This window comes from Sylvia atricapilla, chromosome 3 (assembly GCF_009819655.1).
Source record: "Sylvia atricapilla isolate bSylAtr1 chromosome 3, bSylAtr1.pri, whole genome shotgun sequence".
NCBI lineage: Eukaryota > Metazoa > Chordata > Aves > Passeriformes > Sylviidae > Sylvia > Sylvia atricapilla.
The window spans coordinates 78259407-78331495 of record NC_089142.1 but is presented as its reverse complement, the minus strand read 5'-3'; the positions used below and the strand labels follow the sequence as shown (position 1 = coordinate 78331495).

The 72089-nt window shown below is 39.7% G+C and overlaps 1 protein-coding gene across 2 annotated transcripts; it reads left to right on the top strand.

The window, feature by feature from the left end:
- Window positions 1–23707: 23707 nt before the first annotated feature.
- Window positions 23708–50027, top strand: CDC42EP3 (CDC42 effector protein 3). 2 transcript variants are annotated; one of them, XM_066315914.1, is made up of 2 exons: window positions 23708–23825; window positions 48945–50027. In XM_066315914.1, exon 2 carries the CDS (start codon window positions 49220–49222, stop codon window positions 49979–49981), a length of 762 nt encoding a protein of 253 aa, XP_066172011.1. In that variant the 5' UTR covers window positions 23708–23825; window positions 48945–49219; the 3' UTR covers window positions 49982–50027. The 2 variants fall into 2 exon arrangements, with proteins under 2 accessions (XP_066172011.1, XP_066172010.1); XM_066315913.1 differs by lacking the exon at window positions 23708–23825 and adding an exon at window positions 24206–24355.
- Window positions 50028–72089: the final 22062 nt, after the last annotated feature.

Genomic DNA, 72089 nt, shown 5'->3' with positions numbered 1-72089 from the left:
AACTTTTTCTAAATCTGCCTTTGCCCATTCTTTATGAGTTGCCTTTTCAAAGAATGTTACTGGCTCTTTTAATTTCCATCCTTCATCTGCCTAATCTCACTTCTCATCCAGTCTTGCTTTCCCAATGGTCTGTTCATCCACTGACATCTATATTAAACATCTGGCCACACAAATGGCCATTTCTATCAATCAGAGCTACAGTCACTGACTTTGGAAGATGTCTCAGGAACTTTTATTTCCTTATGAAAAAATTTGCAAAGCTCACAAGCCTGTACATGTCACAAGGAAGTACAGCTTCCTGGATTCCCCAGCTACAACAAAAAATGAGTTATCCTGTCTTTAGCAACTGGAGGCATTTGTGTGTGCCACAACAGCATAAGCAAGCACTGATGCTAAATGATATTTTGCTTAAATTTTGCTCTCATAAGACTAAGCTGAAAACTTTGAAATATCTTTCAAAAGGCATTACCATCAAAAAGAGACACTGCAAACTTATGCTGCAGAATATTCATTTTGTCGACATTTTGCTGATGCTGCAATAAAGTATAATGCTATTTAGAAAGTTTTAAGCAGTAACTTCTTTGAGTAGGAAGTTGTGCATAGAAGCCTTTTACCAATGGATTTTTACTGGAATAAATTTCTTTCATATCAAGGTCTATGGTGAGGAGACTACACCATTCTGTACTACTTCTGTGAAGATAGTGCTGTAGAAATACAAATAAACAAACAAGCTTCAACAAGATCAACAAGTATTTATCCAAATACGTCAGTAGCACATTATGTTAAATAATTTTTCTCTATTCTTTTTTCATATTCTAAAACACCAGGAAAACCTCATTCCTGACTGTCTGGAATACGTTTGGCACACTACCTCTTGTCAATTAAATGAATGCAACAAAAATTATTCAGCTTATTGAATATATTTCAGGGCTCACTCAGTGGCTGTGCTTGAATTTGGGTTTTCTCCACCGGCAGAAAAAGCATCAAACAGTGGAATGTTCCTCCACAGCAGTAAATCAGTAAGTGCTTTTAATGTCAGTGAACTGCACTAACTTACAGTGTCTGAAAGTTGTGCTCAAAATTTTGTTTTCCTTTTTATTTTCATGTCAGAGTTTGTGAGGACAACAGAGATTCAATAAACCCAGCCCCAGATCTATCTCACTGAAGGAGTATGTAGAGCTGCTCTCGTCAGAGGGGTCCAAGCTTATTTATCTAAAGTCTTTTCAAAAACAGAGTCACACCTCCCTCTTAATCAGTTTTATATTTTAAAAAGAGTATTGCAAAATTACAGATTAACAGTCCAAGCCTGTTCAGGAATGCAATTTTTAAGGCACAGATCTCAGGAAATACATCCTGTCTCAGCTTCCAAAAGCTCTTTTCTATGTTAATATCTTCTTACATTTCCTGTACCTTTTTCCCTGCCCAGATAACCTCATCTTGTGTTTCCATTACCTCATGAGTTCTGTTTTACTCTGACCTGTTTTACTCTGTCCCTGGCCTTCATTATGTTTTTGTTAGGGGACACGTATGACCATAAGCTCAATTACACAGCTTCTAAATGGATTATTTTTACTGTTTCTTATTAGAATCAAAATCTACTTAAGCACTAATTCAGCCAGGCTAGTCTTTAGGTTTACTATGTATGGGCAGCCCCTTGGAGGATTTTAATTGTTTTCCTTCATGCTGTCTCTCTCAAGGGCTGTAGGTAACGCAGCGCCCCAGCGGTGGATAGAGCACGTACCAGTAGATGGTGCTGAAGAGCACGCAGCATGTTCCCGAGCTTTGAGCGCTGCTTCCAGCGACTGCTGATGGTACACACAGTTGAAGAAAAAAACAGTCTGGATTTTCGTCTTGTTAGAACAGATTAAAAATCATGCTATTTTCTTGAAATGTTGAGTGAAGAACTTCCAGCATAAAACAAAAAGAGAAAAACTTTGTCGTCAAAGACAGGCTGTTTCTTCCTTACATTTGGACCTTCACCACACTCCTCTTTCATTAAAAAAACTACGCATTTTCATATCCTGGCTTTTTTTTTTTTTTTTTTTTTTTACTCAAGCACTGCTGCTTCCTTTTTAATTTATTTACATCTCATTCCAGGATATGAGACTTCTAAGCACGGGGTAGCCACTGTGCACAAAACCATTTTGAAAGATTCATGTATGCCAACCGATCTGGAAATGCAAATCTACCTCGGTCAGACCCTTTCCCTTTAAGTAAACTAACAGTGAAACTCTCACCTTTGTATGGCTTTCACTTTGTGGCCTAGTCAAGGTTCGGGACACACTCTTAATTTTCCACCCTATACTGAGTTGGAGATCTTCACTTTGATAAACAATGGATAACATCGCTTTTCTTTATTCAAAACCTAGAAGTCTTGAGGCAGGATGGTAGGTTTTGGATGAGGGTGAATGGAAAAATGGGCAAGAAGCACACTTGAAATAATTTAGATTGCTGATGGTTAAATACACAAATGTGGTGAATGAGATTGAGGCAGTTCAAATGACTGACTCTTGCCTTGCCTTTTATCATATTAAACTTCATGAACAAGAGATTCAGGGGGCCACTTCACCTGCATCTGTTTTTATCCTGATTCAAATAATTCTAGAATGCAGGAAGCCAGAAATGCTGCCAATAAAATATTTAGCTCCATGAGACCTTTGTGTTGTTTCTTAGGGGGCATGGTGTCATTTGGCAAATTAAGATCAGGTGATTTCAGAAAATTCCTCTGTTCCTGTCTGGCAGAGCTGCTCCCACACACACCTCTGCACCCCACTAGGGAGTGAAAGTGTGTCATTAAGTCCCAAGCAACTCACATGGCTGAACAGCACAACTCCCCTTTCCCAGCTTTAACACATTACCCAGATTTATGACATATTGCAGGTTTATGACATATTGCAGCTGAGACCAAGGCACATGTTTATTTCTGCTCCAGGGGTGACAATTTCTGGAAGAGTCCCCAAAAAATCATCTTTGTAATATAAAGATCTTAAAGGGCTGACAGATTCTAGACAGTTTTCTGAACTGCCTTCATTTCAGAAGACATGTTCAGCTGTAGGAGTGAGGATTAAGGGGACAGATGCACAGCCAAGGAAACCCCTTATGTCCTCCATAGGAGAAGAACCATCTCCACTGGCTCCTGCCCACTGGGCACAGGGCCAGGCACAGCTGCTCTCCAGTTCCACCACCTGTGCTGAGCATGCCATGAAGTACAGAGAGGTCACAGCTGAGCTTCAGACACTCATCTGCACTGCTCTGCTACAGCCTTCCTGGGTGCCAGGGCACCAAGGGTACCTAATATTGAAATGTTGTATCTCAGTATTCAGCTCTTGGGATATCTCAGGAGTGCTTGGGGGATGTAGCAGTGTTGCACATGGCTTCTAGTGCTGTTGGGAATGGCACATTTCCCACCTCAGAGCCTGCAGCACTCCTGGAAAAGTTCCTCTAACACTTGACAGTGATTTGTCAGCACCACCCACATCTGGCAACCCTTCTGCGTAGTTCTGCATGTGCAGTGTTCACACCATTATCCTTCATCTTAGAGCCAAAAGGAGGGGAGGACTCGTTCAGGCCTAAGGCCAGACCTGAAGATTAACAGCCTTCCATATCCCTCACAGTTTTGCAACTGTTCCTGGGATTTTTTAAAAATACTTATTTATGCTCTGAAGGGAAAAAATAGGTATTTCACCTTTTGTCTGTGAAAGACTTAACTTACTTTGTCAAAAATACTCCTCTGGATGCGGGAAAACTTCTGTTCCTGTCTGGTTTACAGCATATTGTTTGTAAGGAAATCTTGCAGTGGCAAAAAGCAAGGTCTTGTCCAGAAGCTCAGCCCATTAATAACACACAAAGATGCACTGTATTCTGCCAGGCAAAAACACCAGACAAGCTGGAAGCCAGTATGGAAATATTTAATGATTTTTTCAGTAGAAGAGCCAGCTACTGTATTTCATTAAAAGGGAGTAGCATTTTAAATGAAATAACACACAGATTTTGTAAAATGTGGGTATTTTAATTTACACTGAAAATAATTTGGGTTTGGGGCACTGAAGCTAAGCTATTATTGAAAATATGAATTTTCATATATAATGGCTCAAAAAAACATGTCTGGATTAAGCTCAATATAGCATTTCCCTTAAATTTATATACATGTGCTCTGATCCTGTTCTCATTTAATAATCTATATAAAAACTCAGGTAAAAACACAGGGAAGTTTGGAAGAAAATGTCAAATTGGTTGAGTTTTTCTTCCTTGAATGGATTTTAGAAGACGTTGTGTTTTACCTACTGACAGCTGTTCTGATCCTTGGCAGTAAGAGAAGATACAGAGGAACTGAGCCAATCCTATAACTGAGAGTTATAACAGTAATCTGAGTGAAGTTTTAAACTGTACTGGGGGGGTTATATTGCCATCAAAGAGTTACTGTTCACAATAGCAGAGAATAAATCTGTGGGAATTCCCTGGGTTTATTGGAATCCTGGCAAATCAGTAAGAAGTGAAGACAAAATACAACCAAGCCAAAAGAGTCATACTTCATCTCTGCTTTCCACCACCAGAAGTGACCAGACAATGGAGCACAGTTGATATCAGATTTACAGACTGGGATAGGTTTGGCTTTTAGGATATTTTGGACATATTTAGAGATTGTTCTACAAACTCCATCTGCATTTCTGCATGTACATACACAGATACACCTTGAAACATGCTTGTCCTAGCAGTCATATATTGCCATATAAAAGACTTCTCAGCTATACATTGAATGATGCTGGCTGCATGATTTGGCTTAAGTTATATAGTCCAATGGTGTAACCTTACACTAAAAATAACCAAATAATCTATATACCTTTCTTACTAGATGCAAGTATCTCTAAAATGGAGGATAATTGTCTTTCAATTAATTTAATTGTATCGTTCATCATAGAGTGAAAGCTGAGTGTATCTTTTAGTTTTAATGTGTATTCTTCTCTTATGTCTCAGGTATGCTTCTGAGTTCAAAATATGAGGGTGGTCCCCCTGAAGATGATTTAAGGCCCTCTCAACATATTTTGTTCCTTGAGAAAATCACTCTTGAAAACTGTCTAAAAAGACAAAATTTATAGCTTCAGGTTAACATGTGCCAAACTGATTTGTCTACAAAAAATCAAACAGGCATACAATGTAATGGAAAAGGATTTCCAAGCAACCAAGTGTCATGACAACTGAGAGCCTTACAGTGTTACACAATCTTAGGGGCACTAATGCACTGCAAGATAAAGTTCCACCCTTCACAACTCCCAGGAAATGCATGTTATATGTGCTTCACAATCACTGTCTGATTTACTGCTGATATTGTAAAGTGCTCTGTAATCTACATCCAGGCTCCAACTGTACTTTAGGAGTACCATCAAGGAAATTAGCATTAATTAGATAGAGGGAAGATGAAAGACTCTAGGAAGCATTTAGGACCCAGTAATCATGTTTCCTAAAGAGAGAGACGGAGTGTGGTCAAATAAAGCTGCTGAATGATTAGGTCAGAGGCTCCTGCTTTGCAAGGGCCAAATGCAATGAAAAACCCTGCAGCCAGAGCTGAGAGAAGGGCAGCTCTACAATTCCATCCAAACCTGCTCCCTCTTCCTCCCCTGCCTGTTCTTACCATAGCCACGGCCACAGGCTGCGAATTGGAGGCACCCTCTGGCTGAGTTTGGTGTTCCTCAAAAGAAATGCTTTGGTCACACATAATCTCTCTGAGGTGTCCAAAATCTGGGAAGTAAACAGCAGAAATAATTGCTTTCCCTGGGGTTGTATTCTAATTGTTTAAAGTGCAGTATTTCCCTGTACTCAGTCTGGCAGCAGCCATGGGCTGTATGTAGCTGTATGGAATGGTGAACAAACTGAGCAGCAGCTCACCAGAGCTGTTCCTGCAGCAAGAGGGGAAGTAAACATGTACATGAAACAAGACTTTTGCCAACACTTAATTCTGTAGATTGTGCCTGCAGTGGTATACAAGCTCTCCTAACACCTCAGAAACTATAAGCAAACTGGAAATATCCTACAGAAATAATTCCAACATTTAGTAATGATTAAAGAGATGCAAGTCATATTGAAAGCAGAAGAAAGGAGAAAAATAGTATTTACAGACGTTGGGATGGCTCATGTGAAGTGTGTCCTACTCAGTGTAGCTGACCTGAGCTGGGGATTTGTCTGAACAAAGAGAAAAGTGTTTGGCTTTCTACTCTGCCTTGGCTTTGGCTCCCAAAGTGTCCCTACACCACCTGCAGAGCCATTGCATTTCTGGTGTGCGGTGTCATCACTGCTGAAGGAGGCAAGTTGGTGCTGTAGAGGTGACATGTCTCTTGCTTTCATATTCTTTGTTTTCCAGCATTTACATTTGGAGCAGTGCAATGTATTCTGTCTGCCTTAGCATGTAAGGTGCACCATGGCACTACAGCCTGAGATTAGAGTATGAGGGCTCATGTCAAGAGACTCACATTACTTCTGGAATCACTTCCATTTGTCTGGAAGTGCACAGTGAATGTAAAATGCTGCACTTCAGTCTTGAAAGCAATTTATCTTCACTTTTCTTAAAAGAAACAACCATGTAAACTCTCAAGAAATCCCAGGCTGCAGACTTCCAGGTGAGATAGATCAAATCCAATCAGTACTTGATTAATTAAAAATTATCCTTTATAATACAGGTTAACTACTAAAAATCTTTGTTCACATTTACTCAGTTACATAAATGTATGAAATTATTAACTGCCAATGCAAGACAATGTGCTCAGAAATATGAAGTCTGATCTTCACTGTATCATTGAATCAGAATGTAGTGTCAGGTACATCTGATCCACCCAAATTACTCCATGCATAAAATGGAAGCCACTTCTATGTCAGAGAGGATAAATAAGTAAATAATTGATAATCAGTAGATAACTAGTAGATAATCAAGCGTGCTTTGAATGAAAAAATGCAAAGTATTATTATCAGCATTTAACTCTCCGAGAGGATATGACTCAGCCTTCAATGTCTAACAGTTCATGTCACTGTATTTGATTTTAATATTTTAATATAATTTTTGTGGTTATTTTATTAGATAAAATTAAGAGAGCTTTTAGCAGCCATACTTTAGTCTAAGAATAAAAATGTAAGTGACTTTGGCACCAAAAATTAGAAATTAAAAAAATATTCCTGATACAGTTTTAACATAAAGGCACTATAAACATTTGAACACAGTATTAGAAATCCTAGCTGACTTTGCCTATTTCCATACTAAGCATGTCATTCTAGGAATATATCCTGGAAATTTAAGCATATGTTGGTTTGCTTTTTAATCTTTTTTTTTCAGTCCACTATTCCTTCTACATTTATATTTCCTCACTATGTTTTTAAGTACATACCAAAATGCAGAATCCACACTTAAAATTGTACCTTTTTTTTTTTTTTTTTTTTTTTGCAAACTAGACACTGATTTTGTGACAATTTCTCAAACACTTTTTACCCAAACTGCTCTATTTTTCCCCCGAATCACTTTGGATGTCTTTATATATAGCTGGCAGGGTAGGAAAGCATGAACATTTTAAATGATATTACAAAGGCAATATAACTGCCAACATTGCCTTTCACTCTACATCTATGAAATTTACTACATTTCATTTAAACAATGGTATCTGTAATTCTGTGCTACAAAAAGAATGAACACATGGTACTATTAAATAAGTTATAAAGATAAGTCATAAAAAAAGATACACATAAAAAAATACATTTGTTTATTTTTTAATACCATGATTTGTAGCCTCACCTCAAGGTTTGATTCAGATTTCGCAAAATGTTGGCATTGGTAAGGCTAAATGAAGAAACATGACACCAGCTTCAGCTTAAACAGCATTTAGCATACAAGCTTCATAGTAGCTGTTGCTAATATGTGTTTGTGCACACAGACGCCACACTGATGAGAAAACTCGTGCTGATTAACTGAATGCACATATGGAAGGATTCTTACTTGCAGCTATTCTTGATGTGAATAAAACTGCACAGGAACTGATGATACGTCAGAGAGACCTGCTGAATGTCCAGGAACATAGGGAACTTTTAAGAAGAATGAAATACAGTATCATGTGTTGTTTTTAGAGCAAGGTATGACACAGACTAGGTAGAAGGTCACACAGAGTGTATCTAACATCAAGGAATAAAAACAGCCTCAACATTTTTATTACTTAGATTCTTATGATTTGGGGAGAAACTGTCTTATTATTTTTGGATGCCTGAGTTCTGCAATTACACAAAATAAATTGCACAGCAAAGCAGCTCCTGATAAAATTTTAATTGGTATCATCTGTTTTTCTGACTGCTTTTACAGATCTCAAAGTAGCTTAGTTGGGAAGGGAGCTGGTGTGCTATAAAAGCAGTTATTACTTTAAATAAAGCATTTTATTCAAACAAACTGACTAAATTCCTAAGGATGTATGATCTTGGCAAAAGATGATTCTCATTTTTTAGCATTTTTCTTTGTTCCTCTATAATAGTGTTTCTGGAAAAGAATGGGCAGGGAACCCCTTTTTGACTGAAAATTCAGAATGAAAGAGTTAATGAAGCAAAACCATGTAATAAGCATAAATGCAACCATGATTAAAAGGTAAATGTATCTATTTACCTTGCTCACATACATGGAAATGATACCAACAGCCCTATCTATGTACAAATCTATCCCATACCTCCATAAGCAAAGCACATTGCACAATCCAAAACGCAGAGGCTTTTTTGGGTTTTTTTCCAGCCCTAGCTCACCAAGCACCAGACAAGCACATCCTGAGTCATGAGAAAGCCATGGGGCAGCATGTGCATTTTGCATAGAAGGCTGCATTCCATTCATGCACTGAAATTAAAGCTAAATAAGAACCGGAGTTCCTCCAGGCAAGAACCATAACTTCTAATTACCAAAGGTAAAAGATAAACTGAAAAAAACAAACATTCTTTCAGATACTGCTAAAATTATGATGTGAGTCTTAGAAATATTTATCTTTCCATCCATGAGTGAACATTCTTCTGGTAACTTGGAGTTTTTCTTGGATTCTTGTTGCTGTTTCACAATCATCTAAGGTTTTATTTGTAGTCTTAGTAGTGCTTATATAATTACATAAATCTAAAAAAGAAATAGAATGGCTGATTAGTCTAAATTCCAGTTAAAATAAGTCAATCGAGAAAGGAACTATACCTCAATGTTTCAGCTACATTTCAGAGGGTCATGTGTTCATATGCTCGGCAGGCCACAGAATGAACGATCTTGTCACAGGAGATCATCGGGATTTCTGTGAGATCTCAGATATAATTAAATGTGGATTCACAATAAGCCACAAAAGGCAGCAGTGTCTAAATCTCTGATTGTTCTGAAAAAACCTTATAGGTGGGTCAAGTGAGAAATGAGACCATCTCCAGTGAGAGCTGGTCTTTGAGAAAGCACTCAAGAAAGCCATGTCTAATTAACTGGAAGTACAGTATCAAAGTTGACTAAATGTGCAATTGATGATAGGAGCAGGTGAACTCTGGCACAGAAGCTTTATCTCTCTGTGGCACCAACATACATATCTTTGGGGTTTCCTAGGGTTACTGCCTCTCCACAAAGCCCAGTAATTAAAGCTAATTCTTCCTGTAAGTGTCAAACTGATTGCACAGGTCCAAGGTGGCTGTATAATGCATGTAGGGTATATCCCATGCTTGCCAACCCAGCAGGCATTGTGTGGGTGAGGTATAGATCCATACTGTGCATCCACACACATTACAGAAGCCTTCAACATCTGAACAGAAGCCAGGCCCCAAAGTGTCAGCTCACATGTCAGTTCAGGGCCTATACATAACACCATCTGACCTTTTACCACGAATCTCTAGGAAGGCTGAAAATCCCAGACAAATATAGAAAGTGATAAAAATCTGTCCAGGCAAGATTTCCAAGAAGAAAGAAAAAGAGCACATGCTGGGAAACAGAAAATGAATAACAAAAAAGGGAATGTGTTAGGAATGGCAGTTTTGCTGGATCATTCCCAACTGCATGCTATTGCTGTTAGAAATTTAATAAAATTTTCAGAAGTCCTCCTGCAGAAGGACGTCCTCCTACTGGCTACTTGTCACAAATGAGTGTTTTAAGATTGTGTGAGGAATCATGTTAACCAATCACATAATCAAAAGTCTGCATTGTATATTAATGGACAGAGTTGGATCACACTTAATTCAGATTCATTGCATATTTTTACATGATTACAGTCACCTTCTTCTGGTGATCAGGTCAGAAAGGTCTTAAAGGCATTAAACTGTGTTAAAGGTATACAACTGTAATTTCTCTTGTTTGGGATTAAAGGAAACCTTAGGAGGAATGGCATAAAACATGCTGAGAAAGTCTCTAAGCAGTTGTTCATAATGAAAACCAACGTCTTACAAGATATGTGATAAAAAGTACAAATCATAGTAAAAATGCATGGTGTTCAGAAGTAGGCATAATTTTCAATCTTTTTGGAGTAGTGGTGGTGCCAGGAGGGTAAACTGAATTTTGCAGGCAGAATCCTTTATAGAGTATAGCAAGTCTGACTCCACTTTTTACAATTACAAACTGAGAAACAATAGCCCACATCTTTTGCACATCCTTTCTGCTGTGCTCCACAACAAACTCTTGTAGGTGACAAGTTCCTGAGCTTTTGGCTGGTTTCCAGTCCCAGGATGTTCACTTTCCCTTTCAGTGTAGGCTTGAGGCAAAAATGGGAAAAAAAAAATAGTGTAGGAAAACATTCAAGGAATTTCTTGGTACTGGGTCCTGCTCACCAGTACATTATTGTGTTTGGACTGCTAAAAAAAGAAACCAAGGCACAAAGTCAGAGCAGGTCAGAAATCACTGTATTTCCATACCATAATATGTACTGTATGCTGCCATGAGTAGTTTAGCCACTGTGCCCTTCTCCTTTGGAGAAAACATTCTCCATCTAGTAAGACTCTGCTGAATGTTCAATGCCTCCCTACCACTTCTGAATATCTGGGCCAAGAAATGTGCACCTGTGGATCCTAATATGCGGCTGGATCAACATTCCATCAGGCTCCTGCAATGACTCATCAGCTCTGAGCCTGTTCACCTCTCAAATTAATGAAAATAACAATCGCTTCAAAGTCCAGTTTTAAACCTTTTATCTGGAACCACTTTGCCATTGCTAAAAATTAGTTACTTCCTCTGATATACATGGAGATTCAGCACATTTTACAGAGAATGCTTTAAAGGTATATTAATCTTCACTTGAAAGTTGATTTTCATGTCAGTACCTTAGCTTAGTCTGCTACACTAAGGACTTGCCTTTAAAGTACAATGTTATCTACTTAGGATAGGCTCTTTGATTTCCTTTTTTATTCATTAGTTTGTGCAATTATCCAAATAAAAGGTAGAGGAATATAAGGAGAAAAAAATATATGTATGTAAGAGAAAACAGAAATTAAGTCATCACCATCAGTCTGACACTTTTGGTCTGCACCTTCTTCTCCAAACTAAACTGATGTAGGACAGACACAAACACTGTTTCTTATAAATATCTACGATCCTGATATTATAACGGATGTTTTTACATTTCAGCTCCCCTGAAGCCTGTGGAGTTTCCTTCTAATTTGCACTATGCTTAATCAAAGTAGAATTTGCCCATTAAAAGACCATAATTATATCAGAATTTGGCCTGTCTCCATGCTTACTCCTTTTCTTCTTAACCTAATAGTAACAAAGAGGAGCTCTGGGTAGAGGCCTAAAGCATGAGATTTTTAAACTGAAGGATGATGGAATGGTAAATTATCTCAGCCTTTCCCTTCCATCTATTAAACAATACAAAATGCCACATTATTTGATTGTGCCATTTTCTTTATGAGACCTGTGCCATGGAAATGAATACTAATAGTAACATTTGGTTGCTGATAAAAAGCAAATTAGTGAAAGACACAGTTACTGTTGGAGTCTTGTCCCAGGAAATCATAGGAAATTCTCTTTTCACTCTTTGAAACTTGGAAAAACAAACAGAGAAAACATAAGATATAGATGACCTGATAAAAGTTACACAATTATTGTGTAACCGCAGAGACATTTAAGAGAAAACACATAAATCTCTGCAGTCAGCCAAAGATATAATCCAGTCCCTGCTTCCCCTCTGAGGTGCCCACAGCAGAGCCCTGATGGGGCTGATGCCAAACCTTCCCCCATCTCTGCAGCAGATGCCTTGTGCAGCAATCAGGCTGCTGTTCCTGCCCATCCACTGTCCCCGGTCTACCCCCAGTTACAGGCACCAGCTGCAGAGAGAAAGGCTGGTACTAGAGGGTCGTTTCTGCCAGAAGGTCGAGAAGCAAGATATAGATGCTGGAAAGAGCTTGGATGTCTGGAGAGAAATGCAAACAAGGGTGAGGTGTGGCTCATGTTTTGAACATACAGGGGGTGACTCTCCCTGTCAAACCAAGCAGTTGTCCTAGAACCAGCCTGAGGCCTGTCTCAGCTGGTGCATCCAGAAGCACTTCCCATCCCCTGGGTCAGGGCAGCCCAGTCACTTCCCAGCTGTGTACAGGAGATAAACTCAGACACCTGCTCTCTCCTCCCTGCCCTGGTTTCTGCAGGACGCAACAGGGAAACTGAGCAGAAAGCTGCCATATGCTCAGGGCAAGATGACAGCGCTGTGAGGAGATCAGGATCCTCACTGGATACCAAAGCAGGCATCTGCCCTCGGCCTGGACACAGCCTAGATGTGCCAGATCCGTTTACCATGGATACTTGTGTTCCACATGGAATGGGAAAGATCCTTGAAAAACAGTGGGGTGAGGTTGGTTCATAGCAGCTCAGAGCCCAGGGTGACCTAATGGTGCTGCAATTTCACGTACTCACATTCCTCAATTCAAACACACCATGAGCTAATCGATGATCCATTTGTCTCCCCATTGGATAGCAAATAATAGGGGTTTAGATGCCAAACAGGAATGCGGCACAACAGGGGAAATTTAAAGCTTCTATTTATTTGGGACTTCCCCTATTGATATCAGCAGTGATAGAAGGGCCAACTGAGCAGGAAGGATATTATGGGCTGTTGCCTGCTTTTTGCAACCAATTCCTTTCAAATCCATGCAGGATGTAGCCTTGTCATCCTGTTTGAAAACATTCTTCACATGTTGGAGTTTTCAATGCTGAGAGAAAAGGTGGCCAAAGGGTTTCTTACGGCCACAGGGATCAGGAGACACATATATTTGTGAGGATGAGCGTCACAGAATAACTCTTTATGTCATCCTGCTGGCTCACTGCACCTGTGCAGGCATTGTGTTTTTTAGGAAGTGTTTCAGTTTACAACATCCTGTTATATCCTGCTGAAGCCACAGCTATTTACAGCACATCAAAATACTACAACCATGAGAAAGGCTGGAATGCAGAGGTTTCTTGATTCTTCTCTAGTGTTGATTGTCATGTCTGCACCCACAGAAATCACTCTTTAGCTGTAAGGTGATTCAGTTTGGATCACTATTTATCTCTCTGGCCAATAATTTCCTTTCAGGTAATTCCTGCTGAGGAGAGTAAATCTCTTATATCTTGCAGAAAAGGAATTCCCACAACAGCAAGGCATGCATAATAGTGTCATTGGCACTGTTTTGGTAAGAGAATTCGATGCCCAGTCAGGACTTTTTGTTTAGGGCCCATTTTGGCACATCTCAGCAGCGAAGTACCAGCACATTACACAGGAGCTAATAGTGAACTATAAAGTCACCTGCTTGCATGCTGCATCATTTTAGCAGCTTAGTTTTAATGGCATTTTCCTTTCTACATTTTTATTTCTAGCTCACTTTGAAAAGACTGCATATTTCAAGATTGATTTCCCTAACTGTTAATACTGTTAATTTCTCAACATCATGGAGGTTTATTTATTGTAAATAATGGTGTAATTTTAAATTAGTAATAAATAGTTTGCTAGTCATGTGCTCCAAACTTGTAAATCTTATTAGATATATTGCCAGGCAGAGGGCTTCCTGAAATCATCACTTTCCCTTTGAGCTCAAGTGGGATATTAGATTGCCTCTCCCAGGCAAAATCCCTGGTACTGTTCCACAGAAAGGAGTGCTAGACATGGTGACTGACTTTACAGACAAAAGCTTTAATTTCAAAGTCTGTATTTTAAATATCCAACAGTTTTTCAGATAACTTTAAAAATGACTCCTTATTTCTTGTTGGTCAGTGTGTGTGGAGAGATGGGCTCTCTGAGGCCTGAGAGCACCCCCAAACACTCTGGAAGCCTTGTAGAGGGGTAGACCCATATTCTGCCAGGCTGCACATCACAGCACAGGTCTTTGGTGGAATTACACGAGAAGGATTTGTCAGCACTTGTTCTGTTTCACAGCTTGGAAGTGCAGTTCCATGCAGAGAGGGCATTATTAATCAGCATGCAATTTCTGCAGGATGTCATGAATCACAGGTTGCAGGACATCCTCCTGAAAGGCTCTATAAATTCTGACTCATTTTTAAAACAAACACAAGACAATAGCAAGCAAGACTGAACAAAGGTGAATATGAAAACACTGAAATGCAGAAATAGGATCCATCATGTCTCCTCCCAGCTGATACCTTCTTCCCTTTTCGCAGCCACTGAAGTGCTGAGAGCTCTGCATTCCTTCAGGAAGGATCGTCTCTGCAACTCCATGTGCACATCCAACCAAACTGGAGCCTGAGTAAATCTTTTTTCAGGACTTCAGGAAATGATTGGCTGTGAGCAAACGCTGAGTAAGACCACTTCCTTTCTTGATGGAATTCACTAAGGAATTTATTGTAATCTGCTCTGGCATTTTTCTTCAGTGATGCATTTTTTTTTAAGTTTGACATGTCATGAGAGAGTCATCACATGACATTTTTCCACGGTGCCAAGATCTTGTTTTCTAAAAGCTGCGCCCATACTGCATAAAACATACAACTGAGATTTGCACATCAGTTAGGAGTCCAGATTAAAATGGAATAGACTGAGTAGAAAAGTCATCTCTTCAAGGACAGAAATACAAGACAGCCACGCATGGCTGGAAATCCAGAGCTAAACACTAATTCCATAGCTTTAAGTTGATGTAGCTCAACCATTAAACTGAAGATTAATGAAATCTACCTGAAATATTTATAAGGACTCAAAGCTGATGGGAAATAAAGATGCTCTCACTTTTTAAAAATCAGATCAAACTGGAGGAAAATTAGATACTGAAAGCAAATTCATTTTTTTCTGATTTATAGCCTTGAACAGACACACAGATGTCAAATATAATGATTCACGCAATGGATCTTGTAAGCATTCAGACAGACTGAGTAAAAAAATAGTTGCAGAGCAGTGTGGATTTCTGTACTTTATGCAGTGCTAGCTCAGATCTGAGAAGGTTCATTATATTCCATATTGGCTGCATTTACAGGAGGGCTTGTAACAAACTTCTGCATTTTAAAAAAAAATTCACCAGACGGTATCAATTCAAACCTATAATCTGGTTTGGGTTAACACATACCTCTGTGTAGCAATCTGAAAATTTAGACCAAGTAGAAGGAGCTGTTTTTGGAGGTTTCAGAACTGGTCACTGCAAGTAACGAAAATTTTGTAACAAAAACACTCTGTGTGTTTCTAGTAAACTGGCAGATGTTACTAACTGACTCTATTTGTTCCAGAAGTTCTGACAGACATAACTGTAAGTTTAATACACGTATAGTAAATGATATATAGAAAAAAAAAATTAGGTCAACATTTAACATACCAGGTCCCAAATAAAAACCTCTAAGTGTTGTGGTTTCTTATGAAAAACCAAACTACATCAAATATGTATTCCAGTCGTATCAGTTTTCTGAAGAGGTTACTCAAACCCAATACTTTAGCTAAAACAGAATGGGATTAAAAATATTAGCTAAGTGACAAAATTCCATTGAAACATAAGCACCTGATTCTGGACTAAGCTAGTGCAGACAAAATTCCTATCTGAATTAAGTGGGTGTTTTCTTATTATACGAACAATGCGCCATTGGCATGTAGTTAATGGCCAGTTTGTAGGCTGTTAGCACATTTTAAAAGGTTAGTCCCGTTTGCTTCCCAAATGATATTCCAGGATGACAACATGTTTGTGTATGTGTGGGGTGGCAAGGAAAGGAGAGAAGGAGCTAATGATGGCTATATTCTTCAGATGAAAGTATTTTTGTCTGCAGATCAAAACCCAACACTATTTGTCACTAGCAAACTAATTTTTCCAGCTCTGTCATATTTTTATCTGATTCAATTTGATCAGTGTTTTAATCACATACAGTACGTTGTTCGTTTAGCCAGACATTCTGTCATCTAATTATATAACAGAAGCATTGCTAAAAACATTACCATAATTGATGAGAAGATTATGAAAATTAAAACACACATACCAGTTGTATTTGTTATTGGGTTTCCAGACATTTTTCTGCAAATGCATTAGGTATCTTATGAAATGGAGGTATCTTTAACAAAGATATTTCAGATTTAGCCACACTAACCATTTTAAAGCTTCTTTTGTATTTTGTTTCTACTAATTCTTTTCAGTCTAAAATAAACACTAAATCTCTACTGTGTGTAAGAAAAAAGTTTAGCTATTTCTAGTAGTTTAGTATAGCTGGATTAGCTACTTTCATCTTTCTCAAACTGCAGACTCCTAAAATTTTTCCTGTACCAATCCATACCTACTGACAACAAGCATTCTTTTCTTGATTATCATCCTAAGACCCTCAGAACTGGGCACCAGGGGCCCTCAGACAACAGGTTCAATAGGAGTGCTTCAAAAGTAAGGCAGCAACTCACTTCTCTAAACCACTTTGGGGACACTGGGAAACAGAAAAAAAGTCAGATCTTTACAATCTTGGGCGTCTTGGTAGTTTCAGGCTTGGTTTGTGACTTGTGTAAGTTATGAATTAGAGAATATTTGTGGGACTATGGAATAGGTATATATTTTTTTTTTTTCATTTAAATGCAGATTTTGATAGTTAGTCCCATTTGGGAGAAGAAATAAGTAGAGGCAGACTTGGTTCCAGCCTACAAGGCAGGTGACAGGAACTGCACACCTACGGTAACATAAGAAGATGCAGAAGTGCACACCTCTGTAAATATATAGTAAAGGCAACCTTAAAGTGCATTTCTTTAAGTGATGCCTGCAAATAACTTCACACCAGAATCATGTCATTGGTATTAATAGGTATTCTCAATTTACAGTAAAATCAACCAAGAATCAATTTCATAGTCCTTAAACAATGTGCAAAAGCAAACACAAGAAAACATGAATCATTCTCTTGTGTCTGGTAGGAACAGGATCTCAAAAATATATTCATAGCAAAGAAAAGAGGTAATAGATGATTTTTAGTTAGTTCTAAGCACATGAACAGCAGAGCTCTGCTCAAATGTATCTACTCTGGTACAGCATTCAGTTATGGGCAGACTGTGATGTCTGAGGTTGTATTTACTGGTTTAACTGCGTGCTCAATTGCACCATTCTGTGGTGTGCTGTGGGAAAACTGGTCTGGCCTTTGTGAGTACCTGCACAGATGAGACTTTGTCCCACAAACACAGTAAACTACTTTCAGCTTGGCATGCTGCAGTTTTCTCTCTGCAACCTCTGTTCCAATCAGTGGTAAGGCAGAAATCCAACTTGGAGCACTGATCTGTTCCAGCTGTTGGCATTAATGCAACCTTCATTTTGGAACCAAGAGGTAAATGCAAGACATGAGACATGTTTGAAGGCATTTTCTCAGTGACTTCTCGTTAGCCAGCAGCATGCCTGGCTAACAACATGCAGATATGGGGGCAGCTGATACAGATTTTCATAGCTGTGAAATCCCATACTGCTGATCAGTGATGCTGTGGTAAGGCAGCGAGCAGAAAGCAATGAAACAACCCTGGGCTGCAGACTAGAAAGGGTGTCAGAAGAGTCAGATTTACTGGTTCCATGAAGCTGTTGGAAGAGCTTGCCTACTTATCTAGTTAAGATGAAACTCCCTACCTCCCTCTGCAACTTCTTCCTTCCAGCACTATAAACAAGAGTAAAGCTCTACTTCTAATCTGCATGAAAATAACAAATATAACCCAATTTGGGTTGTCCTGCTGGATTTGCAAAGTGTTTACAGAAGAGTGTTATGGAAGTGAATCTTGGAGAGTAATTATTTAGCTTAGTGGGAAGGGAATGAGGAATATGGGATGCACACGTGATATCTGGATTTGAGACTGAAATCTACACTGTTACCTTTGCTTTATCCTCCGTGAACTCTCATTTTCAGTAAGTGAAGGTCATGTAAAATGACTCTTTCCCAGCCCACATCCACACCCAGCCGACCAGCATTTCCTAATTAGGTTATATTCATTCTTTATAATGTGCTTGTAATAGATGTGGTACTGTAGTGTAATCTCGACTGATATTATTCACTTCCCAGGAATGTACAGCTGAAGCTGCTCTGCAGGCTCTGACTGAAAACAATGGGTGTGCAGCTGACAAATAGAAGTAGCTATTTTACATGCCCTGGTCTATTTGGATGCCATTGTTTAAGTGATGTCTGCTGAACAGGTATTCACATTAGAAAAACAAGCACCATTACAAATTTCTGATGTGGCAGCTATTTTTGAAACTCATTAAAGCTTGCTAGTGCTTTTCCCATGCAATGAAAAACTGGAATTGCCTGTTGTAATATTGGCTGGCAGTTATGAATGGTTTCAGCTCATATTTTATAATGAAGAAGTGAGCTCATGCTATATAATTGTGGGCTATCCCCAAGAATATTTTTATTCAGCGTTATTGTCAGACTAAATTAAAACCGCCAAAGAGCCCAATTTCTCAAGATACCAGGTGCTCTACACTCCCACAGCAGTTAATGGAAGACTACTCAGCAGTTTCAGAATTAGTCCCTAAATGCTGATAGTGATGCTCAGATTTTCATATTAAGCAAGATAATTTGCAGAGCTGTTGTTCTTCTACTCTTCTTTTTCTTTGTGAGTATTCATTGCTAAAAATGTTAGTTATTCTCTTCATTCTATCAATTTATTACATTTATGTGAGCTACTGCCATATCCTTTCAAACAACTTGTGGTTTACTTTTCCCCTGCTAAGCTTAAAACAAGCATTAATGTCTTTTACTGAAAATTAATTAGTGATGCATTTGAAGCCGCTGTTGATCACAGACAGCGGCACACATCTGGCACTAGATCCTTGTTTGCATGCCCTCCTGCCAAACACAGTGGGATTTTTGTCCTCATCTCCCTGAGGTGTTCTGCAAAGGAAAAGTGCTCTGAGCTCAGAGGACTAAGAGAGCAGATGAAAAGAGAAAGGAAAAGCCCTTTGAGGCAATCAGTGAACTACCACCTTCTTTCACTGGCTGACTCACCACATCAACTCCATGCACCCCTCCAGGCGTAACTGGGCAGCCTGGGTAGACTGGGGAGGGGGGAAGATTGGTACCTGCACGCACCTATTCTTCCACTTGGCATTTTACAATGCTGTAGGAAAGCCAAATCTTGTGCAGTGTTGGAATATCAAAAACAGTTGAAAGTCAAGCATCCATCACTAATGTGTACAAGGTCAGGCAAAACCCTCGCTCAAACTGTGGGTCAGTTAGTCCTTCTTTTCTCCCCTGGGTCCAAAGTGTTATCACCACAGAGGATAATGAGTTAAAGCCAAGTATGGTCCTCTGGAAATCAGAGGTCATGGAACAAGAGTTGAAAAAAAGGGTTCCAAATATTATAAGTCTTTCAACACTGTTTTCTAGGTATTCTGTTAAATATCCCGCTGGGAGGCTTCTTTTCGTCAAACTAAACCACATTTCTTTGGACTCTCTTCACTGAGTGATTTCAAGTATATAAAGAATTTAGATGAAAAACAGATCTGTATTTTTTTCATTGTTTAAAACATGGTAGTAAATGCTCACTTCTCAGAAGAGTGATAGTGATTTTATTTATAGAAATTCCCAAAGTGACAATGACAGAAATAATCTGCGGCAAACAAGTTGCAGAAGACTTTTTCCCCTCAGTCAGATCATATCCTTGCTTTCCAATGCTGTGTAATAATCTCCATGAAAACAAGCTTTATTATATAGCACTGATGGAGCTTTGGAAAGAGCAAACAGTGAGCACAAACTGTAAAGTTGGGGAAAATATCAGCCTCCTAATAGGATTGTTATAAAGAAGATGTTCTCTGGGGCCATTGAGAGAACAAATTAGACTTATTTGCAGCCAAGAAAGATGAAAGTTGAGTATCTGTTGGGAAAACAGAAAAAATAGAGATAGTGAAAAAATGAGACAGTAGGGCAACCTCAGGAGGTTGAGGATTTTGGTCCAGTGGATGATTTCAGGAACAGAGGATAAATGAAGATGTGTAGATATATCCTGGCTATGTGGTTGACCAATTTGCCCACAGTGCCACAGGGATCTGGGAGAGACTATGAAAGGTGAGATTTGTATACACCATGCAGCAGCCCATTGAAGGGAACTCTAAACGGGCTGCATCTGCCCTGGAAAAGAGTATGGCAATAAGTGCTTGATCCTCCATCAGGGCACAATGTAGAGTAGATGACACCAAAGTTGCTTCAGTTCTCACTCTACAATTCCATAGTAGTCTATAGTAAAGTCACTCTCTGAAGTAACTTATCAGAAATGCAATATGCTTGGATATGTGTGCATTCATAATCCACTGGAGTTACTAAAACAGAGCCAAATATTTAGACCATTCCTAGATAGTATTGCTAAATGCTATTTAGCAATAGCGTTTCAGAATGCAATCTTCAGGAACCCTGGAAAAGGAGTTTTTGAAAAAGGTTTTAGTCACATTTTCTTGTTAGTGTTGGTAGTATGAAGTTTTTACATTAAATAATTTAACTTATTATCTTCTAGAGCTTGTGTTAATCATGTGTACTTTAGGGATCATAAAACCTTTTAAACAGACAATTTCGAAGCAGGACAGACTGCTTAACATTACTCACTAAACTCCTAGTCTAGCTCTAGCTGAAAGAAGAGCAAAAGCACCACACACTTAAGTTGGCATATGTAAATAAGCCAATTATTATGACAAATAGAAGTTCTGATTCAGTAAAGCACTTAAACAGATACTTACATTCCCTAGATATCCCAGGAACATGAAGTATTCAAGTACATCTGCCATTTAGGAAACATTTAGACCATGCCTTAAACTCTAGTTTTAATTCCTAATGAAGGAGGTCTGAAATTAAAAGGAGAGAGGGCATAAATCTGTGGTCATAAGAGACTCAACAGCAGAGGATCCCATCACTCCTTCCCGGTGATCAATTAAAAATCTGCATGTTTTTAATAATTCTGACACCTTAGTTGTTAAGAAGTTGAAGAAATTCATAGCTCCTAGGAATCTTGGTTCTGCCTCTGGCCCCTACATGTCTGTGCTTCAGGGTTTCCCATAACATGCTTAGCTGAGAACGGGACTGGTGTTTTTTCTGCAGAGAAACTGCAGCTTTGCTCTAAACTGTTACTGCCTCAAAATACAAATGGTATTGACATGTACACATATCACTTTCCTATAAGTATGTCCTTTGTTCCCACCTGAGAGAACAGACCAGTATCATTATGGCCTATGATGGCACATTTGGGCTGCAGCCTGGCTTTGATGACCTTGGGATGGCTGACATGGAAGTGGATAAGGTAAGAGCAGTGTTACAAGACACCAGAAATGACATGGCTGTGTTTTCAGGCCAAATTTGCTTTTAGGGCTGGAGCAAAGCAGTGAACACTTGCATGAATCCCAGATGGGATAAAGACAAGGGGAAAAGGAGGAAGGAAGAATGAAAAGCTGGAACAGGTGCCACAGGTCAGAGGTGCAAGAGGTCACAACATGAAAGGGCACAAGAGAGAAACTCGAGTAAAACCAATTGTGGCACAGTACACTGGCCCACACGTTTGAAACCCTGCTCTGGAGAGAAGAACCAAGGAAATATTCAGAAGAGGCAGGGATGTGTAACATGACAGGAACAAGCTTTTCAGTGAGCTACTGTCAAGTGCTGCCAGCCTGTTATTATAGCAAATGAATCCATGTGTCTGTTTCTTTTGTCCTCAGAAACAGTTGTGTGGATTTTCTTCAGCTTCAGCACATGGCACCACACACATCCATGCCCACACACATGTCCTTTCTGAACTAAAAGGAAGTACGAGCAATGTCATCCCTTCGGTCTCCCTTTTAAAAAGCTAAGTTAATTGAAGTTTTTTAAAACTTAAATTAGGTTCCTAAATGAGAAAGTAGTCTCAAGCATAGAGTTGATAGATGAAAGGTAGCATGGAGTGCATTCACACAGGATAAATAATTGAATAATTGCTAAGTTGGAAATGTATCCAAAGAAGCCAGGAATTATTATAGAATTCTTTTTTCTTTTGCTTACACAAACTTTATAATAGCTGTTTTCCTCTGACTGTCCTTTTGTATAAACTGCGAGCAGCCTCTGGGCTGCTCTCAAATTTACTTTGGCTTCTGCAATAGCACTTAAGAATTACTGGAACTGTGCAGTCTCTGGCCATGCCTCCAGTACTGTTGGAGGCTGGGGCACGGAGCCATCCCAATCCCCTGGGCAGCAGCGGGGCTGTTCCCTCCAACCACCTGCTCTGTCACTGCCTGCTCCCACCTGGGAGGCCACGCACCGGGCACAAAGCCCTCACTCCCATGGAGCAACAACTTCATCCTTGGCTATTAAATGACACATGGAGGACTTGTGGGGTTTTTTTTTATCATCATGATACGTAAATGAAATGGCTAAAAAGATTTTCACAGAACTGAAATGATTTCAGCAATGAGAAACTTTGAAAAAACGTGAAAGGGCACTATTCTCTCCTGAAGTTTTATTTCAGATAGCAGGACTGGGCCATGATGCTTCCTGCCCAGAGACATTACCCTGTATATATATATGAGCACAGCAGTCTGCGGACATGCTGAATATTACAGTCTCAACACCTTGAAAAGAACATGTTCTCTGAATTTGGGTACTGTATTTACAAAAAAAGAAAATACAATTACCCTGTGGTGAAGTGCTTTAGGGTCAGACTGCTTCAATGCAAAGAGAGCAAATGGGGAAATTCTCTCACCCAGATGTGACTATGTAAACATATTTTAAACTAAGTATACACGTTTACATACAATGCATCCACTGTTTACACAGATTTTAAAATGCCATATGTAATGAAAATTATGCAAATATTTAGAAAAATACATTAGCCTGGGTAAGTATATAACACAGTTAATATTTCAGTAAGGACACATGCAGTGCTTATATGGCAGTGCCAAAAGTAACATTTTGACAAATGACCCTTCGGTAAAACTGTCAGGCACGGAGTGCTGAGTCCAGGTACCTGCCAACAGAAACCTTTGGGAGGATGTCACTGCTAGAGGTGGAACAATACCGGGGACCCTATCTGGATTAACCAGAGAACTTGTAAAACATTTAACATCAGCGCAGTATTTATGGGCTTCCTAGTCAGTAATCTGCTGGACTGCCAACAGCTATTTTGAGGTTGAGCCCTTTCCCATTCTGGGCAAGGCAGTTTCACTTGTATAAAACAGACTGGCAAGTGCCCTTAAATGTGTCATTAAAGGGCTCTCGGCCGCCGCTGGATGGTCCGCGCCCCGCGCAGCATCTCCGCGCCGCTGCCCCGCTCCGGCCCCGCCGCTGGGCGGGAGGAGATGCCCCTGCGCCTCGCCGGCTCTCGCAGTGTTTGCCGGTTACCTGCAAATCAGAGTCCCGAAAGCCCGAGCGCTCCTTAACAACGCATAAATAATGGAGGACAGGCGGGATGAATGAGTGCGGCGGGCGGAGAGCGGGCTGAGCCTCACCCCTGACGGATCGGGGCGCCGAGGAGGTAAGAGGCAAGAAGGTTTGGGTGAAAAATCATCAGCTTTAAAGCACACCTCGGAGCTGACCGTGCTCGGGGGACGGGGAAAAGGGGAAGCCCGCCCGAGGGCTTCACCAGGACACTACGAGGGGTGTAGGGAGGGCCTCCCGGCACTGCCCCCACCCCCGCAAAATAGCTCAAAAAAAGAAAAAACGAAAAGAAAGGGCGTAGGGGGGAGAACCCTTTATTGTTATTTCCCGGCCTCCCTGCCCGTCTCCTCGGCGGCGCTCCGCGGTGCCAGGATTTCCCTGCAGCCCGCCCTCCCCGCCCGCAGCGCCGCCGGCAGCGCCGCCTCCCCGCGGCAGCCGCTCGCCGCCCGCGGCCCCGCGCCGCGCCCCCGGCACACGGGGCGCCGCCGCCCGCGCACTGACAGACGCTCGCAGGTGCCGCGCTCGCCCCGAGTCGCGGAGGGGCGGCCCCGCTGCCCTCCCGGCTCCGCACCGGCGGGAGGGAGGCAGCTCGGGAGGGAGGAGCGGCGCGGGAGCAGCGGCAGCGCCGTAAGTCGGTCGGGGAGCGGGGCGCGGGGCAGGGGGCCGCCGCCGGGCTGCGCGTCCGGGACGCGGCGCTGCCCCTCCGGACCTGCGGAGCGGCGGCGGGGACAGCGCGCCCGCTCGGGGCAGGGAGGGTACGCATTTCGGGGTAGCCGGAGAGAGAACCCATTAATGATCTTGTTTGGCCGCTCGGGAGGTTCATGCCCGGGCTATCGCTTAGAACTACTCGGGGTGTTTCTACATCACTGGGATTCCGAGCTGACATTCGCCCCTGTATCGGCGTAAATTTCTATCCCAGTATATTTTGGCATACCTGATTTTTATGCCCTTGCCTTGGAGGCAGAAGGCATACCCAGCCCACACCCCCCTAAGCAGCCTACGCTCCTTTTTGTGCGGTGTGTCCCCCTTTCGCCGCGCCTTCCTGAGCGAAGCTAAGAATAACCGTGCGCTGCAGCGCGCTGCTCCCTGCCCGCCGGGGCTGCACCGAGGGCAGGCGTGGGGGCGAGTCCGTGCCCGGTGCGATGCTGGTTGTCGAGCTGAGAGTTCAGGTCGGGAAGGGAAATTGGAGAATTTGGGTTGGGTTGCGTTACTGATGAAGAAATGCGGGCTATAGATTAATAAGAAAGACTTGATTTATTTTCGGTTGAAATTTAAAAGATACCAAAATAGAGGAAGCAATTAATTTAGGACTTGCGTCACTGTAGATTGTTGCTGTGTTTTAAAAATAGGAAGAAGGCTTATTATGAAATGTTTAATGTAACAAATACGATTCTGATCCCTTACTTTCCTTTGAAAAATATTTGAGGGAGGGAGGCAAGGACTCATGTATAGACCATTAATTTCAGTTATATATACACTGTAAGGATGTAACATATGTCAGGAAAATGTAGATTAAAAAAATCAGAAGGTTTAAGGTATGAAAGTCTAAAGCTGAACAATTATTTAGATACAGACTACCAGAAGTCTTATAATGCATGTGCCAAGGCTCAGATGTTTAGAGGAATGACAGAGATACCAAAAAAGGCATCATGATACTCAGCGCAATTCTAGAAGCAGAATTTTCTCCTTCCCTACAGAAAAGGAAAGCACATTTCTGGAAGCAAGAAGTGACAGATGTGGCATCTTGGCAGCTGGCTAAACATAAAAGCGTGTATCAGCAGGTGATTACTGCTGCAAGGATTTATTTTTAAAGTGTCTTGTACTGAAAGGCTTCAGCCTTTTTTAGCATTAGCATTAAGATTTACTTGCACTCTGTGGTATGTTAAAATTAGTCTTTCAGCAGAAACATTCAGAAAAGCAGGAAGACTCCTATGTTCGAGCCACTCCTTGCTTTGAACATTTGTTTTGCATTACAGCATGCGAAGGAGAGGAACTGAGCAGGTTCTTTGGTCAGTTAGGATAGGTCTGAAGGGAATGATTTTTCCTGGCCTCAGCATAAGCCACCGGTATCTGGGAAGGAAACAATGGAGCCTATCTTCTCCTTAGATTAAAGATAATCACAGTTACTGTTCTCTGGGGAGCACTATGTACATCCACAGAAGTAAAAATCAGGCTGCAGAAACTACCTCTGTGGTTCTGCCTCTGTTCTGTGATTGGTAAAGGCAGCCTGAATCACCAGGAGGTGGCCTGGTTGAATTTTAGAAAGGAAAGAGATGGATATCACCTAAGAGGCAGCCCAGAGCCACTCTTTCCCTGAGGCAGCGGCAGCAGCGTGGGTCTGCACCATCTCTGACTGTTGTGGCTAAATGTCATATTGACTTGAAAGAGGCATCTAAAACTGTTCCAAACCACTTGTATCACTTTACTGTAACCAACAAAAGCCACGGTTCATGGCAGAACATGTTTTGTTCTCGGCTTTTCATAATTAGGTAGGCTGCTTTGGTGTGTAGTCTTCTAACCTAGATGGCTTCTTCTAGAAGAAATTCTAGTCCTCTGCCCAAGTTTTGAGAAATAGTTTGGGGAAGAAAAGGGAATCTGCATTTTAAAAAATTACTTCTTCCTGCCATGCAGAATTTGCCATCAGGTTCTCCTTCTTGCCAGTGAGACTGTGTGTGTGTGTGTCCCAGGGGCTTAGCAGTGCTCTCTGACCAGTTCGTCCTCCTCTTCCTCACCCTAGTTATCAGAATTGCTGTGGATCAAGTCACCTGATACCTGTTTGGCCTTTCATGATGATGCAAACCACCAAAGGCTTTCACCCTTCTGCATGCAATTTTTACTTTTTGGAAGCAAACAAATAAAACCATGTGGGGTTTTGTTTGTTTGTTTGTTTTTTGGTTTTTTGGTTTGTTTTGGGGTTTTTTTGGGGTTTTTTTTCCCCTCATATCACGTCAGAGTAAATATATTTTCTCAAGATCTGAACTGTCTCATGGAGAACTCTCCTTCCCCCAGTGGTAAAACTAAACTAATTGGGTGGTCTCTATCTAAAAGCCACGGTATCTCCATGAGTGTAGTGCTTAAAGGGAAGGCAGCTGGCTGAAGGTGTTGTTTGTTTGTTTGTTTGTGTGATCGCAAGGTGAATTTCCCTTATAACCTGAAGTCTGAACTTGAAGGAGGATGTGGGAAGAATTGTGTTGGGGTGTTGGGTAAAGGGCTGTTTTTAAATGATTTCCTCTCACTGACGAGCAGACGGCTTAGTGGGCAGTGGAAGTGGCTCACGGCTCTGGGGTGCTAAGGGATGGGTCAGCTGGGTGGGGCAGTGAGAGCAGAGTCTTGGCTCTTCTGCAGAGTTCAGTACATCCTGTGTGAAACAGGATGGCAGAATAAGGTGCAACTACTCAAGTAAAGCTCATGCTGGAGAAGAGACAGATTTCTAGTGCTGTGTTAAAATAAGAAAGATTTCTGGTTGACATTCATGCAGATAAGCATTGCTCACAATATTTTACAATGTTCCGTATTTACATTTATAATTGCCAATCCTAATGTTATTGAGCAGCGGTGTTGATCCACCATGGTGACTGCTGGGAAGGCGAGTCTGATGGGAGCAGCTGGAGCTGGCTGACAAGACTAACTTCCTCATAGTTCAAGGGTTAAATCAAGACCTAGTAAAGCCACAGAATACACACTGCCAAGATAAAATGGGATGATTACAAGAGGACGAAGTTGGCCAGGGTGACAAGATGTATTTATACCTTTACTTAGTTTCATTGATATTTGTGGAATAAATAGTCAAGTATAGAAACAAACATTTGTCTTACGGTTTTACCACCAGTCAAGTCTCCAAGAGCACAGTTAGTCAATAATCTTTGTAAGCAACTGTGAGATTTTTCTTTTAGAGGCTAGGGAAGTGCTGAATGTATTTTACTCCTTTCTGTGTTGTGCTTTTGTTTTTTGAAGAGGAGAGATAAGCCATTTGCAGGCCATTTACAGGCTGAGCCTACAGCCAAGTAGCACTTTTAGTGCCTAAAGCTCTGAAAATGTGAGAGTCGTTTTGAATGCTCAAACTAAATTTTATCATCATGATCTTAGTGGCTTTTAATGCAAGACCATTTTACTGAAATGTATATTTAGCACAAATAATTTGAATTACAGTTATTCTTATCTTTGAAATAAGTGAGTGTTGCAATACTCTTAAAACTTGATGACCCAGTATCTCATGAATACCAGGGAGCCACATTAAGGGTTTCAACCCCCACTATGTGTGGTAAAACAACAACATACAGCTTAACTATGTAAATGTTGTGCTCATGCTGTTTTTACTTGCACGGAATAATAGAAAATCTGATACACTGCTTTGATTTCTATCATAAAGGTCAACGGGGAACATGTTAGATAAGAAATGAAATGGACTGATACTGTGAGGTTTTTGCTGGGTCTCATTCTGAACGAGCTAGGCGAACTTTTCTGTGATTACATGTAAACAGCAGCTGACCTTCTGTAGAGATACAAGAGCTGATGACAAGCTGAGACTAGGTATGACTTGCTTAATCAGGTCTGCAAGCTTGTTTAGGTGCATTTACATGGCAATTAAATTTTTTTAAGTTATCTGTAAGAACTTAATAAAAATAAATATTACTTCATATCTTTGCTTGGAAGATCTAAAATGTAGGGCTTGGTGTATTTTTTTTTCCATCCCTTTGAAATACCAGGTGTTTCAGGTCCCTTTCTCACTATTTTGCTATAGAAATTTTATATGTATCTGAGGATTTGTGTTGTGCCTTAAACAAAGAAAACAGGTGTCGAGTCTTCATTCCAAATGTGGGATTTTTTTTGCTCTTAGAATATTTGGCACTAGCATAAAAATAGTAAATAAAAGCAAACTGTTAGTCTGAAATTTCCTTTTTTTTTTTTTTTTTTTTTTTTTTTTTTTTTTTTTTTTCCTGTTAAGAGATCTATATAGTGTAACATTAAAGTCAAGCATACCCAAAACCCTAAAGCCTGTTGTTCTGGCAAAAGCAAGTGCCCATAAGTTGGCAAAAGCCTGTAGAAAATGGTGATACATATATAAGTGCATTAAGGTCATGTTATTTTTCATAACCCTCTTGCTTTACGCAGTATGTGGTCTAAATTAGGTGAGATGTAGCAAAATAGGAGGATCTGTTTGAAATTCTAGGCAAAAGCTGAAGCCCCTATTCTGTCATAGTCCTTTTGGGTGGTGCAGATGATGAAGGAACCAAATAATGATTCCACAAATAATGTAATCTTGGGATGTTCTAACTTTATGTTGTTTGAGTTTGTAACCTTAGTGCTCTACATATGATATTTCTAATTATGGGGTTCATAATTCTCAGTGATACTCTGCAAGGAAGATCAAAGGTGCTTTCCTGCCACCACAGTCAGCATCTCTGGAGCCTTTCTGCAAAGAGCTTGTGAAACCAGCTCCCTAGCCAGCAGAGCTCTCAGTCATCATCTTCACCAGGAGAAATCCTGATCCCTGTAAGAGTATGAATAATAAACCTTAATGAAGAAGATGCTAATGGACATTACTGCTTTGATAAATACTTTTCTCTGTTTCTCCTCTTCGAGCAAAGTTCCATATGCTCTCTGTAAGAAGGTGGTATTCTCAAACTGTGTGAGTAGGTCAGTTCCTGTGTAGTAGACAGGGGGTTTTTGTGTGGATGTTTTTCCTAGTACTTGAGTGATGCACTAGTAGCAAGTAATATACAGGAACATAATGCCAGTGTTGCTGGGGATTATTGCTCCATATTTATATTCTTACACTTTTTTGCTTATTTTTCTCATATTTCATTTATATTCTCAAAAAATATATGACAGCACTTACAGACTTTTCTCATTCAGAAAGCTTTTAAATTCTAAAAAAAAAAAAAAAAAAAAAAATCAATACTTCAGTAATTTTGAAAATTTTGAACCTTAAAAATCCTTTATGATGCCAGAACAATTTTTTAATGTTCTTTGTTCTAATACTTCTGAAATTTAACCTTTTAAATTTTACCCATCAAGAAACTTTGATCAGAAATAAGTTCCATTCTTTATTCTTTCTTATGTGTATCACTAGTTGTACCTAAGTAAAGCCTGAATTGTATATGTTTAGTATGTCTTTTTCATGAAGGCCTATGTATTTTTTAGAAATTTCTAAGTTTACTTTTTCAACTCAGTTAATATGGTTCAGTGCATATTTTGATTTAGTGAAATTTTGTTTATGAGATTGGGTAAATTAGATCTGAAACTCAATCAGAGAAGTCCAAGCTGTGGTAGAGTTTTGGTGAATGTTCAAGGTGAATATTTTGGTTTGGTTTTTTCTTTTCCTTTTTGCAGTGCTGAAGGTGCACACCATAAATATCTTGTCCTTATTGTGACAGGATCTTGTTAAGACACTTTTACCAATACTTTAGTGAAATTCTATAGGGAAATGGTTATCAATATTAATTTTTTGTATTTATTTTTGGATTTTCAGATAAATTGTCTTTTGGGAACTAAAGCATCCTTTCAGTTTGGTTAAAATTTGTTTCCAGAGGATGGTTAGATCAGTCTTCCCATGTTCAGATGTCAAATGATAGCCAAATCAGTTGAAATTTTATGAGGTCCGTGTCATTTGAAGCATTAATGTGACTCATTGGTTCTTGGAGAGTACATGTTTCTGGAACCACAAAGAATGAAAACAAAAGCATCCTTGAAACCAAAAGTTCCCTGTGCCACAGTGAAGGTGAAGAGAAAAAGAAGATGGTGGTTCTGCCTTTTGTAATGCAATGTAAAGGCCAGCCATGCCATTTCTCCCCAGAGCTGTGTCCTTGCAAAGGGACTTTTCTTTGGCTTTTCCATGATTTGTCTCTATTCATTTGGAGGATGGTTTGTGGCTGTGTAGTCTTTGTTTCCCTTTTAAGGATACATTGCTCCTACAAATAATGTTAGGGCCCAATTTGAAGAAGGCTTGAATGGTAGGGGAGCTACATTGTGAGTGAAAGAGGGATAAGGAAGGAGTAGTGCCATTAATTGTCCTGCCTGTCAGATGCAGCTCACATGTTTCTGCTCCAGATACCATAGATTACTGCTCTTGATCAAGTTTAGGCTGGTTCTTTGCTTGCTTATGGCTCCTGTAGCAGATGACCTTGGAATAATAGCCATGGTTCATAAGAGGGTAAGATGTAATGCATCTGGGGGTCTCTTCTGCTTGTTTGAAAACCAGATGGGGATATAGGAGTAAAAAATGGAGTATCATGTCCATGCATAGGCTGTATATATGGCATACAGGATTGTACTTTACTTCAGCCCAGCAGCTGGGAATGGAAAGATGAAATAGGAGGAAGGTGATGTTCAGAACAGCTACAATTCTGTTGGTATTCCTTGCCTCAAAAGACACAGCAGCTGAAGAACTGTCGTCTGTGAGATTTTATTGTTGTCATTTTATGTGTGCATAATTCTTAATATACTGGATACCTGGCTTGTGGTTAGGGGTGTGATGCCACAGTAATGTGAATTTGTAGTGATTCACTGCTCAGTTTGGTCATCCTGCCTAGAAGGTGAGGGTAGCATCTAGTCAGTTTGATGGAAGTCTTAAATGAAAAGGTTTACTCGTTTCTGTTATCATATCTGCTTGTTTCTTACTAGTAGCATGCAAAGTAATCAGTGGTACACAGAAGTCCTCAAGACTGAACAGAAAATCGGCTGTTAGGAACAAAGGTAGTGGACAGAGCAGACCAGTAATTTGTATGGCTGCTGCTCTGTTTTGCATGTCCCTCTCCACTTGTTTGCTATGATGTTATTGGAACGAGAGGCTGTATTTCTTCTGTTTTTCTCTTCATGTACCTTCAGGCAGTATGAATACCTGTCTCAGCTTCTGGAATCTTTCAGATAAGATCCCCTGAGGTCAACAGCAAAGACAACAAAGTAATCCATTTGATAGCAGTGGACTGCACAGCTCTCTTCAAAATGCGTACTTCTGGTCCCAAAGAAAAGAAGTTACAATAGCAAGAGTCCAAGAAGTTTATGAATCTGTAGGAGTTCCTAAAGGAGTTTGTGAGGACAAAAATAAAACCTGCCTCTCCAATGGAAGGGGTGAACAATCACAATTTATGCTGTGGACAGTTTTCAGATTTTTGCCTGAAAATTAATTTCACTATTAGTTGCAGTAGTTATTTTGCCTTGAGAGTACAACCATGCCTCTACCTTGGCAGAGAAGTTGGAAGCTTTTTGACATTGCCTTTGGTATGAACAGTATTATCTAGTCAAGTGTAAATCTTTAGGTGTATCCAAGTAATCTCTGAAAATGCAAATATATAATCTGCATATAACTGAAAAATCTACAAAGAAAGAAGCAGGCATCAATGGTCAAATGAACAATCCAAACATCCAAATTACTCCTGTTGCTATATTCCAACAAATTTTCCTGCATCAAGCCTGTGTAAATGTCTTTGTTCCTTGTATCTGTGAAGAAACCTTAATCCCTTTTCCACATCCACTGTCCTCCATTTTATCGTTCCACATCCTTGGTTCTTATGCAGAGGTTCTGTCACTGATCTGAATTTGGGTTGAGGGTTATTCCTGCCAGCTGAGTTGTTTGTGGGGACAGAGCAATGTAAGCATGAGGGCTGATATTTTCAATAGAATGGAATGCAGAAGATTTTAGGTGCCAGATCTAAAGTTACTGAATCTTGTAAAAAACTAGACACTTCACCACCTTGATATTGCCTGTCCTGGTAATTCAGAATGACAGGAAAAGACACATTCCCCAGTAGAAGTTTTGAGGTCAGAACTAGCTTTAAAAGTACAGAAGTGCCAGAACCTGTTAGCAGTGTGGATTTTGATGGTTTGTGTATCCATAGGAGTAAAGGACATTATGGTATAGCTGGGGAGTAGAAATAGATAATTTTGTTTTATCTCATTAGAGAAACAGTTTCAAAACTTTCATTAAAATTCTCCCACCTCCTTCTAGTCCTCCCAATAAACAAACATATACAGATGGCTGCAGAAGAGGATAGAAAATCTTGAATGGCAGTGTCAGATATTGATCAACAACTCGGAAAATAAGCCTTAAAATTGAAGCTTCCAAGACAGCTGAAGTGTAGGTGGACGTGTTAGAAAGGCATAATCTGAGAAATTGTGTATTTTTACAGTAATACAAGTGGTATCTGCAGAAGTAGGAGCAGCTGTGTGTGTGCGTGTACCTTTAAGATCCATGACTGAAATGGTACCGGATGATTTTTCAGGTGCTCTGATTCAGTGTGTTCTTTCAATCCATCTGCTGAGGTAGCTGGCAGTAGTTACTAGGCTTTCCAATTTAAAAGTTTGTAGTTTTGGGATAAATAGCCTGAAAGTATGAATGTGGTCCCAAAGTTTTACAGTAGTAACAATATATAAGAGATGTGACTTGAAAAAAAGTTACTGTTATGTTTTCAAATTCAAGAACTGTGATTTTTTTTTTTTTTTAGTATAAGTGAATGAAGCCACATATAATTTTTTTAATTGCTTTTCTTCAAAAAGTATCTGTAGTTGGACATGGATTCCACTTGGTCATGGATCTTTGATACCCCTTTTGGACAGTTGTACTTTAAAATGTTAAATTTTTCTTGTTAGTTTTGAAGAGGCTAAGTTGCTGTGAAATGGGTGCCCTTCTGCTTGCATAGTGTCAAAGGAGAAACGGATTTCAAACCGTTCGTGGGGATTTGACAGGACAGAATTTATTTGGTTCTCCGTGCAGGACTTGAAGTAGTGTCCAGCACAGAGATCTACTTATTTTTTTCTTTCTATTTTGTGCTGAAAGATGAGAAGTCTCCAAACACAACAGTTTTGATGAGAGCTCTGTTTTCAGAACTTCCAGGAGATTTGTCCTTTCAACCTTCATAATCATCTTGATGGCCAAAGAAACACAATCTTTGGACAGAAAGGCTCTTAAAATTTAGTGTGGATTTCCCAAGATAAAAATGCTTTTCCAAATACTTAATTCTTAAGAGAAATGCCATGAATTTCGGGGAAAATGCTGTTTGTATCTTGAATGATAAAAGTCAGACCAGACCACTGGGAACTTGTCTTATGACAAGCTGTAGGCCTTTCCTGAATTGTCACCCAGTTTTGTGTCAATATGACTCCTGGCTCTGCCTGAATTATTTAAATTAGAAAATAGTAATTTCTTAAAAAACAAACAAACAATTTAGCAAAAATAAAGATAATAGAGAATCTACCATAAGCCTGAGTAAGCTGTGCTTGCTGTTCCAAAAAAGTATGTTTTCCTTTGTACTTGCTTTGACTAGCTTCAGTCTAGCAAACTGAAGCTAGATAGTTGGATTGATGATGTTAAAGGTCTTTTCCAACATTAATGATTCTATGTTTCTGTGAAATGTAAGTGATAATGTCAGTCTTGTGGCTCCCCTGGAACTTTCTTTGGTTTTGTGATATCCTCTTGGAATTGTGGCTACAGGAACTGGTCATGGTGATTGCCAAATACAGAATTCCTGGACTTCCCTTCTCAGTGCCCTCTCCTGCAGCAGGGAATTGCACTAGCCCCTTATGACTACAGTTAAAGAGGATGAGGTTCAGCCTGGTTAAGTCTTCTGACCTCTTCTTTCTGTTTCTGAGCAGAATCTTCCTTCCTTCAACTGTGGTCTTTGTTATTTAGCCTTCCATTTTAATCTTGAGTGCATGACTCGGGCTGCTGTTGAAACTCAAGTGGCTTGCTGGTGTTCAGATACCAGCATGAGGTGGTTTAACCTGACAGGTAACTGTCCACAGAGCTGCTTGCTCACTGCTTCCCCACACAGTGGGATTTGGAGAGCATTGGGGGGAAAAAAGGGTAAAATTCATAGGTTGAGATACAGTTAAATGGGACAGAAAAGGAAGGGATCATAATAAGAGGTAGAATGTACCGAACAAGGGATGCACAGTGCAATTGCTCACCACCTGCTCAGCCATGCCCAGCCAATTCCTGAGCAGTGGCCCCTGGCCAGCTTTCTCCCTAGTCTGTATACTGACCATGATGCCATGTGCTGTGGCATCCCTTTGCACAGTGGGGGTCAGCTGTCCTGGCCATGGCCCCTCTCAGCTTCTCCCCTACTCACTGCTGGGGTGAGGTGAGAAGGTGAAAAGCCAGTGACTCTGTGTGAACACTGCTTAGCAATATCTATAACATCCGTGTGTTGCCTACACTATTCTCACCCGAAATCTAAAACACAACACAACACTGTACCAGCTACCAGGATAAAAATTAACTCTGTCCCATCTTCCAGTGCCAATCATCTTAGGGTAGTTCTCAAACTGAAATGGATCAATTGAAGGCAAAAAGTTTAAAGAGCACTCACTGGTAATACAGGCTGCTAGTCATGCTGAGCAGAAAGCTCACACAACTCCTCCTAATGCCCATAGGAAAAAAGCTACAATTTCTCTGTAACTTTAGTCTGATTTGGGAGTGGCACTACCTTTTAGGGTCTGCAAATGGAGAGAAACTCTTACGAGATCAGGCGTGTTAAGCTGCTGTGTAAGAACCCATAATTGATCTGTTCTGACATTCTGTGACAGGAAATAAAGAATATTTGTGGTTTTCAGTGGATGTACTGGGCCAAAAGAAGAGCTGTATATATTGCAAGTTGTCCTTCCATTGCAGATGTACCAGCTTTGTAACTTGTAATCTATTTAGTAAAGCAAGAGTTTTGATTCTGATGTGGTTTGCAGTATAGCCTCCAATAATGACACTGATTCGATTACTGTTGAAAGAGAAAATATGTAAACTAGTGACTCTATCTTAGTTGTTTTTAAAGTGCTCAGCCAAGTGTTTGACCCAAGAGCAAATGGCTATTTTCAGGTACATAGGAAATTACAGAATTTCAGTGGAAAGCTCAAGAAGAGTATTTTGGTGTCTGATTAAACAAATGAAAAACATTTCTGTATCTTCTGCATAAGAAAGGTAACTATCAAGAGGTATTAAGGGAGTTTTATTATTTATTAGCCTTAACCAAGTTTTAAAACAGCACTCAGTTTATCTGTTAGATAAGAAGTCACTGAGAACGTAATAGTCCAAGTGCAAGTCAAATTAAGAGCCTCTGGATTTTTCAGGTATTCACAATTTTTTTTGTTTTTCAAGTTGATATTTTGCTTTAGGATGTAATGCGCTTTCAGCCTGCCTTGTTTCAGACGGTCTGAAACACTCCTTTTGGAAGGTGTGAACTCAATCAGAGCCATTAATCTGGGAACCTGGTGAATATAAAAAATTAACTGTTCTCCTGGAAGCTGCTGATGTGTTGTATTGGAGAGTTTTAGTTTACTGGCTAGGTGCAGATTTTTTTTCTTTTCGTTGTTGTTTGAGCCTTTTTCTTCTTCCCATGCTAAATTGTCTCTGCATTCCCATTTTTACCCTCTCAAGTGAATGAGTTACGGTCTTTCCAGGAATCACAAAAGTTTAACAGCGGTGTCTGTGGCTGGATTTTTGTTTAGGAAGATTTATATTTAATTTGAATTATTGTAGGATGAACCAAATTTTGTGCTATGTTCTGAGGGAACAAACAAAACAACAACAAAATCCCATTTTCCTCAAGGATGTGGTTTAACTTAAGAAGCCTATGACTATAGCAGTAGGGATGTTGCTGTACTACTTTTAACATTGGTCTTTGTAGCTATTGGTGAACTATTTAATACTTTCCTCCAGCAAGGATTTCCTTGGGCTCCAAGGAAGAAGCCCAGGTATGCTGCCCGCTGCTTCTGCAGCCAGCAGGAGCATACCTCTCTGGTGAATACAGGTTAGCAGGCATGTACAGAGGGAAAGAAAGAATGCCGCTTGGATAGTATCTTCCTTTTAGAAGTTACTGTGCATGTCTTTTGATGGGACTGTGTTTCCAAGTGTTTTTGGTTATGGTATTTCTATTCCTTCCCAAGGGAGCTATATCCAGAGTCTGTGGAACAGGCCTTATATTAACCAATAATTTTTTCTGGTCCAGTACTGAGGCAGCAGCACTGAGATGTTGATGCCCTACTTGGATGCAAGTTCCGTCTTAAATTTCTTGAGTGTACTGTCTCTGCTGTTGTGTAATTCAGGGAGTTATAGTTTGTTCCTTGTCTGTGTTTCCACAGATGCTATCTCTGTGAAAAGAACCATATGGACAAGAGAAGAAGCCTGCACTGTGCCTTAAATTAATGCAATCCTAATGCATTGTTGCAGTATTGTATGTTGTGGGGGTTTTTTGCTGGATATGGTTTGGATTTGTACTCAGGATGGGGAAATTGACCTCAGTTTCTCTTCCCTTCCCTACAGTAAGAAAATCAGGAATACCTCTCCATTTACTTAGGTGGCTTGGTTTCTGACCATCTTTACATTGCTTTTGTTTTCTGAGTTGGTGTTGTGGTGTTTCTTTTGTTGTTGTGTTTCATTTTTCCCCTTGATTTCCCTCCCCCCCCCCCCCCCCCCCCCCAGAAGTTTTTGTCAACACTGTAGATCTGTGCCCTGGACTCTACAATGTATCAACTTTTCTTAAATTTTTTATGGATGGTAAACCACACTAAGCAACCTAGTCCTTCTCCCACAGCTTGAATTTTGACTCCCTGCAGCTTGCAAGAACCATTAGAAATGTGCTTTAAATAGCCTGCAGTAAAGGTAGAATTTCATCTTGCCTACTTATTAGAGGATTAAGTAAATAAATATGCCCTTTACCTGGGAAAGTAGGTCCCAGAATTATGTTCTTTTATTTTTCTGCCTACACACCACTGCTTTCCATACCAGTTGTATGAATTATTACATGAAGGACCTGCAGCATGTGGTAACAGCTCATTCTTGGTCAGTACTGAGGTGCATCCATGACCAAAGGGATTGCTGCACCTCATTTCTGTGCTGCTAGAGTTGTATAAACAAGACAAAGAGAGCTTTAACAGTCCAGCAGCAAGTGTCAAATTGCAATATAAAGCCTTTCTATATGTGTGCTCTGCTTCAGAACCGGCTTCTCTCAACTGAAGTAGTTACTGCAATCTGGATAAAGTTTAGGCTCAGTACACTTAGCTGGTATTGGTTTAGTCATAAACATAACTTTTGCCTTCTGCAACACTTGGCTTCTCCCACCTCTCCCCTCTCAGTACTCTGTATAATGAGAGGGGCAAAAGGGTGAGATTACTAAACAGTGAGCTGAGGCATTACTAAAAAAGATAGTTGTTAAATTTGGGTTGAATTGTCAGACATATGGTATAGGGTCTCCTCAGTATCCTGAGAGTGCAATGCCACTGCTGATCAGTCTTAAATCTATGGACAGTCTTAAATCAATGGTTTTGACAATGGATTATGTATTTAATGGTCAGCTTCAGAATCTCTCCCTTTTGATCTCCCTTGTTGGAAGTACCATAAGGAACACAGTAATTGGTGCTGAGGAGCACGTTTAGCAGTTACTTGGCATTTGTAAACGAGTGAAAGGGACCTGCAAATGTAGGCCCCTACCTCCGCTTCTGCGGTAGGAGGGAGGGGAAGGAGTTGTCTCGTTGACTTGATGTTCTTAAAGGTCTTTTCCAACCCGAATGATTCTATGGTTCTGTCTGGCCTGCGAGGCCTGCAGAGATGTGCCAGCCGGGTGTTGGCATCGGTTACCTAATGTCTAATCTAGTTTCTGTTGAAATATCTGATTAATTTGGGATTTTTTTTTTTTCTTAATGTGGGTTTTGGAACAAATTAAATGCGAACGAGGTCCCAACAAGGATCTGAAATCTGTTTTCTGATGAAGAAATCTTTATACAATGAACAGCAATTTGCATAATTCAGCGCATGTACGGAACACTGAGACAGAATTTGCCTCATGCAGTGCTTTTCTTATAAGGTGGGAGACACTTAAGCCCAACTCGTGCTTTGTGTAACATTTGTGTGTTACAGCGTTTTTGTGGAGGTGGTAGTTGTTTTACGGCAGTCTGCGTTTGGTGTAATCCTCTCCTCAAGGTCCTTATATCGTGCGTTTCTTTAGATACTAACTAGCAACTAGACATTTCCCTCCCTCTCCCTAGGCATCCTCCAAAGGATTTACAGTGTTTTAAAGGTGTGTGAGAGGGTTTGTTTGGGTAGGAGAACTCATCGTAAAAGTTGCGACTTGTTTCTCGCAACAAAGGCAAGTTGTTTTGGTTGGTGTTACGCCACTGTGTTTGTCAGTGTCGATTTATGTCAGGCTTGAAATAGGATGCTCTGCAATGAGTTTGTTTTCTGGTAGTTTGTAATCCTTTCAGGCCAGCTAACATTAACGAGCGGCAGCATTGCTGTGGCTGGCTTTCTTTTGATCATGCACAGCCCTAGTCAGGAAATGGGTGAGGAGCATGAGTCATGATTACATTACCCTAATGTGACTGCCCACTAAAAGTTTTCTTTTTGCCGCCAATAGGCCTTCCCTTGACACTACTTCTGAAAACAAAACGTCCATTTTGGAGCACTTTGAAATATTGACCTTTGAACAGAGAGATTTATGTTCTCTTGCAGTCTCGAGGCAAAGCTCTAAGCAGGAGCCCCTGTAGAGAGCAGAGAGAAAACGAATGTCTGCAAAATGGTTTTCCAGAAGTCTGCAAAGACTTGCGGCTTGACTTGCAGTACACTGGGTCTGCTTGGGTTCACTGGATGCAACTTGTTTCCCTGACCCATTTACTTATTCTCTCATGTTGCCTGCACATGCAAGCTCAAAGTCCAGTCTTATACAAGGGCTGTCATCTCATTCACCATTTGACTTAAACTTTGTCTTAGGTCTGTACTTATCTTTTGAAATACAGCTACAATAATGGGAAGATAGGTGCTGAGTGCTGACAGATGTAAACCTTAAGTGTTGAGAAGGTGGCTTTAGTGGGATTTGAGACAACAATATTTTGGACAGTTTAATTGAATATGTGGGATTTAGAATTTGAAAGAAATATCAGCTGCTAATCAGTAAACTAGCTTTAGCACTGAATTGCCTCTGTGCACTCTGAATATCCAGACAGTACACCTGTGTACAAGTGCTGAGTATATTAACTTCTTTCAAATTTAACTCGCTCACTTTGCCAGGTTTTAAGAGCAGTATGTGAAGTATGACTATTGACTCAAAGAGTGAATGCACCCTGATATTACTTAATATATTCCAGAAACAAAGAAGTCTGATCAGTTGAGTACAAGCAACTCCAGCTGTCAGAACCAAATGTCTTGGGATAAAGTGGGCATCCCTGCACTGCTGTCCACCATGCTGCATCCTTGTCAGCTGGGGCATGTTGCAGGTGCCACTGACATACTGCAGAGCAGCACCAGAATATATGTCTTCCGTTTGTCACTTATTCTTCCAAATTCTTACCTCTGCTCAGAGGTGCCTTCAAATAGTGGAGTTGTTTTGTTAGAAGTATAAACTCACCGTGAGGATGTAATTTCTGGTTTTCCCCTTTTGTTTCGTATAAGGGTGATAAACCAGTTGCTTTAGCTGTTCTAACAATATACTTGAAACTGAACATAAGTAACAAAATTTTAAAAGCTCTATTTACTCTCTGATTTCAGCCCCATTCTTTAAAGAGGGCATGAGCTGGACCAAAAAGTAATTCAGTGAGGATTTTTTTTTTTTTTAATCTACTGAAGCATTTCTTTTCTTCTGTCTACCCAACACCATCAACTTTGATCTCATTTTGATGACCATTCAACTCTCTGAAAGAGGCAGAACTGCAACAGAGCACAAGATTCATCCTTCTTCTGTGTAATAAAAAAAATAAGTCCTGTGCAGCTTTGGATTTTTCTGTATCTTCGTATCTCTACCTCATTGTTAGTCTTTGCATATAGAGGGCTCTCTGTCTTTCAAGTTTGTTTTAAAACTATAGTTTATCAGCCACTTAAAGATGGTCAATACTTATTTAAAGTGAAACACTGAAAAATGAATAATAGAACGGGTGATTGTGATATGCCTATGTCACTTGTGTGTTTCAAGGAGATGATAAGGAGTATTTGACTTAGAGATGAAGCATATTTGAGGATTGGAGGTCAGGAGTTCACGGTAGGTTTTGTCGGTTTAGTGGCTGGGGTTTTTTTTAATTGAAACCTTGTAGGATCCTTATATTTTAGATTGCCTTTTGTCAGTAGCTAGCAGTTATGAAAAATTTAGACTAAGGGTCTTTTTCAGAAATAGTATGAATATATTAAATATAGTTAAAAAAACTTTATTTCATGATGACAGCAGTCTTGGGAACCCTAAGGCAGAAACAAGTGGACCTACAAAGCCATTTTTTCATTAGGAGTGCATAAAGGCTGGATATAATTCCATGGACATTTTTCCTTGCAGAAGAGATGGTTAAGAATTTCCCAGCCCTTCTGCCACAACTCCTCATTTTCCAAGAGTGATGTCTCAAGACACAGCTTAGCTATTGAAAGGACTTTTTACAGCTGAGAGTAGCAGTCTCACTCCGAGCTTTGTGATTTTGCATCCCTTTCCCTAGTTAGTGTTCACCTTGTGGTGTACTGAGCTGGCCTGTAAGGGGTCAAGTGTGTGCACACAGTAGGGGAGAAGGAGAGAATGCCTTTCTGACAGCAAGTTATATTGGGCTTGAACTCTCTTGAAGCGTTGCCATCGGGCAGCTGCAGCTGTTGCTAAGCCTGTCCTGTAAACTGAGTCAGTGGAGAGAACTGCGGCTGTGACCAGTTTGAAGTGTGACTTGTAGGTCTGCCTGCAAGGGGTACAAGGAACTGCGGTGCCCAGCCAGGAACCAGCAATGAGGAGTGAGGAATCCAAGGTGGGAACTTCTTAAACCGGCTTTGAGGGCAGAATTGGGCTGAGGGACTACACCCTGTGTGTCAGAAGAGAAAGCCATCTGTGCTAACCTGCTCAGAATCACAAAGGGTGTAGAGTGTGAATTCACAATCCACTTAAACTGATCTGAATGTTGACTGTCACCACAAGGGACAGTTGAGATTTCAACCAGAGCAGTTTGCCAGGCTTTTAGGTGGCACATCGGCTCAGGTTGTCAGGGTTATTGTTTTGTCCCATTTCATGTTTTTCCCTATGGCTGAAGAGAACTGATGGACAAGTTTTTAAGCCTGTCCATCTTGTGGCTTATGGGTTTATGATTCCCAGGTATTTGCTCATCTGGTGTGTGGCTTTGTAGGAGGAGATGTGTGAGCGTTTCAGCGCTCAGGCTGTTTGACGTAGCACCACCTCACCGTGGCTGGCTGCATTAGCTAACAGCTGTGCTGCACCTTGTGCTGACATGCACCTCTGCCTGAATCTGCATGGGCTTGTGCTCACCCAGGTTTTGGAAGCCAGTGATGGTATTAAATCTGTATATGTGAATGTACCAGCCAACAAAGCTAAGGAGAAGGTAGTAAAGAGGGATCTGTTTCAGTCCATGAAGCTGAACAACAGAGTACAGTGAGCTCATTAAATCCTTGTCTCTGGAGAAGAGGAGAAAAGAAAGGAAGGTTTTTATTGTTCTAGAAAAGATGCTAACTTTTTAAAGCTGAAAGCAAGCTGTGATTCAAACCCATAGAAAGGTAAAAAAAATTACTTGATAAAAAAGAGTGAATTATTTAAGATATTCTAAGGAGTAGTCATAAGCACAGTTGCAAAAACAGACTGTGTAAGGCATTTAATTTCATATTACATCACAACCAGATTTTTAAAATGTTACTCCTCTACAGTGTTAACAAAGCATGTAGTAAAAACATTAAGAATCTCAGAGTAAATGTCAAAAATAAGTCAGCATCAAAGAGGGATATATTTCCACTGATACAATGCAGAGATCTCTTTATGCAGTATGGGTTGCATAGTATTTTTATGAGCATCTTGCAAATAAGTACAAAACTGTTGTAGTACAAATTTGCAGGTGATGAATATTGGTAAGGAAGTATGTTGGTGAAGGAGATAGAGAAAGCTCAACTGATTTATTGATTCACAGCTTCAGCACATTGAAATAAAACGTTTCTCTTTCTGAAGTATGGCATTGCTTTTTATCGTATAGAGTATAAATCCAGTTTATTTGCTGGAGAATGATAATTTGGAAAGCTTTTTAGGTTTCCTCCCCCAAGGAAGGGAGTAGAGTCATACTGGACAGTGTGATATGAGCACCACCATTGGCTGTGCTGCCAAAATTTGTTGATTAAATGAATATCTTTATATATTGATCCTAAAAAAAATAAAGTTGAGAAGCCCACTCTGAGCCAATAAAAGGCATGGATAACAAATTCAACTTTTTCCAATATAGTTCATTCTACTTGGATAACTTGTTTTTGTTATACCGGCACAAGAATTCTTAAATGGTTTGTAATATAATTCTACCCTGTAAATACAGGGAAATTCCTGTTGTAAGAAGATGAGAAGAAGAGCAGAAGTATGATCTTGTTAATAAACAAGGCAATGATGATTGGAAGAAAGAAGTGACTTTTATCTTTTTATATACTGTTAGGGAGAATTATATTGAAATATTGTCATTAATTCTGATCTGTTGGGAAAAGAATGTTGAAAAATTGGAGGTGGTTCAAAGGAGAGAGAGAGAGAGGAAGAGACACCAGAAGGCTTAAAATTATTCCCCCACTATCACTGCATGAGGAATTCCCCCTGTTCACTTTGATCAAAAAGGATGACTGAGAAACAGCTTGGTTGGTGTTCAAGTACCTTAACAAGGATGAAGGTTTTTGGTTGATAAAGGGCATTTGTAATCTCAGACTGATAAAGAACAAAATAATAACTGGAGACTAAGGCAAATTGCTCAAATTAGACCTCTTTTTTTTTTCTTTTTTCTTCCCCTCAAATCAGATTTGCTCTCCTTTGTTTTTTTTTTTTTCTTACAAGCTAAAATAAAACCTCTTAAATAGATTGATTACTTCATTCATTTCCATATAATATAGAAGTACTTTAATGGTTTAAAATAAGTTGAAAGTGCTCCCTGGTTTGATTAATTTACAAGGTCGATCTGTTTGAAGGAGTGCCAAGCAGGGTGGCAATAGTTAAAGGAGTCAGCAATTAAAAATCAAGAACTTGTTTTTTCTTCGTTTGTGAACTTAGGTTTTAGGGAGGGGGGCGAAAACAGGAGGGTGCTGCTGGAGAAATGGAAGAGACCTGGAGAGAAAGACACTGTATGCAGATTGTCCCTGTCTGTGCTTACACTTAGTGGCAAATTAACCCTTCTTCAAGTGGACGACTCACAGCTGGTGTACTATTTGTCCTTGATTTATGTGGAAGAAAGTGTTTTATGTAGCAAGGGAAGTCAAAATATATCCTTATGTGTTTTTTTTTCTTTTTATTTCTCCACAGCTAGAATAGATAAAACAATTTATTATATTAATCAGGACCTGGATTGGAACAGGGAACACTTAGGTGTATATTCTCTGATAATGACCTCTGTAAAGTAAATTAATGGATATAGTCTGCAAAAATGGGGAATTTTAACAGAAGGATGGAGAAACACCTTCACAGCTAGGACATGGCATCTGTCTTTTCAGGGCAATGTAGAAATGAATCAACTGCACCAACTCAAGAGGATTAGGTCACCTCTTGACTTGTGCTTCTGTAGCTGTGAGAATGATTTGGGATTTTTTTTCCCTTCATTTTCTAAATAGTCTATGTGATAGCACAATGGAATAGGTAAGATTTGATCCAGGAGAGTCAGTTGAGTGCAGTTGAGAAAATTAGTTGAACTGAAGTGCATTTAGCCTGATTGTTTTTATAAAGTAATTAAATCTGTACCTTTAATCAGGAAGGTGCCAATTCTTTGATGAAAGGAGAAGCGAAGGAGACAAAGACTTTTAACCTGATCAAGGGTAGTTGACTTTTTAAAGATGAATTCAAAGGCTGTGCTTCTTATAAACAACAAAAATTTAGATAATCTGGAGGGAGAAGTGTTAGCATCTGATGTGGTGGAAGTTACTTAGAAGGTGGTGGCTTATAAGCAGAGTGTGGCTTTATGAGTGGAGCACTGGTGGCCTGGTCTAGAAGTGGACACACTTGTGGCCTCTTGTCTTCAGAGCCTGATGGTTGATAAGGGCACCTGGGTCCCCAGAAACTGGAGAGGTAAGCCCTGTGGTGCATCATCTGATGCTTTTCTTGTATCTGAGGACGTAGTTAACTGGGAGTGTGCTTTACTAGCATTCAGGAATTGTGACTGCATGACTTCAGGCCCCTGTTATAAAACCAGTAAAAATTTGTTTTACACTTTACGCTGTTTCAGACATAGTGAAATAACAGCATTGACCAGGATGTTCTTAACAGTTTGTTTGTACTGCTGAAAGCTGCTGATAGCTGAAACCTAAAATGAAGCCCTGAAGTCTAATTCTTCTATGCTTGCAGATACTTCATCATGTAGAAAAGTTGCAGCTGCTTGTTGTGTCCTTTGTCTGTCTTTTGCTATGTTACTGCGTTTTCATTTGTATATTTAGATAATGTACAGACTCAGTTTTCTCTCACTGACTTGCTCCACAAGGTAATTCAATTATATTTTAAATTATGCTTTGGAAAGGCCTTTCTCTGAGTTTCATGTGCTTCTAGCCTTTAATGCGTAAGGCAGAGCCTTTGCAAGGGATTGCCCTGTAGAAAGCCTGTAGGCTTCCCAGCACACACGGTTGCTTCTGGCTCTGCTCTGTGGAAATGTGGTTTTCTTTCTGTAATTTCTTTGCTAAAGGATCTAGATCTCTTGGGATATGTGCACAAATAAAAGTTTGCACCTTGACCTTTCTTTGTCTCTGGCTTTTCAAGCTTAGCTGTTGAGATATTTGCTGATAGTCTGTCCTTTTAAAATGGACCGTGGAATAAGCTAAGGCATCCATGGAAAACTTTGAGCTGTGTGGAAGGTGATGATTGCTGAGTGGACGGAAGGCGGGTTGAGAAGCACCTCTAAAAATATTAGTCTTTGTTACCAAGCAAAATACTTACATGAGAGTGTGAAGTGATAGGAATGAAAATGAGCAAGTGCTACAGCCAAACTAAAGCTTTAATTTTCACTGGACTGAAATTCCTCTGGTTAGGAGAGGGGATATCTTTTCAGCTGGAATGAGAACCCTTTCATGTTTTTCTCTTGAATTAAGGTCTTCTACTGTAGGCTGGCAGTCCAGGATTGCAGACTTATGTTTTTTTGGTAATTTCTCATTCAGCTTTCCAATTCAGCTATACAGACAAGTAGTTACTGAGCTGAAATTAGTCAGAACAAGAGACTCTTTCAGCAGTAAGATCAGAAAAAGGTCTCATTTTAAGACAAGGTGAAATTTATTGTGTAGCCTGATATCAAGATTACAGTGTGTTGTGTCCCTTCTCTTAGCCCATGTGCCCTTGAGATTCCATTAAGTCTTGCTGAGTGCAGGGAGTGTGTTAAGATTCTTGTGAAAATTTTGTGGACTGATTTTTTTTGTCTTCTAGGATTTGAGCTGGAGGCTTAGTCTTGTTAGGTTTTTCTTCATGTGCCAGAGTTTGATTTATATTTTTTTTTCGTACTAAAAGAGCTTTATATATGTGTGTGTGTGTATATATGCTATATGTTAAATATTGATATGGGTTCTTCCTTATTTAATTATAAATTAAGTATGAAGAAAAATAGTATTTTAGGCTTGGTGAATATTTCCAGATTTATTTGTTTGAAGTAGTTTAAAATCTGCACTGCTTTAGGCAGTAGTTGACAAAGAGGATAGGTATGCAGAAACAAAATAAAGTTGCTCTGAATCTATGTTATGTTGTACATGGATGGCCTGTCCATTGAAAAGGGAGCTCTTTCCTTTTTATTTAAAAGGTGTAATTTGCAGATTTCCGTTACTGTGGGTACTGAAATCTGCAGTAAGAGTAGCTTTTGTTTTCAGCAGGGAGAATGGTGCTTGCACTAAGCATGTAATTGTGAAATTTCTTCTCTCCAAATGTAAAGCCTCTTGCACTGGCCAAATGGAAGTCAAGGCCTTCACAATTAAAGGAACTGCTATATGGTGGAGACTCTTGCAGTATCCTCTCAGGTAGTGTGGTTTTACACTGCCCCTTACTGGGGCTCTCTCGTAGTGCAAGAACTAAAGGAGATCTGGATGTCCAAAAGTACTGCTTTCAGAGTTTTTGTATTTTTTTTCCCCCTGAGCTATGAGCTAAATAAAATACAGTGCTTTTCTTGTGTGTCAAAACAACGTATTTATACTTAAAGTTATTTTACATTTTCTTTTTATTTTTTTCCTGATGTTCAGATGTTTCATTGTGCCCTTCAGGGTTTTTTTTTAAACCTCCCTGTGGAGTTTGGTGATAATGGGTTTTGATACGAATCCTAAGTGGTGGAAGCCATGAAAGCTTTGAATGAACTACCATTTGTCTTTCATGTTTAAACTAGTGATCAACAGGTGTGACTTTGGACCACATTGTCATTGCATTGTCATTCATTCAAATTAAAAGATCTGAAAGAATGAGAAATTAAAATCGGAGAGAATTTGGCCTGTTATTTCTAGGAAGTGAGATAAAGCTGAGGAGTCCACTAGAGAAATACAAAACAACCTGGCCATTCATCTTTGTTTGATAGTAGTCTTCTCTGTAGAGTTGAGGACATTTTGTTCAGTTAAATGGGTTGCTTGGGCAGAATGATAAATGGGGGAAACAATGCAGTGAATTTTAGACTTTAAAACTGCGAGGTTGATTTGACTAATCAGTTCTGTTCCCATTGCAGGTGGCACATGTAGAGATCTTATTTAGGAGTTACTTTTTTACCTTGCAGTACTGTCATGGAGTAATGTGAATCTCCTACTATATTGTAGATCCTAATGAATTACCATTTTGTTGTGTGGAAGGAAGCTTTGAAGTGCTTTTGACTGATTGATGTGATCAACTGTATTTTCAAAATTGATCTTAAAAGTATAAAATGCCCTCATAAATTATTGAACTTACTTTGTATTTCAACTTTAATCTGTTTACATCTGATATATTTTGTAGGGGAGAGCTCTCTCACATTATCAAAGAACCAAAAATCAAAAAACCAAAGCACTGACCTGGCTAGACTCCCAGCTCCCTTGTGATGCATAGTTAAGTACCCAGTGTAGGAACTAATTAAGGCGGTTAAAGGATTTGTTAAAATGCTTAAATGCCTCTTGACAAGCCGGGTGTGTAGTCATAGAGTGCTAAGTTTTAAACTTGGTGATTCATACTGGGCTTGATTTGGTAAAGGAGAAACCCTGCCAGGGCATGGATAAAAGGCAGCAAAAGTCGCCCTTGTTACAGGCAGCTTCCCTCCTCTTATGGTACAGAAGAGTCTTTCTGTGTAAAAGCTGTAATCTCCTTTGCATAGTGAGGGTGGTGATGGACAAAGAGTGACAGATTTGTAGCTGAGTATTCTGATGAGAAGGGGTGATCTGTGGTGCATTGACTTAATAGAAGAATGTCTAAAAATATCCAAGAGAAAAAATGCATTTATTCTGAGAGTGTCTAAGGGTTTGGAACTGGCACTATAAGGAAGAAATATGCCATTGAAGTATTAAAAAAGTGTTTTTCAATAGCTTATTGACTTAACAGCCTGTTAGCCCTTGTTAGCTCTATCAGGCCTTTCAAAGACCACATGCTAGTAGAAAAACACGATTTGCAAAGACTGTTATAATCGGTTGCACAGTGCAACTTTAAATCACTGTGGCTTCATGGTCCGCATAATACATGGGCTAGTCTATAACTAATTGCTGTGAAGAATTCACGTAGTCACAAGAACCAGTCTCCTCTAAAGCATCTGTATTTGGATGTTCCTAGTAGATTGTAAAGACCTGGACCAGCCCTTTTTTCCAGTTCCTAAAACTATCTGTTTAAATGGGCACAATTACTGGAAATGTTACTGGTTATAGTTTGTGAGTGTTCTAGCACTAATTGGAAGTATCTGAATACTAATCTGATTATCCTGTTATCTAAATCAAGGGAGTCTACTCCATATCCAAAACAGTTTTCTGAATGACTCTGTCAGTCTTCCTGCATCTACCAAAAACTTAATGTTGTTAAATGTTATAAATGTGTTTCTGTATGTACTCTTAAAGGTCAGCTTTTTGAATGCCACAATAAGGAGAAGAAAGTTTGAGATAGTGATATTTATCAAATGAATTGTGCTCAGCAACTGTGTCTAAAAAAGTTTGACTTCAAAAAAAGCTATGGAGTCAGAAAAAGGTTAGCTAGCCTTTGTTAATATGAACTCTTTTATCCTGCCTAATGAAGGGAAGCAACATCATAAAGTTAATCTGCAGGCTGGAACTGTCAGTACCATTACTAATTTTGGGGTTTTGTAAAAACAAGACTAAATGGACCATGAAAAACAAATTAATGATAACCTGATTTTGTATCCCATGCAGGTTTTCTCAAGTTGAGGAAGTAACAGACTCCAAACCTTGTGCTCTACCTTGTGAAGAGCTGATGTGGAAGACATTTACCTACACATACTCCACAGTTCTCTGTATCAGAAAAATTAAACTTTGTGTGCAAGAGTGGTTCAGGATGACAATGTAACGTTGCTAACACTGAAGGTCTCCTGAGAAGAATTGGCTTTGTAAGAGGCTTCTCCTTTCCTCTTTTTTTTTTTTTTTTTTTTTTTTTTTTTTAACTGCTTCTCTCAGAAGCTACAAGCAAGATGCCAGCCAAGACACCCATCTACTTGAAAGCTGCTAACAATAAGAAGGGGAAGAAATTCAAACTAAGGGATATCTTATCTCCTGATATGATCAGTCCTCCACTTGGAGATTTTCGTCACACCATACACATTGGAAAAGAGGGACAGCATGATGTTTTCGGAGATATATCATTTTTGCAGGGCAACTATGAGCTATTGCCTGGAAATGAGGGTGAAACCAGAGTTAGCCAGTCTGGTATCCACAATGAATTCTTAAGGGCAAACAGCACTTCTGAATCCATGTTTACAGAAACTCCATCACCAGTGCTCAAAAATGCTATTTCCCTTCCTGCCATTGGGGGTTCTCAAGCCCTTACATTGCCTTTATTGTCACCAGTGACATTTAATTCAAAACAGGAATCCATCAGGTCATCCAGAAATCCTAGGCTTAGCTGTGAGCCAGTCATAGAAGAAAAACTGCAGGAGAAAGATAAAGAGATGGAGGATGAAGAAACATACAAAGATGACATATGGGAGCAAAATGGTTCTTCTTCACATTTTACTAATGGCAGCGACAGTCACTCATCCAGCTTTTCTGAACGATGCACTGATTGGCAAACAGTTGATTTACTGGATGACAGTCGGCTTTCATGTGAACTAACCAAGACAAAGTCAGAAGAATCCCTTTCAGATCTTGCAGGCTCTCTTCTCTCATTACAACTTGACTTGGGGCCCTCACTTTTGGATGAGGTCCTCAACGTAATGGACAAGAATAAATCTTAGAACTGGTACTCCCTTGCTTCTTCATAAGTGATTCACTTAAACAAAAGACCACAGCTCAAAAGCAGATGCTTAAAAATTGGCTGTATTTGCAGTTATATGATGAGTTTTCTAAAAATATTCTTAAAATACTATTTTTTTACCTATTGTTTTTCATGGTTTTTATTACACTAAATTCTCGTATCAGGAAGGTAAATTTTAATAATCAGTTTCAGCAAATATAGAATGTTTTTAAGTACCAGTATTAATGATCAGAAACTTAAGAAACAGTGGTTGAGGATGATACTGATTGTGACATTTGGTTAGTTCACTTCTACACGCCTCTGAATATGTGGGAATCTCTTAATGTCAGAAAGGAGACTGATACTAATTATTCACTTTTATAAATTATTACAATATCACTTTCCCTGTAGGCCTCTTTCTAGAACTTTGTGTTTGAGGGTTTTATAGTGTTTTTCTTCATTTTCCATAGTACAATTTCTGTTATAAATTCACCGTAACTACTTTCTGCTCTGAAATCCACTCTGAATTCAGATGTGAACAGTTTGAAGGCTTTTTCAGCTTGAATACCTGGTCCAGAGTCTCAGCTGCTTTAAATGAGTATGCACAAATTTACACAAGTTGAGGCTTGGGCCTGACATTGTATATGAAATGTTATGTTGTAAACAGGTGACACATGCAAGACATTATGGTTAAATTATTTTAAAAGTTGAAATATATTTTCTGTGTGCATATTGGCTTTTTACTGCAGAGCCTACACATACAGTATCTCATCAAAATAGTTGCTTGGCATTATTGGTGCTCTTCTGAAAATTGTATGTTTGTGTGTTTGAAGAGAAATATGTATTAATAGTCCTTGCTTTTTTCTTCATTTATTTCCACAACATGCTTAAACTTGCAACTGATTATTTTACTTTTTGAAGAAGGCACTGGTTATTCACAATGCTAGTGATGTGTGCAGCAACAGCCAATGTTTGCAAAATGTGGATCCTTCAGTACAGTACCTACATGGATTGCATAAATACCTTGTGCAATACAATAAAAACCCTTTAAATTGCTATGTCTTTGTGATTCACTACACAGCCTCACCAAAACACAGTTTTGTTTTCTGCTATAAGGAAACAGACTAGTTGCAGAAATATGAGACCAAGGGGCAAATAAATTCTAACTTAATTCAGTTGATTTCTCCAGTTCAGTTCCTGAGCTTTTAAGGGCAAACTCCAAGCAGATAGGACCCTCTGGGATATATATATATACTGATTTAAAGTAATGGGAGATAGGAGAGTTACACTTTGGGTCCAGTGAGTTTAGTTCCAGACTAAACTGGTAGAGTTCCAGTAGCAGTCACTGAAGTCTTTAGGTAAAATCCTAATGCAGTTTCTAGACTGTTCTTTATTAGATAATCGTATATATCTGTATCTTCCTATAAGAACATGTAAGTCAGGGATTATTTAGTACATACTATGTTTATGCTTAAAATTTCTAGGAGATCAATGCCAAATAATAATGTTCCTTCAGGATGTTTTAGGAACACAGTCTTTACCCTGTTAAACACATCTGTTATTGTAGCTGTATGTCTCATTAATGCACAGTCTCCCATATTATTCCTTTAGGTGAGGAAATGAGATGTAGAATGCCCAAGAACTGTGTTTATTTTTAAGGTAATGTTTAATTGCCTTTAACTTCATATTCTCTGTGTATAAGCCTGTATCACATTTTCAATGTATTCATAATCCAAGAAGAATGGTGATGACTGTGTGCTTTTTCTGTTTTAGAAAGCAGGTTCAAAGCTCTGCTTGGCCACATTTCTTATGAGACCTGGGGATTTAGAACCTAAAGAGAATTTAGGCCAAAACTTTCACTGGAAAAATCTGTCACTCATTAGCATAGGGGAAGTTGGGGTGAAATAGGGAATTAGACATTTTCTGTGTAAACTAGTTTCAAATACCATGATTAGAACATTAAAGTATTTGCTGAATGGAAAGTCATTATCTTGTAGGGCTTTCCAAGAAAGTATTCTCTAGAAAGCAAAGCCAGGTTCTGTTAGCAGCTGTTGCAGTCATGTAATTTTTGCTTTGTCCTGTTTTATACTTTATTTCCTGGCTTAGGCTGCTAAAGTGTCCCACTATTGCAGGATCTTTTTGTCTGTATTATCCTTTCTATGTCATTGCTCTTCTAAATTTGTAAAGCCTTGAGTCTTGTGATGAGGGTGGGTGGTCTGAACTAAAATAATAGTCATTGCTCCAGGCAAAAAAACTACTGTCTTATGGAGGAGAGCCTTTCCTCATGTCAAGAACAGGACTTTTGCACTGGCAAAGCAGATTTCATATTTCTTTAAAGCTTTGTTACTTCCCTAAGAAGTAACAAGATCCTGGATCCCTGAATTGTTCAGATCTCCTCCGTCTTATATGTAAAGACCTAGAAGAAGCAAAGTTGAAATGTGCCCAGCTTCTGTTCTGACATGGTCTTCTGTAAAATATTGCTTGGTGTAATCCGACCTGGCATCTCATCTGTCAAAATCAAAATCTAAATTTGTCAGATCAAAGTCTAAATTTGAACAAAAGTGAAAAGTTCTGTCCTCCTGAAGCCGCAATTAAGTTCTTAAATTAAATTAGACTTCTTGAGGAGGAATTACATATCAGTTTCCTGAAAACCAATATCCTGCTGCAAGTTGGCCTTGTGGTTATTGCGTCAATTGGATATATAGAGATCTATATCTAGAGAGAGAGATATCTCCAAGTTGCCTTGGATATTGCATCATATTCCTGTGTCCATGGGAAAAGTGTGCTGACTGTACCACTGTGCAGAAAGTTCCACAGATGCTTCACAAAGCCTTCCAGTATGTCAGAAAGTACTTTCCCATCACTTCTAACTGCAGATCTACAGTGGAGGCTAGAGATGTAATCCAAAGGTGCCAAAGAAGAAAGCAGAGGCATATGCCTACTTCCTACATAAGTATTTGTTAAGTTTCACATCTGTACAGTCCTGCAAGCTGAGCCATACACAATACAATAGAAAAATATACCTGAAAGTCCAACAATCATCCAATTCAAGAACCTTTTAACTCCTGTCCCTGTTCCCCAGGCAGCCTGAGGTGATCGGTATTGGGCTGAGGGTGTCAGTGGGAGGTAGAGAGCAGGTAAAGTGCTGGGAAGTACTCAACCCCAGATGGATCTCTGTCAGTTTCTAAGGACCAAATCCAGATACTGAGAAGCAAAACATGTCTAGAAGCAAAACTAGATCTCAGCTAAAGGGTGGAAAGCAGCTTGACAAGGGGGCTATCAGAAACCCTGAACTTGAATTCATTCTCTTGAAACTTCAGTGTACTGAAGGTATCTATTTCATTTCACCCGTTTACCCACAACAGTACAAAGTACAAACAGTGCACAAGGGACAGCACCATCTGGATTTGCTGCCAAATAGGTATGAATAGCCATACATTATGTGAACAGGACAGAAAAGGGAAGAAAATCTAAAACAATAAATCCAAAGCCACTCATAAAGAAGTCAAAAACTTGTTTAAGGATGATTTTACTTTTTAGTCTTTTTTACTTTTTACAGTTTTTGATGTTAACAAAGAAGCTAGAGCTGAAGGATGCTACCTAATTTGTGTAGGAAATTTTCAACAACAGGAACAGATCAAGGCCAACTTTCAGAAAAGCATGGGAGATACTGGCTCAATTTTTTTTTCCTTCTTGCTAAAATTAGTGAGAGAAGAGACAGTTAGGGTGTCTGCTTTTTGAGGATGTCATTCATGACCAGAATTGGAAGCAGCTGTTTGAGATGTCTAATGTAAATAAGGCAGATGCAAGCCTAACAGAGAAGGTGCTAGATCTGGCATAGTGAGACCAAATAAAGTTTGCATGATGCACGAAGAAGCTAAGAGACACAATGCACTTCATTCCAAGGAGAGAAAGAAGCAGTTGTTGTAAATTAAATTAATTAGTGACCCAACTGGTCTGCTTGCATCTATTTGCTTTTCCCTGTGAATACAAAGTATGGCAATACATCTGTTTCCTATAACACTTGCATTTTATGTGTTTTTAAAGAGGTTTTGTGACTCCAAATGTAAGACTGGATCCATCACTAACTGCTTCTCTCTAATTAGCATTTTACAAGTGCTGGAAAATTAAGGAAGTACCTAATGCTGTTTACTTTTGAATATTTTAAGTTATTTTCTCCCCTATAACAATTATAAATGGACTGATTGTCTCCTAGTATAAAGTAACATTGCTCCAATAAAATCACAAATTCAGATTTATACCAGGGTATTCCCAGAGAGAAAATAAATTTCCCAGAATATTTACAGTAGAGATAATGTTCTTTTTTATGGGTACCTTGTAGTATGACCCTACACATTGTTCAAGCTATTTGACTTCCTTATTGCCTAAGATGTTTTAGCTTGTCCTCAGAGAAGCTGGGACTTCAGGTTTGTGGGTGGGTGACTTCTAGCCTGTGCTGTTTCCTTTGCATCTTAAGATAATCACATACTTAGGAACTTTCCCTCTGTTAGGGCCTCCTGTGAGGACGTAACACGAGCCATGGCAGGGATGGAGACCGGACATCAGTGGGGCAGGGACTGAAGGTCCTGAGCTGAGATGAAATGGGGATGGGGTGGGATCTGACTTAAGAACCCTGACAACCTCTGGCAGAATTTTGTGGTTAATCCTTTTGATCTGGAGATGAAGTTTAATTTTATCTTCAGTGAGTCATAAATAGTCACAAAAGCCATCTGACACACAATTAGATTTTGGTTCAGTACAAATGAAAGAGCCTTGGGCCATTTGCTGTTAGATGTGTAGGATGGAACCATCAGTCAAAGAAAAGTCTTTTGAGCCTTTAGCTCACTTAGCAAATTGCCATTGCTATTCCAGGGCACTTAACTGCCCTCCTAAAAAATGCTGCAGTTTTAACAGACAAAGTGCTGGATTATAATACTACTCAAGAAGAAAGTTGCACCCACATATTGGAAAGGTAAAATTCACACCAAGTTAGATACCATATGTTAGCACTTAGCCAAGTAGATTTTTCACCAGTCCCTTGTGGTATCCTTTCAGCTGTGCTTTGAGGTCACAATCCCCAGATATTCCCCAGATAGTGTTACATTACACTCTAAGATGGTCTCATGCTCTTGTGAAAGGCCAGTAGGCCTGGCCCTTTCCTTGCTTTTTTGCCAGACTTTCTGTATATACTGCCAGCTCAGTTGCACCTAGTTGGCAGACCCAACTCAGAGCCACAGCCAGCCATGGTGGAAACTACTTTATCATTTGGTCCTTAGGAGCATCTGTTGGAATATCAGCTGGAGTCAGACTGATTAGTGAGGACTTGTGGGAGGAGACACCAACGAATGGACCCATCACTAGGAATGGGAAGAATAATGCCATCTATTGTGCCAAGCATATATCCTGAAGATCCAGACCCAATAAGAACAAGTCCTTCAAGATTCACTCGCAGGGAAGTCACCTTTCTTGAGCTTGGAGGAGATATTCCTTGAAAATAAAACATCTTTCCTGGATCCCTCTTCTCTCCTAAGTTGTATCCCCTGGGTTTCTTTTGAGCATATCCCTGACAGGTTAGAGTCTGCTCTTCTGAAGTTTAGGGTTGTTATCTTGTTTTTGCCTGTCTCCCTCCTGTCAAGATCCAGCATTTGACCATCTCATGTTCTCTGCACTCCAACCAAGGTTGTCCCCTAATCTTCAAATCCCCAACAGGTTGTGATCCACATGGACTAAAAATGCATTCTATATTATAGCATAGGATAAGCTCTAGGTTACTCATTAGCTGCCTACAGATACAGTGCACACTTAAAAATGTATGTTAGGTATAATGATGCAAAACATGTTCACTGCTACTATCTTTAGACAATTGGAAGGAAAAACACTTCCATAACTGAAAACATTTATGCCAGGCTCTTTAGAATCCTGTCTAAAAGCTCTATCAGAATCAAAAGATGTAATTTTAAATGCTTTGAGTCCCAATCAGATATCCCTGACATCTGTTTTGTAATGTAGTAACTGGATGGTTTGTTTCTTGATATTTATTCACTTTGGAGGAAACAGTGTCACCCCAATACCTTCAACTTCTGAGTGATACTCATGTTGTCTCAGCCTCTCAGAGCTTCCACCTATTCCATTCCTGTTTGCTGAAGCAGTACAGAAGAATTTCATATTATTTCATACAAGAATATGAATATATCATATAGGGGATGTAGTCATTGTTTCTCTGCCTTAATTTCTACTAAATTTCATCTGGTAGAAAAATTGTGGGAATATACTTAATCATAATATTTCTATTTCCTCTCCTGGCAGATGCGCATATCTGCAGTTCATGGTTCATGTACTTATGTTTAATCATCAAATACTTTCTAAATTCAGAAAAGCTTTACGTCACTTGCTACATTGTCCAAACTGCTCTCCCTAGAAAAATCCAGATGGAGAGAACAAATTAAAAAACCAACTGTAAAGGTTGACCTTCTGTATCCACAGGGTTGTAAGAGCTTTTGTTCCATTTGACATATGATATTATTTGAATGTAAGCCTCAAATATGCTAAATTTTAACGGGTGTTCTAGAATGAGCCCTGTACCCTGTGGCAGAGTTGTCTAGGTCCCAGCCACACTAAAGAAGTGCATACTGAGGAATACTGTTTCTCATGCTGAAAGTAATGTGCTTCCCAGTGCTCATAGTTGTGCTTGCACTGGCACAGTGAAGGAAGTTTCCTCTGGCACTGCAGGGCAGACAACCAGGCTAAGGAAAGTACAAAGGGAAAGAGGAAGATTTCTCTGACTACAGCATTAACCTCAACTTCTAGGCTCTCTTGGCTCTAGCACAGACTTGGTCTGTGCCATGAGTTTGGGCAAATTAATCTCTTCACAGCTGAGACTGACATCACTAGAATAAGGAAGATTAACACTGTGCTTCTAACTGGGTGAAATTCTGTCACATTAGATGAAAATATTTACAGGTGAAATGTTTGGAGGACAATGCTTAGCCGAAGGTCATTAGCTGGGGTACCTAAGGAGTACTGGATAGCTGGGGTTTCTAAGGAGTACTGTTACATGGAACTACAGTGCTTTACTAAACTATACACAACATGGTATCATAAATGCCTATGTTTAACAGACTGTGTAAGATTTCAATTCTAAACACCTTAAATTCATATTTTCTCTAAACTCCCATGAAAAACTGTATAATTTAAAGCAAAAAAAATCTAGGCTTTGCTCTCAGTTTGAAAAATAATCAACCATAAGACAATATGATTACATTACTTGGAAAAGAGGGCAAAAATAAGATAGTGATGGCTTCAGTAAATCTAATATTCAAGAATTACAGCCAAGGCATTTAACTTATTAATTTGACTATTATTGTTTGTCTTTTTGGAACTGTGGTGGGGAACCGGGACTATCCCATCCTATGTCTGTAGAGCAGTTAGAACAACCTGGCTGTCATCACAGTTCAAGAAATAATACAACACATGGTCAGCAACAGAGAGGATATTCACTGCACCATGACACTTTAGCAGAGGTCAAATTTGTGCAGAATCAATTAAGTGTGAACAGGTGTAATCAGACCACCATGAAATGGCTCTGTGGTTAAGTCGTTCTAAGTGAGGCATGGGGCACTCTACCCTAATGTTATTTGTAATCTTAAACTATCCTGGAGGCACAGAGTATCTGACACTATTCCTAAAGCAAGCCAGCAGGAGAAGCACATCCTTAATTACTGCTGCATCATGAAAAATATTCATCTTCTCAGTATTGTGGATTGCTCCCTGATGTGGGAGTAACCAGAAGGTATTTTCTTTTCCTACAATTATTGAATGAAAAGAGGGAAGCTGTAAGTAGTTTGTGTGTGGGGTAGCATCCTTTCACCAAATCATTTCATCAGGATGAGAGACAGTCATACAGAAAGGGGATTACTTTGCACTTCATGCAACAAAGAATTGGCTCTGACCTAGCTGTCCCATAACCTGTAGGGGGCTGTGGCATTGCTAATGAAGTCTCAGTGCCCTTAATCAACCTAAAACCTTGTAGGCTTTTCCACTTAATTTAGAAATTTGTTCAGACTCTGTTGGCATTGAGCAACAGAGACAGTGCACATGGAAGTTAAGAGCCCTCAATGGAACAGCATCACGACAAAACTAAAGCATGCCAGGCTTTCCTCTGCCGTATATGTTTGGTTTCTCCTACTGAAAACTGAGCATAGGAACGGAAAATGAATGTCAGCTCTGATTTCAAACAGATGCTTCAACAGGATGTTGCCTGGGCATACCCCACAGACCGAAGCCCAAGAGCACGCCAGTCTGTGCACAGTCCTAAAGCTTTCCCTGCTGGCATTGTGGCCTTTGCCTCTTCAACCATGCACCTTGTGAAGTGTTGCACATGAAAGTGTGCCCACTGTGCCTTGCTTTCTGTGAAACTACACACTTTGTAAGGGTCCTCCGATAATTCTAAAAATGGAATGTCGATTTTAAAAAATGTCCCCTCTCCACTATTAATTTGTATTTTTGCAAGGTGCCTTCTTAAAGCTTCCTCACTACATCATATCACAGCCATTTAGCCCATGGCATGTTGGAAGAATCATCGTGCGAGTGGACAAATCTGAGAAAACATGATGAATCAGTGGCTGTCCCACTGGATAATGCAGCTTTTTCTGGTATAGAATAAAATCCAATCTATAACATAATACTCATTTTAAGACATAAGTATGCACACTCATACAAATATACTGGCATTGCTAATGCATTAGGGGTTTTAGGAGCTTTTACTTCTTTGGGAGCAGAAAATCCTGGTTTTGTTTCCAAAGAACAGAATCCTGTGAAGATTATCTCACATCTGAAAAGGAGACAATACTTTTGTAATACACCCTTTTCTGCACTGGGAGAGTATAGGCATACTGGAAGGGTCTCTCTCTGCTGTCGAGCTGCTTATTTTCACTCTGACTGAAACAAGCCAATGTTTCCAAAAGTACTCCAGGTTCCCATACATATGTGAATCCATACTGAGATTTCAAAATTGCATTTCTTTAGAAAGTCAGGCTAATTTTGTACTGTGTTGTTACCCACGCAATAGTCTAGGAAGTCAGGAGAGTATAAAATGATGCTGAACTTCACTTACTGTTTTGATATTCAGATGTGTGCTAAGTGCAAATAAATTTAAATACTACAGAGTCCAATTTTGGACTGTTTGTTCATTGTTTCTTAACACATCTTTTAATCTGCCGTGGACAGTTCTATCTCTTCCTTTTTAGGAAATGTCTCAAAGATGTAATTTAAACTATCTCATAAAAAGTTCATCACTGTCAGGCAGAGATATGTGCAGTTGGGCTTGTGCATGGCTATTTTTTGGATTCTGTGAACTGTTTCCTTTTAGGGGTAAATCTGTTGGCAAGACAAACTTCCACTAGTCTTTGTTCAAGGGAGGTGAACATATATGTTTATTGGCATTCTAGACCTGCTTGTTCCATTAGAGTTTCTACCAGCATTAAATTTATATTACAAATCAATACATTTGTATATACAAATATATTAATTTGTAATTAATATATTTACAAATATTAATTCATGGGTCCCAGCTTTTCAGGTCAGCCAGATTTGTTTGTTCATTTTTGTATGCAAAATGTCTGCACATGAAGGAGTAGGGAAGACACCCAATCTGAAATATTGAACTTCAACATTTTCTTTCTAAAACTTATCCAATAATCTATTCAATCACATCTTCTGAATAAATCTACATGTATTTGAATGTGCTTTCTTGTCCAGTTAGTGTTTTCTAGTTACAAATGTGTGTATGGTGTAGGAGAGTTAAAAAAGATAAGAAGCTTTTTCCACATTTAGAAAGCTGTGTTACTTGGAAATATCCTTAGACATTCTAACTGAATAAACTGAGAGTTCATAACTAAAGCTGCCAAAGAACACTTTGAAAAGCAAAATATGACATAGTTTTGCTGGTTTCCTTCTCCCCACAATGTAAGTTGTTGTTTTAAATAACATTTCACTTACATTCTATGAAACTCAGTGATGTCCAGACTTGATGAAGAAAAGGAAAAAAAGAAACAATTAAATAGATCAAATCTATCCATAAAGCTGCAACAATTTACACTTGTGAGGGATTCTTGCAGTACCAGTTAGGCTTGAGTAAATTAGAATTTATCCTCTGTAAAAGTGTTTGACAAACTGAAAGCTGTTGACATGGCCTGAGGATAAACTGAATCCATGGTGCTCTGAGAATTTTCTTTTGACTATCTGTCACATATTTTTATAGTGAAATTGCATTTACCTCCTATGGAATGAAGGAAGAATAAACATTTCCATATAATTTATCTATATGTCTGAGTTGCTGTCAGGATGCAACCAGAAATAGAGCTCTCTGTGGGAAGCTATATGGGTTTATAAAGCTCCAGTGATTCCAGGTTTGCCCCTTTTTCTCCTCCTGTTCCTGGTATCAAGGCCACAGTAAAGGACCAAGCATGTATTTCTTCTGCCCACTACCTCTTGAGCAGTCTAGAGCACCAGGAATGGTTGCAGAAATGAACACAGAGTTGAGAAATCTTTACAGAATTCACAGTTGTATTTCCAGTAATACATAGGTGGCCTTTGAGGTTTCCCACTTGGCCCAGTTTAGACCATGGATCTGAAATTTAACCATGACAGGATCCTACTCTAGAATAACATCATACAATGTACTTCAGAAAGAATCAGGTATCTTTTAAATGCAGAGATAATCACCACTTGTTTTCTCTGGTAACTTCTTCCTCATGTTTATCTTGGGGAAATTTCAAGATGATCTCATAAGTCTTCTTAATCTCATCCATTTATAGGATTGTTTTCCCCTTCTCTTCTGTGCACTGCTGGATCCAACTGGCCCAAATCCTTGCTACAGTAAGTGGTTTACACCAGAGATAATTTTTAATTGTGTTTTATAAATAAATAGTTTAGATCTTTGGGTAAGATTACCCATTAGTTAAATACACTGAAAGAAAATAACTGATATTTTTACAGTCTGCCTACAATCACTTACTGTACCAGATGAACAGTTTCTTCTTTCTGATCAGACAAAATATATCAAGGATTTTAAAACCAGCAAATCTAAACCTGAACATAAAGAGATGTGGTTCTAATGCTTTGCTTCTGTCTGTTTAAGATTCATGAACAGCCAGTCATTTTAAGAAAAGTGACACACCCCAGCAAGGCCTCATTATGTTGCATGGAAATGTGGCAGCCAAGCAGACACCTCTGGATCAGCAACAGGACAGAGACACTATCTTTAAAGACCATTTTTATCTGTTCTGGCTTAGAAGATTGGAAGGAATTTCATCAATAGCATGAGAATACTAGGCCATGAGAGGATCCTAAGATAGTCTCTGGATGTAGAATGAGTATTCTAGGAACAGCCATGAGCCTGCTCAGATGTAAAGGCAAAGTCTTTTTGCCAAGTTATTCATTAATACAGCACCGCAAAACAATTACCTTTGAAATTATTTTTCTACGTTCCTAAGATGTCTAAGAACACAAATCTTAGAAGAAACTGTTCTGAGGAAAGGGTAACAATCCTTCATTAGAGGTAGATATCTGCATATGTTTCTCAAAAAAAATGTTTTAAATGAACACTTTACAACAGTTATGAAAATCCCATCTACACTTCTTCCCCCACTCTCTCTCTCATCAGTTGTAGAAATAACAAAAAGATCATTAAAATCAGAACCTGTCTATAACACTTACTGTAGGAAATGAAGCAAATCAGTTTTGTATTTAGTTATTAATGCAGTGAGATCTGAAGCATTTCCTTAGTCCTACAAGTAACAAATTCCAAATGCAGTAAAGCCAAGTCCATTTTTCTCTTGCTCACAAGGGAGCCTGGACTCATTCCATTGTTCTTGTGGAATTCATCTGCTGTGTGAAGGTCCTGCTCACTGCTGGAGAGGCAATGGCTGGAGTTACTTCAGTACATGTTTGTTTGTAGACTAGGTCTTCAAAGATAAAACTGCAATAAAGTCAAGTCCCATGTTATAGACTCTTTCATAGCAAGGTCAAACCTCATCTAAAACCCTTGGTTTCCACTGCTGCTGTTGCAGCTCCAGCATTTCACTCTTGTAGAAGCTTTTGGTTTTTCCATTCTAAAATTGTTAAGGGTCAGTTTGTACCCTTGTGTCAGTGCTGTCTTTTACCCTAAATAGCTTTTTCTCCTAGTGTTTACCCCTCTTCACCAGTGTATTTGTCATCAGTTTTAGTTTTCTCCCTTGATCTTGATTTTGCTAGACTAAACAAGCTGCTCTATTTCAATCTCTTAAAAGGCCTTTCATTCCTTAATGATCCTTCCAGCTCTTTTCTGCAAACATTCCGGTTTAAGTTCATCCTTCCTGTACACAGATGACTGTGCAATTTCCTAAAAGGGATTTCACCAGTGTTTGGACTTCCCAATTTGTGCTGGTAGAGCCTGCTGGAGCCTTGGACCTTGATTAGAATTATTGATTTCCCATATCCTGCGCAAAGAACCCTCTGTAGACTGCCAAGAAGTGAAGTGTGATGCTACTGCTGACTTTTGTTGCAAAATAGAAAGTGTGTCATGTAGTGAACCAGTTAGGGGCTGCAATAACTGCTGTGTTTTTATTTCTGCCTAACTTCCAAAATCCCTGAACTTGCAGATTTCTGTCATCAGACCTACTTCTGAAAGGGAAGTCAAGCCTCAGGCCTAAGGAGACATTACCTGGAAACCTACTAGCGCTGAAATGCTTGAAATAACCTAAAAGTTGTGGAGAGTTTGTGTGAATTAGATGTGTTTCCATAACATTTCCCTCTCCTTGCTACAAGGCCATGTTTGTGTCTCCCTCATTTCCAGCCGCCTGTTCTCAATGCAGTGGTTGATTTTACTTTGATGGAGAGCTGGAGGGCTGTGCATTTGAAAGGAAGACCCTTATACCTGGCTGCCATCCACCGGCCTCTAGCACAGATGCTGTCTTGCTGCACACCCTCCTGTACCATGACTCAGACTGCAGCAGCAAAGCAGTTGCTTCTCTGCTTCTTCTGTTACAGCAGCTGTTGTCTCCAGTAAATCCTCATGAAGTAAAAGGATGATCCCACCTGCACATCCGTGGGAGCAAGAAATCTCAGAGTGTTTTTATGCAGTTTCCATCTCATCCTTTAATGATAAGGTGTTGTGAGGTCCCACAGATCTGAGGAGGCTGGAATCTGATACAGCTGAGCCACCACTAAAGGGTCGTCCTCAGGACTGGGGGAAATGGAAACATACCAGAGATGAAGCCACAGTGGTTATGAACGTATTGCATGGATATGATTCTCATTTTCTGAGAGCTCCTCATTTCCTGACAAAATTTCTCATTTTTCATGCCATTGTGAAAGGGGGAAAAAACTTGTCTTGAGTGTATCTAGGCAGTTGAAATTGCAAAATCTGGTGAAAACTCACTGGTATTTACAGTAAGAGCAAAACTCCTTTTGATTTTCCTGGGGCCCAGATGACCTCGATGTTAACCATAAGGTATAAATCACAGCTTCTATTTGTAATCCTTTTTGGTAAAGCCAAAAATTCTGCACATGGCTTATTATAATGGACTTTAGTAGCTATAAAGCAAATATTATCACAGAGAAGGTGAATTATAGCAATATGTGAGATCTTCAGCTGCTGAGAACTGCCATGGCTTAGCTGAAATCCTATTTTTTAGCAAAGAATGTTCCCCACACATTTAGGATATATGAGTAGTGAAGGTGTTAGGAACTTCAAATGTGTGTGAAGCAACTTCATGGCTCACTTTGGCTGAGTGTTTTAGAGCCCCCAGCCTCATGTATTGCAGAAGTTCTCCAGAGAAACTGTCAGAGAAACTGAACAATGTGCTCAGGGTGTAAAACACATCAACTTTGAAAGAATTGAAGCCCCTGTTGTATATCACTGACTACAAGCTCAGTCCCACAAGCTAAGAGTAATGCAGAAAATTTACTGGAAAGTCCTATTTAAAACGTGACACCTTCCCAAATAATTTCTACCACCAGTAAGAATTAATGCACTGTGAACAAAGCAGTGTTTTCTCTATAAACCTTTAAAAGAGAAAAAAAGTTTCACCACAAAAAGTCTGCTGTTAAATCTCTGATGATTTAGGCATTTTCTTTTTGAAGTGTTAATAATTTACCAAGAGCTAAAAGTGTTTTCAGAAGAATAACTCCATGCTCACACATTTTGAAGCAAAGTTGGGTTTTTCCTTTTGTTTTCAATTTGTTCTAGTTGCATGCCTTCTGAGTGGGAAAAATAAACCAAGTATTTCTAAGATATAAATAGTTGAGGATGAGATGAGTAATTACGTGAGAAGAAACCAGAGTTGATTTGTGATAGATCTAAGTGACATTACAATGAAATCCATTCTTTCCTACTAGCTCAGCATCGAGGAGGTGATGATTTTATGAAACAATGCTCCATAAAAATACAATGTATTACAGAACATTAGTATATCTCCCCCAAAATAAAAAGAAGCAACAACAACAACAACAAAATTACCTTTTGTTTTACAAAAGACATGTAAATTCTGGTGCATTAGGTCATTTCAAGAGTTTTCCCAGGTGTTCTTTCTTCAGTTCTGAACCCTAGGAAAACCTCCAGCCCCACACTAAATAAGCTTTACTTTTCTGAATCTGTCACAAGCCTTCACTCACCTGCCTGCTTTGGAACCTGCTCCTTCTCAGCAGTAGGAATAGTAGCTGCTACTGACACATTTTTCACAGTTTTTAATATTTAGGTTTTCCTCCCTCCAAGTGTAAAAGTACAAAGCAAAAGACCATCGAGGCACCAAAAAGTTTATGTCTCCTGTGTAATCCTAAGGTAATAATGCTTATATTCCTCTAATATAATCAGTAAATAGATGTAAATAGATGTAAAATGTAGATTCATATATTTGTATAATTGAATTAATTGTTTATTTAGAAAAATTATGTTAATCTCTATTAAAAGAATTATAAATAGAAAATTATTGAAATGAAACACATTGCCTCTACATGATCTTCCCATATTCCATTTTTACTTTCACTTCCCTGTAGACTGAGAATCAATGTGTCTATTCTAGTGAAATAAAAGAGCTTAAATGAACTGAAAAGAAATTATTAAGGCTCCTTCATCTTCTTTTGGAAGAAAATGAAGGAGCCTTCATCTTCTCCTTCACCTGGAAGGAGAATGAAACTCATTGATAAAACCTGCATGCCATTACAACTCTTCTGTAAAGTTAGGTTCAGGGAACAGGGGAAGGGCTGATGGTTTATTATTCGTAGATGAGCCATAGAGTGCTGGAGGACCCTTGTCTACACTAGTTTTACTGCTGCAAGGTGTGACAGAATTTCCTTAGTGCAGCTGAACATGCTTATTCAAGTAGAACTTACTCTAGAAGCTGTGTTGGGTATCTCAGCATTTACATAGGGTTGGGTGGATACCCAACAGCCTTTCCTGCATATAACTATTTTGGTGAAACAGTCCACTTCTAATCAGAACAGTAAGAATAGTAAAACTTTAAAAAGTATATCAGATTTGAATGACCTTTTGATTCTCAATAGTGCTGCAGTGGAAACTCCTCTATTTTCCTTTTTAGGAAATGTTGATCTTGATTAATTTATCTCATAGAAAGATCATCACAGGGAAAAAATAGATTGGACAATAGAGTTCCTGCAACCTCAGACGCTCAACTAATGTAAATGTCAAATCTATTGATACAAATGTCAACAAGAAACAGAGAAATCAAGACTGGGAATGCTGGAAAGTTAGATGTAAAAATAGAAATTTTAAGCTCTAAACCAAGCCAAATACTTCTGCTACTTTAAAGCGCTGTTGAAACTATTCAGTAACACAGGAGAACTATCTGGGTGAAACAAGCTCATGTTCATTTACACTACCTCCTGCCATTGTAAAAGCACATTGGTAGAGAGTATACAGATGGAACTGAATTTTGAGTGATTACCTCAGAAGTTGTAAAGGAAGGATTGTGCCTATCTAGGGAGCTGGTCCCTGGGAAAGTTTGTGCTTACCTTGGATTTCTGCTGGTAGTAAGGTCTCATCTCCTTGCCATTCACAGCAGCATTTTCCTTGTCATCTGAAATGAAGCTGACTGCAAGGGAAAGGAGACAAAAAGTAAAGTTACCAACTTTTGTCAGTAGGAACAAGTACACCAGTTAAAAAGACCCTTCTAAGTGGCTTTCTGTCCTCCATCCCAATAAAGGCTTCACAGCTCGTGCTTGTTTTTTTACTTGGTAGCAGAAATATTGCACATATGTCAACCAGTCCATCCCACAGCCTCACTGAAGCAAAAATGGTCTCCTTAGCAACAGTCTTTGAGACACTAAAAGGAAATTTCTCCGTCTGTCTGACCTGGATGCTTGAACCCTCCCTCAGGGGACCAGCTGCCCTCTTTTGTCTCTAGCTTCATTTGTAAAACATTTTAGCCTTGATCTGTGTTTATATTGACAAAAAGAATCTGTATAAAATGAATGAGGAAAGCTCAGCTGTATAAACCTGCCTGCTGCCTCTGCAAGAGCCAGAAGCAACAATGCTGAAGGCAGAAATCTTCATCATTTTCCTTTAATGCATAGAGAAGTAAATGGGCATTATTGCTTGTGTTCAGGAGTTGTCAGAACAAGATGAAGTAGGTACTTCCACATGGACAGACAGCAAAGGCCACTTACATTCTCTCTCCTGTGAAGACCTATAGTTTTATTGGACCTGACTTTAGGACCAGTCCTGAAAATATTAACACTAGGTGACATTTGTAAAACATTGCAAGATCAGGGTACCTCACATATCTGGCTGTTACATCCACACCAGCTTACTGCAACATGAGGAACTAGGTCAATATGCCAGTTCTGCTACTGGCTTTTATGTGGAAAAATTTACTAGGTCATCGAATTTCCCCTCTCCTTTTTTTTTTTTTTTTTTTTTTTTTTTTTTTTTTTTTTTTTTTTTTTTTTTTTTTTTTTTTTTTTATTCTTTCAGCTGCAGTGTAAAAAGAACCTGAGAAAACAAGTGTAAATCAAAATAGTCACACTGTCGTGCTCTGGGAAAGCCTGTTAAGTAGCAGTGCTGAATCTCACCTATATCTATTAGGTTAGCTTCCAGCTGGTAAAAATAAGAAGTAGCACTAAAAGCAGTCGATGATGCTGCTCATAGAAAAGCTCTAGTCCAAGGAATGCTGTTACAGTGCTGGCTGAGTGACCAAACAGGCTGAAGGTACCTCCTAACAAGGTGTCAGTAGAAGTTAAGAACCAGGATCCAGATGCCTTTTGTTAGGATTTTCGTCAATGTTGGAGTGTCTGCTGCTCATAAATGGGTACTTCAGAAAAGGAATTGCACAATATGCTATCTCTAGTTCTGATGATGCATTGCACTGGCTGGTTTACATGGCAATGAGGAGCCCTGGTCCAATGCCAGGCTTGATGGAAAGCTCTTGTGCATATACATGTTTATACTCTGGTTTGCTTTCTGCCCCACCAAATGACTGAGGGAGCCAATGCCAAGGATCAAGTTTGTTTCCCTTGGTGGGAGCACAGCAGGAACATTCAATGTGCTTCTTGTCTCAATATGCTATTGCTTCACTGCCTGAGAAGACCAACAGAGCACTCTGGTTTATGGGCCTGCTTTTACCTCCACTTCTGCCTACACTGTTATTCATGAGGTGGGAACACAAGGCAGCTTAGGCAAATCTTCCACTGTGCAAATCATTCTGGCCCTAAAACTGCAGGCTAAAATGCACCTTGTAAGTTAGAACACCTAAAACTGATACTGAGGCAAGGCGGAATCACTGTTCTGCACTAAAACAGTTTTGTTAAGAATGCAAACAAGCTAATATTGACTTGAGACATTTTCATCTGTTACTTTATTTGAAGAAAAAGAAAACATGCTAATAGTGCTAACAAACATCAGAGCTAAGCAATTTCATAGGGTGATTGTACAGCAGAGTTCTGGAAACCTTCTGTCTACTGCAGCTCCTAGATATTAACACAAGCAGCAGACTAAACATTTGTACCCTGTTCGTACTGCCAGCTGACAAATGAAGGTAATTAATGGGCAGCTATAAGGTGGTAGAGTCTGGAAAATAGCAAAACTTGTAGTCCTGAAATACATAGAGCTGATGCCAGAATACTGATTTAATTCCATTACTGCTGTTTAGTGACCCTGTACAGTTTTACATTATGTATCAATGTTTACAGCTTATTATATTTTTTTATTTCTCTTCTATCAAATTTTCGCTTTAAACATTTATTTCTAGCTGGACATTAGATAAAAAGAAATCCCCTATCAGGTGCAGTTATTCAAGTCAACTGGTAATTGGACTTGACACTTGTCAGGTCCTCTAAGTTTAAGTTTCAATTATCTTTTTTTGGGTAACATTGACTCTGACAGTGGATAATTACAATGAATACTCTTAGTGAAATTAAAATCAATGACATCTCTGTCTTTGCTCTTCGGGAAAACTGCCAACAGAGACAAAAAAAAAATCCAAATACTCCTTTGGAAGTGGCCAATACTAAATGAAACTGGAAAGCAAAAGATTTATGACTGTATAGCACTTGCATTATTGTGGGCTGATTACTTTCTGCAAAATCCATGGTCATGTAAGGTGAACTAAACGTATTTGGCCCCAGCTGCAGAATTTCTTCCAAATTCACAGTTTTCTGCAGGCTGCTATGGACATCTGCTCTTCAATTGAACCAGGGAATGCACACTCCAGCTTCAGTTTTCAAGTCAGCTCGTTAGAAAACACACAGGTTTTCATAGTCATTCAGTGTAATCAGCCTGTGGCTGGTTAGGTACAGAGGGTAGTTTGTGGTAAAAATGGGTGGTTACAATGGTGTGGCCTGACCTGACCTCCTGCCTACTCTATCTGGCAATTTCCATGGTTACTCCAAAAACTTCAGAAGAAAATACATTTTTATAAGGACAACCAGCTGAAATTTTAGGAGTGCAAGACATGCTGAGTTTTACATGCCTGTGGTAAACTGCTCCAGTAGCTACATACCTCTGTGTTAAATGTACTTTATTTCCTGTTGTAAATTTGCTGATTTAAACTTCAACCACTGCATTTTGCTATCCCTGTGCCTTTATACTAGAAACTCTTCAATCTGCCTTTAGCACTGATAAAACCCATTCTGTCTGTGGGATCGGAAGAAGGATAAGAGCAACGCTAAAAGGCAATGTACTTGCTCTCTCCAATTTTCCAGGAAAGGGATAAAAAGATAGGCTGAATTAGTTGCTAAATTTTATCACACCCAAAAGAGCTTTTTGATACTATGCCAATATGAGCACTGTATTAGATTAATCCATATGCAGGTTATAATGCTTTCTCCTGCACAGCCTGTCCCTCTTGGGGTTTTTTTTGGTTTGGTTTGGTTTGGTGGTTTGTTTTTTTTTTTTTTTTTTTTTTTTTTTTTTTGGTTGTGGTTTTATTTGTTGTTGTTGTTTTTGTGGGGTGGTGGGTTTTTTTTGGTTTTTTGGGGGGTTTTTTGAGTGATTTTAAAGAAAAACATCTCCATTCCACATGAGAAAATTTACAGGTATTTGTATCAGCGTGTTGCCTTGTACAGGGGAAGGTAACATTCCTCTCCAGAAGGATGTTTCTTGGAACAAAACCTTGGGGATGTGCACATCTAGGCACTGTGGCAGGTTCTAGTTTTCATTCATGAAAGAGGCTCAGGCTGCATTTAAACCATTGTAGCTTAATGGTAAAATCAGTTCCTAAATATTGTGAAAGTAATTCCTGTCCTAGGAACCTTTTTTTTGTCTTCTAGAGGAGAAAGCTCATTGTTGGTAGCCCTTTTGAGAAGGGAGAGGCACGGTGATAGATGCTTGAGCCAGGCTCCAAATGCTTGCAGCACTTGGTTGGCACAGAGCAGTGACCGAGGGCAAAGGCCTGACAATGCCAGGCTGATAGGGCAGGGTTTCAGAGTTAAAATAAAACAAAGACTGAAATCCAATAAACTGTGAGGAGACAATCTCTTCACCCTCTTCCCTCTTGTCCTGTTGTTGGCTGCACAACTCCTTTCATTCACCTGTTCTGGCACACTTTGGGCCCTGCTGTGATCTAATTTAATTCTGGAATGGCAGAGAACTATTTAATTTTTCATTGTGTGCTTTTCACATGGGTTTTTTTGCCATTTTAGCTGGAGTCGGCACATAAGAGGAGCTCTGGCAATCGCCAGCGGCAGTGTGTTGGTGAGGAGGGGAGAGGAGGCAGGTGAATGCACACCCCGCCTTGGCAGCCGTGAGCTAGAGATCAGCCGGCTGTGCTTTTCAAACCACGCTCTTCAGTTTTAATCAGAATGTAAAAAGTACCTGTAATACCTTGAAAGGGAGGGACCTGTCATGTTCCAGAAGGCAGCAGTGTGGTGGAGCCGGGAGAAGCCAGGGCTGTGCCAAGCAAGGAGATGGAGAGCCGAGGGCGCCCCTCAGGGCTCCCGCTCCTTCTGTGAGGGCCCCGTTGTAGCACTGCCCCTTCCCGAGGTGAGGCAGAGGCAGTTCGGGAGCAGCCACACACACAACAGTAAGAATATTGTAATGGTCTGAGGGTTTGCGGGGTTTCTAACATTTTAGTTTGAATTTCCATTCTTGCCTTCATTTGCTTTTGAGCACTGTCTGCCCACACCTCAGTGCATGGCTGCGGAGGCACGGCTGCCTCACGGCTCATGCGGCTGAAGCACCAGCTCCCACTGTGACACCCGGGTGTCCCAGCGGGCTCAGGAGCTCCGGCAGGGCCTCTGTGTGCCACCAGGAGCTGTGGCAGGGCCTGTGTGTGCCATGAGGAGCTGTGGCAGGGCCTGTGTGTGCCACCAGGAGCTCTGGCAGGGCCTGTGTGTGCCACCAGGAGCTCTGGCAGGGCCTCTGTGTGCCACCAGGAGCTCCGGCATGGCCTGTGTGTGCCATGAGGAGCTGTGGCATGGCCTGTGTGTGCCATGAGGAGCTGTGGCAGGGCCTCTGTGTGCCACCAGGAGCTCTGGCAGGGCCTGTGTGTGCCACCAGGAGCTCTGGCAGGGCCTGTGTGTGCCATGAGGAGCTGTGGCATGCCCTGTGTGGCACTAACACCCCACTCGGCCCAGCTGAGGGGCCCAGACAGGGCCCACTGCCACGCTGCATCCCTGGGCACAGCCCCAGGGCCTGGCTGAGCTGTGCCAGTGGTGGGAAAGTGTGTTTTACTGTGCAGTAAAAAGCCAAAATTCCTGTGCACGTGCACATCAGGTCTGGGAAAGGACACGTGAAAGGTCACTCAGGGCTCATGGGTGGTAAAGCCCTAACAGCATACAGGATCCGAGGCACTGGGACAGCAAGTCTGGATTGTAATGATAGAGTCCAGCCATGTGTAAATAAACTCAAGGAATTGATTCAGATTTTAGGTGGTTATTTTTAGCTTGTGTTTATCATGTTGACCCACTGGGTAAAAAAATAGGACTTAGAACAAGAAACACAGAGTTGTACAACATGAGTGACTCCAAAACCATCCCCTGCTATACATATAGCTATATTCTACTATTACAGTAGAAAAACTGTCAGAGTGGATGTTGAAAATAGAAATTATTTACATAAATTGCAGTGTGAATTTCTGTGGATCTTCTTGCTTTTGTTCTATTGCATGCTTAAATTGAAGATGTACACTCCTGGGCATTTTTCATTTCATCCCTACTCTCTTTTGTGTGCTACTGCTTGTTTTGTGTCAGTCTTCTGGTTCCACAAACTTAATGATTCTGAGGTAAAAAACCTGTATTATCATTCCCTGTCATTTGATATTTTCATAAGTCACTGGGCATATTTAAAACCGCCTATAACAACAGTTGTGTTGCAGCACAGGAAAAATCCTAATTATAATATCCTATATAAATACTTTGACACAGTACAGGAGCTCTAAGTCATGTGTAAAATGGCCACTATTCAGCTCTGTGGGTCTAGTGGTGAAACAAACCATGAAAATAAAGTTGACTAAAACCAGAAATGAGAGAGAACAGAGTTCTCATGCCAATTGAGATGAGAAAAAGATAGGGTGTTATTTATGGACTGAAGTTGTTACCCTTCCTTGAATCCTAATGTACTCAGTGCCCTTTTCTGCAGAGCACTGCTTCTCTTCCAGTGCACGTTTCACTAGTATTTG

Bases quoted from the DNA above. Each gene is read 5' to 3' on its own strand.
- CDC42EP3 (XM_066315914.1), top strand. From the start codon at position 49,220: ATGCCAGCCAAGACACCCATCTACTTGAAAGCTGCTAACAATAAGAAG.